Source organism: Dreissena polymorpha, chromosome 1 (assembly GCF_020536995.1).
Source record: "Dreissena polymorpha isolate Duluth1 chromosome 1, UMN_Dpol_1.0, whole genome shotgun sequence".
In the NCBI taxonomy this organism is placed as follows: Eukaryota; Metazoa; Mollusca; class Bivalvia; order Myida; family Dreissenidae; genus Dreissena; species Dreissena polymorpha.
In genome coordinates this window covers 186,328,600-186,389,547 of record NC_068355.1, presented here as the reverse complement: position 1 = coordinate 186,389,547, position 60,948 = coordinate 186,328,600, and the positions used below count along the sequence as shown (strand labels likewise).

Here is a 60,948-nt window from a genome sequence, read left to right as displayed (position 1 = left end):
ATATTAGAATAAGCATCAGTCATAATGTAAATATTCACCACGAATGATGTAATATTTACCTAAATACACTTCCATATATTCATGACAACATATAAACAAAACGTATCCCAGTAAACAGACGCTTTTATTGCATCTAGTATGCTATTTGGTCACAATACACCAAATAGTTTCCTTATATAATTCAATGTAAAAGCAACCACTTTAAGCCAAAATAAAGTCAACATTTTGCGCATACAGACCCCCATAACCTTACCCCCCATAACCTTACCTTTTCTGAAAGAGCATTCTTAGCTGAATTGAAATAAAGAATAAAAAAAGGTATGTCATGTACAAACCAAGAAAGAACTTACCACAAATCAAAATGGACTGTTTTCTCAGCCTTTTTTTATCCCCTACTCTCCAGAAAAGAGGTATCCGCCAAACCGTGTTGTTTCCCCTTGTAGTCTCGAATCTTAAACATGACATTGATTGATTAGTGCACACCAATGCCTTACCTAGTAAGAAGAAAAGTTATTATGCGAAAGAACACAGCAACACATGTTTAAACCATAACAGCATATCTTCCTTTGATGTACTTTTAATTTTATTGAGAGTACAGCCCTTCATGAAGAATTTATTTAGTGTATTGTAACCTGTTTTCAATAAAAGCGCCTGTTTCAATCGATTATTGTACATTCGGATACTTTTTCTCATTGTGTCACACCGGTCTTACTGACAATAACGTAGTGACGTCACCATTTATGTATAGAATGACTTTTTCTGGGTAACGGCTTTTATCGTTATAAAGGTTACAATATACTAAATCTTTTTGGAGTGCAATGCTATACTCTCTAAAAACATGAACATCATTAATTTGAAGACACGGTTCTCTGTAGGGTCACTTGCCATGACTTTATTTTAGTATATTTCTGTGTGCATGTGGCAGGGAAAACATTGTTGTTTACTAGAAATTCACTCTTTTATCTGAAGATTGGAGACTACATAAGACTTTGACAGATGGCGGGAAACCCTCATGAACTGGATAGAAGCCGGTAAATAGATGGCCGTAAAACAGTGACTTTTGATTCGTGGCGAGTTCTTTCTTACATGTCGCGTGACCTATCTTTTTTATTGCTTAAATCAATTCGGCTTGGAATGCTAATGCTCTTCGAGAAAAGGTATGGTTATGAGGGTCTCTATGCGCAAAAGTTTGACTTTATTTTTCGTTAAAGTTATTGCATTTACATTGAATTTGTGTAGGAAATCTTTTACTATATTATAAAACAACTGCATAGTGCACTACTTCTCAACTGTCCAATATTGAACAAATACAGACTTATTGGATCCAATACCGGAATATATTGGACGGTCACGTAGTACATATGAAGAATGCCCATTGGATGAATTTATTTGATATAGAATAATATTAAAATTATCAATTACTGGTACACAACATTTATTGTGATCATCTGACTTGCGATATTGGTGTTTCATGTGAGCAATATGCGCCAAGTGTCGCAGTCCGCACGGGCTAATCAGGGATGACACTTGTCACCTAGACTGGATTTTAGTTTAGAAGAGAATATCTTTAAACGATAATCCCATAAGAGCCGAGTCGCCCTTAAATAGCCTGTGCGGACTGCGCAGTCCTTAAACCCCGTTTTCCCAGAGCGCGGCTCAATTATGTACTTTGTCTTATAACGTCATCAATGCAAACTTTATTGCAATATAAAATTAAGATAATCTTGGTAATTCAGATGTTAAAACTTCAAAGGAATTAGTGGTGTCTTAATTGAGTTGAAGCTATTTTTATTTATTCTGCGCCCATATATATTCCGCAACTATAGTCTCCATTATCCTGTATATCCTCCTCCTCCTCCTCCTCCACCGAGTCCGACTCCTCCGACTCCGACTCCTCCTCCTCATCATCATCGCCAACATCATCATCATCATTATCATCATCATCATCATCATCATCATTATAATAAGCATCATTAGCATCATTAGCAATCGAGGCAGTATACCAGTAGTTGATGTAGCAGTAGTAATATATCTAAAGTGATTTTGCTCTAATTTATTTACTTGTGCATTTCAGGCAACAGAATCGTCCGAGCGGAAGAGGAACGCCAGCGTCCCTTTGACGTTACGTGTTTTCCACGAGTTTCCCACGTCGCCGCCGACTTTCCCATCGACAACTGCCCAAGCGAAGGAGAATGACGACAACGATAATTCGTTGATTTTGGTTATTGAAATTACCGTACCATGCGTTGTCGCTGTTGTCGTCTGCGTTTGTCTTATCGTGTTTCTCGTACGACATAGGTTAGCCAAAGCGGCGCAAACGAAGTACGCGATAAAAGAGGTCGAGAAATCTCGGTCGCTTCATCGACGATCCATCAGCTTGTTATCGTCAACGCCAATAAATCCGTACGATCTGGCGAGAGCTTACGCGAAGTTATCCATCGACGTAATCAGCGGAAAAACGGAGAAACCGCTAAACGACGACTATTCCAAGTTGCGTAATTCGTTGAACGACTACGCTGACGTCACCGATACTTTGACGCCGACGCCGAGTAGCTCAGGAATGGTTGCGTCGCAGATAATCTCGTCGGAAAACGGCGGCGACGTCATGGAATCCACGACCGCTTCGTTTGGTCAGCTTTATTCTGTGGTAGACAAACGAAAGCAGCGTAAGCGAATAATCGGAGCTACATGCGCTAACGCTGCTGACTTCGTTGACTCAACCACGGCCGGTGTCGTTGATTGTGACGTCACTAATGACGTCACTGGGTATGAAGATGTGGGCGTCGGACGTTACGTCGTGGATGGCGTCAACGCAGTCGTAGAGCGTGACGGCACTTGTAATGTCGTTACGGACGTCGAGAGTGGCGTCGCGGACGACTTCAATAATGACGTTGAGAGTGACGTCGACAATGAAGACGTCGCTGATGACGTCAACAATGACGATGCGATGTGTGAAGAACATAACGTTGGTCACGAAAGAATGGCGTGGCACGAAGATTGTAATTACAATCACGATTTCGGTGACGATTGCAATGACTTGTATTAAAAGCCAATTCGTATAAAATTATGTAAATAAAGTAGAACATTGAAGTTTGAAATAGTGAATCAATGTGTGTAAAAAATGTCTTAGCAAGTACTATATTTATAGTTTATTATTTGACATAGTTGAATTAAATAGATAGATACTTTGATGAGACATTTCCGTGTCGAATTATTATTTTATTTTATTATTATTATTATTATAATTATTATTATTATCATTATTTATAATAATAATAATAATAATAATAATAATAATAATAATAATAATAATATTATTATTATTATTATTATTATTATTATCAAATATTTTGATTATTATTATTGTTATTATTATTATTATCATCATTTTTATTACAACTGTTATTATTATTATTATTATTATTATTATTATTATTATTATTATTAATGCAACACACATCAAAGAAATCAAAAGTCAAACAATCGATTGGATTAATAAGAAAGTTTGCACTGTCTGAATTAAACTGTGAAAACATCGAGTCACGTCTATGATTTTCTCATAAATCTCTTGGTCCCCTAATATGCTTGAGAGTTCGGTGTTGAGAAAATAATTTGTTTTCCGAGATGCATACAAGTATTTTAACTAAAAAATTCTGACAACTATCAATATTTAACAAAGAATACCATTTCGACGCGATACAGTTACAGAACAGTTGATGCACTGATAAATACGTGATTATTTTACCATAGTAAAGCGATACTGAAACCAGCTGTTTCATTTATTTCATACGCAACTTTCCAGATTTTATGTTTTGCATTTTTGCCCATGCTGTAACAGATTTGGATTTCGTAATGGTGAGGTAAGATTGTTTCTGTTAACAATAATAAAAATTAAATAACTATGATGATGATGATGATGATGATGATGATGATGATGATGATGATGATGATGATGATGACGACGACGACGACGACGATGATGATGATGATGTTGATGCTGCTGCTGACGATGACGATGATGATGATGATGATGATGATGATGATGATGATGATGATGATGATGATGATGATGATGATGATGACGATGATGATTATTATTATGATGATGATGATGATTATGATAATGATGATAATGATGATAAAATAATAATAATAATTGAAATGTTAATAATAATTATTTTAAATAAATTATAATAATAATAATTATTATAATTATGTTTATTAGTAGTTAATTTCGACTATTTGGTTCGTATGTCACCTGCGCATGTTTAGTTTGAGGCAACTAATTATATGTACTGTCTGATACCATACAGCGAGTATAAATCTAACATACAAATCGCGCATTGGGAAAACGGGGCTTAATGCATATGCGTAAAATCGCGTCCAATATTGACCAGGTAGGACTTCACAGGCTAATCCAGAACGACACTTCATGCATTTACAGTATTTTTCTTGTAAAGGAAGTGTCTTGTAAGAGAAAATTCAGTTAAGACGGAATGTGTCGCCCCTGATTAGCATGTGCGGCTAACTTAACGCAATTGCATTTAACCCAGTTTTCACAGAGAGTGTAATATATTTACTGTCTGATAATATACTGTGTGTATATAGATCGTACACTATCTTTCCTGTTTGAGCTGGTTAACGCAATGGTCCTAGCACGAGTATATACGTATATAGTATTTTTTCTGTACATAGGTCTTTCTTATGTAAATTGACCTACTATGAGAACACGCCTGCATGTTTCAGCTCCGTAATTACGCCTATTCCGTTAGGCAGTCCTGTCATAGTATTTACATCGAAATGTCACGCATTAGTCACACAACTTTGATGCTGTCGCCATTTTGCACTTTTCAGAAAACAATGAAATATCGTAAAATCATTAGTATTCGTAAAGTATTAATTTTCGTTGGTTCCGAGGGTTGACCGATCATCCACGCATTTATTAAAAATAAATAGGAAATGAACGACGCGATTCCCTCATGTTTTTTTTTCTCCGAACAAACAGCACACATAACAAAAATAAACGATTTTACATGTCCATGAAAAATGCTAAATTTCACGCCTACCAATATAAACGAGTTTACAGTACACGTATAACATAAGTGTGGCGTAGTGCAACACAATATAATAATGGGACAAGTTTGTTCCAATTTCGGTGATCACTTAAAACTGACTTTTTAAGTTTTAGATTCCATTCAACCGGGCGTGTGTTTCAAATTTTCACGCTCTCTTTTGCTCAACAGGCGTTTGTTATCATACGAAAGGTGGACTTGCTCGGTATAATAGGACAATGTTCTACAATATGGACAAAATGTGATAGAATTACGATGGAAATACCAATTAAGATATGAATAGAATAAGTACGATATGTATGGCGTGATATTGAAATTTAACCTCGATGAAATACTTAAAGGCAGTCAAAATCATGGCTGTCGTGTATGTATTGCGATTTTTATAGTTGAAATTTGGATTTTAAAATCAATATATAGATACCTTTGGTCAATATTGAGAATTGAATGCTGTGGGCGGAATAAAAACAGTTCGGATTTATGCGATCGTAGGTACTTTTCTTAAAATATTAAGCGATTAATGAATTATAAATTAAATACATAAATAAAAAAACTATACGTTTATCTATTTGAAACAAACAATGAAGTAATGCATGAAAGTAATTAAAATAAAAAAAGATGCATTAATCTCCTGTCTGAAAAATTGAGCATGTATTTATTGTAAATTGACCTTTTCACGTTTTGGTAAATTGACAAACTAAAAAAAAATATGTATAAGATTTGCATTTTTTTGTTGTAGTCATAATATTTGCGAGGAAACAGTAATACTGACATTTACCGTGATCTGAAAAATCCTTTATATGCATCTCTTGACGATGAAAAAAAAACTGAAAATTATCAAGCGTTACAAATGCGAAACGATTGAATAATTTGGAGAGTTCTGTTGATATCGTTAGATATTGTGATATAACAAGGATTGCTTATACTAGTATGTAGTATTTACTACGTCAAAGACTATGTTAGGAAGGATGGCCGAGTGGTTAAAGCGCTAGACTTTTACACCAAGGGTCAATGGTTTGAGCCCAGTTGTGGGTTACCTTTGTTCTTTCTTTAATTTTATTCTTGTTTGTACTTAAGCTATTTATTAAGAAAAGCAGCATTTAATGACAACCATAAAATCATGCCACAATCTGTGAAAAGTTTCATTAAATGAATGAACAGCCATGTCAGATATTTTCATGCCGGCACTCAACAATGCAATAAAACTATTTACAATTAGACACATTCCACAAATTCTTAGAATGGTTTTATATGTTGCGGACAATATCAAACAACGTTCACCCTTTGAAGAAGGGCATATCTGCTATCTTAACGCATTTGATGATAAGACCCTCCGGCGCGAATGTCGGAACTACGAGTGCAATATGAAAAACAATAACGAATTAACAATAGAATGCATATAGCTTTGCCACAACTATGGATATATAGCAATAACAATTGTACTATAACTGCGACAGAGGTTAGTTTAATATCGTCGTAACATGATTTACGAAGGCGACATATGTCGACTGATTCTATATGACCCACATTTATTATATCACATGGGTCAGGCACGCCTCTTTGAAAATTAAAAATAATGTCAACATGTTTGAAATAGCAGCACGGTATATTAATAGCATATATTGTTAATTATTTAGTGTTATATTGCCAATGATAATATAATAAAACTAAATATTTTTGTAAACTAATTGTTTTCAAAGCGCAATGTCATGGACAATTTACTCTATTACTATATTTTGCTGTGTTCACTTAAATTGAATAAAATTATATTTATCCGCATTCTTCAAATACATTGTTGGAATACTACTATAAGCGTTCCTTATCTTTCAGACATCTACAATTTTCTCAAGATATAATGCAACGACATTCAAAAACACGAAATTAAAGACTACTTATTTGCGAGTAACTTCATTGTCTGAGGTTACAAACGTGTCAAAAGCAAGTAACTCCAAAGTGGAGAAAAGCACAAATGTTGAATGTTGAAGTACAAAGAGTGTCCTCTTTTACGACAGTAAAACGTTCAGTTATTAAGAGAAATGAATATAAAGGTTTCAAACTATTTTCCGGACCAAGTAAACCAAAACATAATGGATTGACTTTAGACGTTTTGCATTAATTGACGCCATTTAAAAATGGCGTCGATTTAGTAACGCAAGAGTCACGTGATCTGTTGCTGAACATAAAACTACACCCAAGTGTTCACAAAGTATTTTTTCCGGAAGTGACGAAAGATCCCCGAATAACCGACGAAGATTTACGGGGATTTCCGATTCACAGCCTGGCGGTTGCAGTCATTTGCGAGGCCATTTTAAAAGGAGAGGATCCGTACAAGTTTTACTGTATGATCGAAAAGAATAACTTGGAAAGTGTGCTGACTGAACTGTATACTAGCGTACATTGGAAGAAATTGGGTAAATATTGCTTTATGCCATTGGTAATTAACAAAGAAGTATCTGCATATAAATATAAGAAGTGACCAAGCACTTACAAATGACGTCATTCACACACCTTAGGCCGGATATCGTTGACCCTCAATTTCATTTTGAGTCTAAAGAAAAATTAAATTAAAAAGTAAAACATAACTATAATATTTAACTTTATTTTGCACTGATTTGATCATTGAATATTTATTAAGTTTTCTATATTATAGCTTGTGTAATTCGCAAAAAACACAGGAGAACGATAAACCGATTTAATTTTAATATACACAATAAATAGTTATGTGGTCGATTACCTTTCTATGTTCTGCTCCTGCCTCTGATTCACGCAGGGTAGTTATCGCTTACTGGCGCTAGATTGGTCATTGTGGGCGCGGGTACTACTTGCATGAAACCCGGGTACTCATAAGTATACTTACATATACACCGGGTACGGTAAATATACTCAATCGTACCCGGTCGATAATAGACTGTACCCGAGTTGTATTCCCGCCCGAAATCCGATGTCGTAAAACACGCTATCAATTATCTTAAACAAACTTCTCTTTTAAAAAAACTGCATCAACATGCTTTTTGAGTATGAGTTTCGGTTATAAAGAGGCCATTTAACAGAAAATTGACAACAATGTGAATATAATTAAGTACAACAAAATAGCCCTGAACGACCGATTTTGCGTTAATTTTCCGGGGAACCTTTTAGTATATTTACCGTACCCGCGGTTCATGTAAGTATACTTAAGAATACCCGGGGAACATGTAAGTAATGCCCGAGCCGACAATGACCAATCGAGCCTTACTGGCATCACTAAGTATTTTAGCATTGGAAAACCAGGTAATCGAGGAAAAGAGTGAGCTGAACGCCGTAATATTACTACTGTCGAAACCTCGAAAGTCCGACCGGACTTGTTATGTGTTGTTTTCTCCAGTGTTCTCCATGTACTGCGCTCTGTACCCGTCCGTAGTGAGAGACGCACGAACGAACATCAGTTTGCAAGACTTCATTGACGATGATGGGTAAGCTTGTTCTCTGTCTTTTTAAAGAATGTTTAATTATTTAAATTCGTTGGCAAGAAATTTCGTGGTTAAACAAACTACAACTTTTTAATGGACACGAAATTTCGTGGATTTCATATGTTGGAATAGCAAGAAATATGCCTCGAATGTTTGTCGTTTTGTCGACCATGTGGGAATTTATAAAAAAACGATGGACTACTTTCAGGCCGGAGTGGGCGGAGCGTATAATTGAGCGCATGACGGAGCCCTCTTGGACGATGGGATGGGTGCAGAAAATAGTCCGCGGTCATGTGACAGAGGAGGAATACAACATGGCGATGAACACACTGTTCGTCAAATTGCACATGTTGGACCCGCAGTCTGTCATTCCGACCTTTCATCTGCTGAATCACATCCGAGGTACGTGCTGGAAATAATTACGTATACACATATTTAGGTGTTGTCCTTATTTGCATATCTATATGTACATGTTGGCAACATATCTATAGAACATAGTTGTGTTAATAACATATCCACAGGTACGCTGTGGTGTTAATTATATATGAGCCGCGCTCTGCGAAAATGGGGATTATGCATGTGGGTCCCAGATTAGCCTGGGCAGTCCGCGCAGGCTAACCAGGGGAGAAACTTCCGTTAAAACTTGATTTTTGCTAAGAAGAGACTTTTGTAAAACAAAAAAATGTCATAAAAGCGGAAAGTGTCGTCCCTGATTAGCCTGTGCGGACTGCAAAGGCTAATTTGAGACGACACTTTACGCATATGCATTTAAGCCCTTTTTCACAGAGCACGGCCCATATCCATAGATACGTGTTGGCATAAATTATTTATCAACATGTAATCACATTCAAACATTGGTGCAAATAAAGTATAGAAAAAATAGACAGGTTTCCCGTTTGTTTGACGATTATAAATCATTTTCCGTATTCATTGGTTTGAACTATCGAAAAACTGTGTTTTCGCTTTTTCTACAACATTCTCCTTTTTGTATCGAGTTATTAATACTTTGTTTGATTGATGGCTTGTTACGTTGCATTTGGCCATAATTAGGTACATGTATATAATAAATATATTAGTATATGATTGTGACAGCGGGACTGTCGCACAACCAACTCATGAGACACAACCCACCGAAGCATGCAATAGCTAACCGATCAAATAGACTTAATTTAGTAATAAAAATTTCGCAAGGTGTATAAAGTGACTTAATAAAATAACGTATATTTTGTAAGCAAAGAGTTTGTGTCTTCATTTCAGCTCTCCCGGAATGCAACCTAGAGCTGGCCACCCGGGACTACCTCGGAGGCCCACTGGACGCTGCGGCACTCAGCGGCCGTAACAAAGAAGACCATGCCTAGCAACGGCGCCTCGCGCATGAGCCTCGACAAGATCGAAGTTTTTTACGGCATTGACGTCGAGGAGTTTATAATGACGGAAGCGCGTAAGGTCGGCGTATGGAACGGGCGACGTCCCGACAATAAAAGAACTAGTGACCGCCTGGATTGATGCAGCGTCATGTAATCTCGTGATCACATTTCGCGGTTTCCGGCTCTCGTCGAAAAAATGCGCTTGCATCCAGATGTCGCATCCGGAAAAAGCTCGCATACCCTATGGACTAAGCATCAATTGTTCGTCTGTGACAACGAAATGAACAAACGCATGCGTTAGTTGTGACGATGTTACAAATACGTTTCGTTGATTCGAATGTTCTATCTATTGACGTCGAGGTCTGGAGGAATTTATACAATTACACATGTGTTTAGATTTTATGGGAGAAAATAGCCAGTGTGCTTCCGTATTAAATGTAATATTGTTCATTCGACTTATGTTGTACCAAAATCATCATGTGTGTCTTCTGTGAATGTTTTAATTGTTAAGCGTAGATTTTTGGTGTGAACAAATGCGAATAATGCGGTATCGATGTATAAGTTATGCTATTCACACATTTTTGAATGTATGACAAGTATTGATAAAACAGTTCGTGTGTTATACGTAACGATTTAATATCATACATCAATGACAAGCGATATTTACAAGTGTTCGCTTCAACGCTTGTTAATTATGGTAGATCTAATAAGTCACAGGCTTATCAGGGACGACATGTTCCGCCCAAACTGGATTCTCGCTAAGAAGAGACTTTCTTTAAACGAAAAATACCATAACAGCGGAGACTGTCGCCCCTGATTTGCATTATAACATGCATTAAACCCAGTTTTCCCAAAACGCTGCTCTTATTATTCTTTTTATCGCATAATGTTCAAAGTTGTGCCTTTGTTATTATTATTAATGGTTGCTAAATATGTTAATATTTGAATATATAATTTAATATGTTGTATATGTAAATATATTTGTATATATGTAACATAAAATAACATGTAAATATGTTTGAATATGTTATATGTAATACAAAATGTTGTTGCGATGAATTCATATTTTATTTACGTTTAAAATAAAAATAACACAATCTAATATTTATATAAAATAAACAAAACTGAATTGGTACAAAAGCGTGTTCTTGTTTTTATTCCAAATCGCACGAAACAGCGTCTACGTTGCATGTTATGATCGCCTGAAGTCTATCTTTAGTTGTGTAAACTATTTCAAAATGTTCAAAGCTGCAGCCTAATGATGGATACTTATACATTTAATTAAAACCATCGATTTAGTCAAGACAACGTATAAGGGTATGCTGGATTCGCAATATTCGTGTGTGTTTATGTCTGTTTTACTTCCTGTCCTTGCCCATCCGTCTTCCTGTCTGTCTGTCTTGCCGTCTGTGTGTCCGTAGACAAACAATTTGCCGATTGCCGATTATAACTCCTACACTATTTAAGGTACACCAATAATACATGCATGCATTTTACCTTATATGAAAAAAATGCGCATGTGCAATTCTGCATCAGGCTTCGTTAAAACTTGTTCGAAAATTATGCCCCCTGCCCTTCGAACATTGAATTATTGTAACATGATTATTGTACCCTACTTGCTACATATCGTACGGACGGACGAACACAGACAGGAAGAAAAACATACGCGACTAATTTCCCTTGGTAAGCTGGTTTACCAGTTCTAACTGCACTGATGTCCTACTTGATTTGGAGGTATGGGAAGAATTTCCCGAGAACCAACCCCCGGGAGAAAGTTTCGTCCCTACTAAGACGGGTTAGCGCAGTTTGTAGAGTGCTTGGCACCAAATATGAGAGTCGCGAGTCGGTTCCGGTCTCAGGTCACATTACTATTGCGCGGGCTGTTTATTCAAACCTTTCTACGGCCATCCTCCCCATACCTCTCATTGAAATAAGGCAGCTATTAGTTTAAAACCATGTTTTTAGCTCGATCGCATAGAAAGTCTTAGGCTTATATGAAACGCTCTTGAGTCCGTTGCCTGGGCCTAGCCAGTACTTGCTGTCTATGGGTGAGAACTTAACAACGCTCAAACAGTGGGGGTCAAACCCGTGACCTCCCGATCGCTAGGCGGACACAATATCCTTTGCGACACAGCGATCTTTAAACGCCAAGGCCGTTGCTTCTGGCCAAAATATGTTCAGTTAGAACTGCTTAACCAACAAACCAAGGTAAGTGAGAGTTGGTAAAGTGAGCGCCTTGACGTGAATGCATATCGTGGAAAACAGAGAAATCAGTGAAAAATCTAACAACAAACAAACAAACAAAACTGTGACACGTTCGGTTTGATGAGCCGTGCTCTGTGAATACGGAGATCAATGCATGTGCGTAAAGTGTTGTCCCAGAACAACCTGTGCAGTCCGCATAGGCTAATCAGGGACGACATTTCGCTTTCATGATATTTTCGTTTCAAGAAAGTCTCTTATTAGCAAAAGTCAAAATTTTGCGGAAAGTGTCGTCAATGATAAGCCTATGCGAACAGCACAGGCTAATCTGGGACGGCACTTTACGCACATGCATTAAACCGCTTTTTCACGGAGCACAGTCCATATGTATGAGTGTATAAAGCATATTTAATTTAATTCAATTTTATTTTATTTCATTGATCACATAAGTAATTAAAATAGGTGAACACAATTTATGACTGTCTACGTATTTAAACCATCTGTTCACAGCATTGATGAATGGTTGTTTATGTTTAATGTTTACGATGATTTTAATGTCTGGTCGTGTCAATTATAAACATGCATTGATGCTACTTCTTTTGAATGGATCAGAGATTATCATAATAAGTTTAACCATTAATACACTTTCTATTGCAGTTATTGATTTTCACTTTGAGTGTAAGAAGGCTCCACATTGCTTGTATACAGCATCTATTTGAAAATGAATCAGGTTTTATTCTATGAAATATGAGCGATTTTTAAATGAAAGGTTTAAAGACGTGCGTCAAACGTAAACAAGGAGAAATTAACAAGTTTATGGATGATAGAGTGATGTGGGCTTTTCTTATTGATTGATTTTAATTAAATTCTAATATGATTAAAATGCACCGCTGTATAAGTTGTAATAATTTGAACGTTCAACATTAAATAACGTATTAGTAAACAGTTACGTTTTATTTCGCAAATACGCATCTACGTTTATTTTTTAAAATCATCTACGTCTAATGTTTTAAGTCATCGACGTCTAATGTTATAAACTGATTTTCTACATGCGTTGCAATATAGTAGAGAAGTAAACGAGCTTTATACCAAGAAAGATACAGGACTTTTAATTACATAACTTTTATCAATTAATAAACAACGTATCCATCAAATGGAATTATTTCACGAGCAAAGGAACATTCGATAGAGTAATAAGACTTTAAGGGAACAAATATTATAAGGGGGGAGGGACTTAAAGGATTTGTAAACAAGTTCAAAGAACCTAAACATGCAGGTTTTGGAAAGAAGAAGGTTTTTCGGTAGTGTTTTCATTCTGACGACAATTTTATGTGCATGTAATAAGTATAAATTGATAATGTGACGTCAAATTTCATCATTATCATCAACAACACCACCTTAATAATGACATTAATATAGTAACTGTATCGGTGCCACTTCCATCATCTTGACAAACACCGACGACATCATCAGCAAACAAATTTTCTTTTAGAACAACAACAACAGCAACAAAAAGAACTACTTTTGCATGAAATATCAAAAACAACTACTACTACTACTACTACTACTGCTTCTTTAATTAGGAATAGCTTGTATTCAATGTAAATTGTTTTTATTTGAATTTAAAAACAAATAACTGTGATGATGATGATGTTGATGATGATGATGATGATGATGATGATGATGATGATGATGATGATGATGATGATGATGATGATGATGATGATGATGATGATGATGATGATGATGATTATGATTATGATTATTATGATGATGGTCATCATCATTTTTACTTAAACGTCCATTAGTATTAATTTATGATATAAATTAAGTTGCTGTTGTTCCTGTAACTAAGTGACTACTTCTGTACTCCAACAACTATTGATACAACTTTTATTATTTGTTTATCAAAGCGCTGCGAGGTTTAAAAGCACTAAGTTTTCTCATTCACAGAAGGATGTGGCGACATCGGGACATATAACCCCGGAGCGCACATTGCCAATACCGGAACTGGTATCGGTAGGTCGTTTTAGACATATTTTCCTCCGTTTTATCGTTATTGTTATATATGCAAAGTGAACTCAATGTAATTGATAACATACACGTAAACGGTCATTGATGCCAAACACGTAAACGGTCATTGATGACAAACACGTAAACGGTTATTGATAACAAACACGTAAATTAACACATAATTTTTTATCTGAACTCTTTCCACTTTCGCCTTGCTGCGGAACGCTCAACAACTGGAAATTCTTTGTGACGTCAATTTGGGACGTCACGATGCATCTATGGCGGCCGACATCGACATCAAGTTACGAACTTATTGCGCAACAAACATTTACAGGTAACGGAGATCAGACAAACTTAACTTGATTTTATTTAACAAGTTCCACACAAAAGTACAAGCTAATTCTCGGAAGGTTATTAAAAAATCCGCATATCTTTACACTGAAATTAAAGAGGGAATAATGACATTCGGCGTTTCGATTATTTTGTTTTACTTTGATTTTTTTTCACAAATAGAACAAGTACACTGTTTTACACCTACGCCTAACAAATGTTCGTTATAAATTAAAACAATCAGTTGCCACAATTTTAGTCACCGATATTCTGATAACATAAACGGCACAGCAAAATATTGAACATCAGACATGTATATTGAGTGTTTGTCAGAAGAGAACGAAGAACGTTCACATGATTTTCTCAATAATTTTCCGGTCCTAATAATGTATTTAAAATGAAAAATTCTCAGCAATAACATAACAATAAATAAAGAACTTCCACATGATTTACTTAATAGTTTGTCGTTCTTTATTTTGTATTTTAAATGTACAAATTCGCTTATTTTCAGGCGCCGTCGGACTAAACACTCCTTTGTCGACGGGTACAGTAGAGGTTGAAATCGATGACGTCATAGGGTGGTATGTGTGACATCACTCCATGTTCATGGCCGTTTTTGATTTAAAATTGTTATATTTATATACGATATATAAAACAGTTCATATGTGTGTGAATAAATGAACACTATTTACTTCATACACTTCCGGTTCATAGAAAACATTGTATCCGATGGTCTGCCCTTCCGCGAATGTTAGTGCTGCTATCGAGGTAAAAAGTGAATAGTGTTACCAGTTGACTGTCTTTTGGCCCTATTCCACCACGAAAACAAGCCCAAGATTCGCTACGATTTATCACATTTATTGAATCGGGAAGACTCGTGACAGTCTACGATTCAGTTACGACACTGGTACGATTGAGTTACGACGAATCGTGGATTTCGGTTGAAGTCTTGCAAATAGGATCGCGACTTCACTACGATGTGTAAGAATCTTCTGCGACTGTACTACGAACGATGAAGATCGGTCACGACTAAGCTAGGACCTCACCGAACGCACCCATTAATTCGGCGCCAATATCTACTGATATAGATTCTAACACCGCACGCGACTTGTTTTCTATAGACATAGAAGGAAATCAAGTGTGGGTTATTCTGCAATTAATTGTGGGCGGAGCTTTATGTTTCGAAAATAGTTCCGAATAAATAAAGAAAACATTGCAGTAAAATACACGTGCTAAATCCCGCTATAAAAGAAATGCAATAAATGTAGCATGTATATAAATGTAATGAAACAACAAATTGTATATTTAGTGATAAGTGGCTTGACCACGCCTGCAAAGAATGTTTTTTTTAAGAAACGTAATTAAGAAAACATTTATAGCATGTCAGCTTTTCAAAAGAATTAATACACGTGTGTTCATTTAGTTTCTATTAGTGTTGTTCTCAATGAAAGTGATGTAATTTGCAAAATATTTATGAATGAAAACGACGTCATATGTTTGTACAATTCAATGACGTCACTAAATAGTAAATTTTGTACTAAGAGGGACAGGGTATTGGAAAATATACTTCACGTCCAAAAGCTTGAACCAAATCAATCCGAATCGTGTTAGAATATGAATAATATTTTTATATGATGGCTTGTTGTCGAAAAACCGACAGTAAGGAGTATAGATTCGTGTTATCAAAGCACTCGTGCTCCGCATTCGTGATTTAATTCCTACGCATCTATACTCCTTACTGTGGGTTATTCGACAAAAAACATGATAGAAAAATAATAATTCTTAATCATTCTTTACAAAATCGTAACTGTTTCGTAACTAAATCGCGAGAATCTTAGCGGGCTCGTAAATCACTCGGGGTGAACTCTTGAGAGTCTTGACAAAGTCGTAACTGATTCGTAGACAGATCACGTGATCACCGATTTCCCGATTGAGTCACGAATTACCTACGAATCTATCACGACGCCCAAGAACGCACTAGGACGCTGTTACGAGTCAACTGCGATTAAATTCTGTCTTGGTCAAATTTTAAACACGTTAAAAATCTGGCCACGATTTTTCCGGACCTCACGAGTTGAAGGAATAACTTACGATCGGCCCGCGACTAACTACAAATGAGTTAGGACCTTCGCCGATTGAGCTAAGAACGTCCCCGACCTCAAAATATTGGAAATCGGGACAAATCGTGGGGAATCGGGTCGAAGTGGAATTCCCCTATTTGTTATTGTTACGCAGTTACACATCCGGTGCAGAGCTCATTCCTCCCAGCGTCGCAGCGGGTTCGAGCACCCAGAACCAGGTGCTGGCGGCCCCGGTCGTTGGGACGGAAGTTCCCTGGGCGATGACGCCGGATACTGCCAATACCTACGCCGCCGGAGCGGTTGTGACTGCCCGTAAGTAGCGGTTGTCTATGTATATCGCCAGCGAATTCTCACATATTTACATCGTTTGAAAAAAGGGTACGTCTATCAACATTTGGTTTGGTCGTCGCTCACTTTGTCCTTTTTTTAAAGTTCTTTTGGCCATTGATGTGATTTTTGTGGTTGTTATGTTTGGTTTTATTGAGTGATTCATATGATTTGATGTGATTGACGTTATCGATATAATCAATACGATTGCTGCGAGTCTGAGTATGTCTTAAAGAAGAAAAAACATACAAAGAAGAAACCAATGAAACAAAAACAAAACCGAAAATAATTTGTATTATCAGTTAATAGTTATGTTATGAGCTCGCATTTATTTCATTATGCGTATTCAGATGAGGATCCAGTAATCGTGGACGATAGCGTCACAATCAGCGACACTAAGACGTCACAGCCGATATTCACCATTGACGTCACGGATGCGAACACAACCGATCTCGTGGCGGTTACTTCCGGTTTCAGCGTCATGAAGACTGCCGGAAGTTCCCTTTTCTCGGTGGTTAAGACTGCCACGGGATGTACGTCTTGAAACGATTATTTTCAGCAAGGAAATATATGATCAGGCTATGATAGATATGAGCCGGTCTTCGAATATTGTAAACTCATTATTATTCGTGGGACATGAATTTTCTTAATTCCGTGGGACATGAATTTTATTGATTTCGTGGGACATGACTTTTCTTGATTTCTTGGGGCGTGATTTTTCTTGATTTCTTGGGACATGAATTTTCTTGATATCGTTGGACATGAATTTTCTTGAGAACGTGGGACATGAATTTTCTTGATTTCAAGAGTTGACCGACAGTGTGTGTTTTTCTTTACCATTTTGGGAATGAGGCCGTGTCCCTTTGGATGGGGAAAATTTGCGTCATTTTGCCTAAATTGGGGAATCAGTGTTGTAATTGTTTTGCTAAAAGATGCTTCAAAATTGAGAACATAAATGATTTCAGTTTTAAATATACTAAGGTTGAGCTCAAATGGATGAGAAATGGACAAAATATTGAGATCAATTCTTTTTGCAAACCTTCTATTGGGAATTTTTAGCTCCTATTTCGAAAATTATATACCTTTTTCCATTGGGAATGGCTCCGATTACCAGACTTGATTTTGATTGAAAAAAAAACAACACAACAACAACAATGCATTATAATCCATAATTTTGCCAACCACTGATGAACTTTATATTATGGCATTCAAAAACTTGGCTGCTATCTCAAAGGACAAGAAAGAAAAGGTCAATATCACACGTTTGGGTCAAAATAATTCTTTGGGGGCATTTGTTACTTACAGTGACAGCACGTGAACATTACAATGACTTAACTTGTTCAACAGTATTTAACTTCTTCAGGCGTAGCAACTACTTTATGTACATAGTTGTATGCCGTTGTCCTCCAGTACTTAGTTTTCACAGTACATGTATAGGTACGGCTTTTCAAATAAATAAAAAAATCTAGACGACATTGTCTAGTGAAAAAACCCTGGTTATCTCCATACCTTATTCTTTAACAATATATATCAATTCAAATTTTCAGATGATATTCGCAGCGGCGCCTCCTTGAGTGCCGGAAGTTATCCACTGACTATCACTGCCACCGACCGCTGCGGCGACACCGCTACCGGAACAATAACAGTCACCGTTACGAATACAGTAAGTGTTACGTCATCAGTGACCCGTCAGAAATCGCGTGACGTCTCACACAACGTGACGTAAAGAACAGTGTGTCGTTAAAGAAAGCTGACGTCGAAACAAGTTGACTTGTGATTTAAGATTAATTTCAGTTATAATCCTGGTCGACGATAATAAGCTAGTCTTATGTGGGTATTTTGTCCAAGCTAATTTTGCTCTAAAAGTAGTGCTAAATTCGGTGCATGCCAGATCTATCAGAGTAAAACTTTGTGTGAGCTTACCTTATTTTTTCTTTTTATTTATTGGGGAATATCAGTGAACCATATATGAAATATTAATTCAATTATTGCTTAATATTATTAATGCTTTTTAATGGATAATGCATCGAAAAAATTCTCAGAGATTTAAATATGATAATCTACTGTTTTGATGAAAGTGAAAACTTTCGCTCATGTTCACTTTTTACTGTAAAATGACATCGTTTTTAGGTCATTACGTGATTATTTCAGAAAAATCCCTAGTCCCATTTAATTAAAAAATATGTTCATGAATGAGTGAATATATTTATTTTCTATGTCATTACTAGCGGATGTACAAAATTATTGTCTTGTTATTTAATTCTTTTTAACAGTTTATTAACATTTTAAGAGGTTTAAACTTAAGACCTTCGCGGGAATAATACATCCGTCATTTGATCGTAAAAGATAATGAAAGAATTCACTTATTGTCTCATTAATAGTTTTTTTCTGTTCGAAATAAGTAATAATATTGCATATTTTTCTCTATAAACTACAGGAAAACATATATCACATATTTTTGATTTAATTGAAAGCCATACATTCAAAATCTTATACAATTTGAAGATTTCATATTATAAGTACAAGTATACCTAATTATAGTATTTTGGCAAATGTGAACGATTATTTACTTAAACAACTTGACAATACTCATATAAATGTATTTATTTAATAAATTGCTCTTAAGATGTTTAAGTATCAGACATCTTCTACTTAGCATTTTGTTAGCGGTTTAAGAAGTCTATAAATAAAGTGATTCAAAAATTATATAAAACGTTTATCGTTTCTGGTTGAGTTTATGTAATGCAACTACTTAATGAGTGAATTTTTCTGAATTAATTGACCTCTACTCTCTAGGCCCCGGTGTTTGTTCCGGTTTCTCTTCTGACCGTTCACCCGACCCCGATCAGTGACGTCACGACAACGGCTAGGTCTCTCTATGCATTTGACGTCACGGACACGAACCCAATTACGTGCACAGTCGATAACACCAAGTTTGAAATCAAAACGGTTGGATCAGGTTCGTATTATTTACAAATCTAAGAAAAAACTTTAAAAAAGTACGCCCCGCCTGCACTGGAGTTTCGTTTCGGAAATGCCTATAAACGAAACTTTCCATTAAGGCTGAAAGTGTCGTCCCTAAAAAGCCTGTGCGGACTGCACAGGCTGCTATGTGATTTTTTTTAATGAACAAGAATTACGCTCTATTTTCTCTAAACGAGTCATCTGACCAACAATAAACAAACTCTTCGAATAGTTCATACTGAGACATATAGTGAGTTTTATTTTTATTTTCTTTAAACATTTAGGCTGACTATGTTTTCACTGTTTTCATTTTTTGAACTTATTTTTAAAAAATGTACTTTTGCACTTATTTGAATATGTTAAATGAATTATTTATATTTTCTTCATTTTTTTGTTAAATATGTGTTATTTCTTATTATATTTATATATAATTTTCATATAATTTTCGTTTTTATTACATTACTCTGATTTTTTTTATTCAATAAATTATATTTTTAGTTCTTGCAGTATTATTGTCAACTAGTTAAAGTTTGCAATTTGTTTTATCTGCAGCCTACGAACTTTGGCTGAAGGCGGGGTCAGCGAGTACGCTGAATCATGACGTCACCGCTGTAGAATCCATGACGATCACGTGCAGTGACCGGACGGACCAAATCACCAGCAGTTACAAGGTGGACATTCGGACGCGGTACGTGTACATTTAAGCGGCGCTCTGGGAAAACGGGGCTTAATGCAAGTGCGTACAGTGTCGTCTAAGATTAGCCTCTGCAGTCCGCTTGTACGGCATTTTACTTTTAAAGCCCCATTACTACTCAAAATCAACGAAAATATTGTACAATATTTCGTAAAATAAAGTTGAACAATTAAAAATCAGTGTTCCTAATGGCAATTGCCGAAATTTCAACGCCAGATGTGGTCTGGTAAAATAGATGTTTGTAGACACAAAATGCTCGTTTTTATTAATGTTTTGCATATTTAATTCCATTTTAGTTTCCCGCAACGATATGTATTCATACGACACATTAACACTAACATGGTACCATTTTAGTGTTCATTTTATTTGCGGGAAATTAAAATGGAATTAATTGTGTCACAAACATATAAAAACGAGCATTTTTTTATCTACAAAAATATATGTTATCATATGACATCTAGCGTTGAAATTGTGGCTATTGCTATAAGGAACACTGATTGCTTAGGTGTTAACTTTATTTTACGAAATACTTTATGAAATTGTCTTTGATTTTGAACGTTATAGAGGCTTAAAAGAAATTCTCTTTTTTATCAACAAATCCTGTTAAAGCGAAAAGTATCGTCCCTGATCAGCCTCTGCAGACAAGACAGATAAATCTGGGACGACACTTAACGCACATGCATTAAGCCCCGTTTTACCCCAGCGCGGCTCATCTTTTATCGAATTCACCGGTATTCTCTCCTACATGAGCACCGCAATCGGAAGACCGCATGGACGCAGTGTTTCGGAGTAGCTCGTTATGTCGGTCCGTTGATGTATCCGGAAAGCTGCGTCCTAAGCTATGGACGGTTGCATTAAGTCAAGGCAATGACAGATATATGAAGTATTTCAAACTGTGGATCGCCAAAGCGTTGCGGGCATCGGGGTGGGGTGGGGGGAGGCAGCGTGAGGATTGCAAGATACAGGCGACGTTCGATTCCAGGCATAGAAGTTGTGTATTTTAGTTCCCGTTGTGAAAAACCCAGCAGACTGAAGAAAAGCGTTTGTTTTTAGATAACATGGCCTGATATTTTTTGGACAACATTGAAAAAACATGTTCATATATTTGACGATTTTCCAAAGTTGTGTCGGTAATTCCCAAAATAAAAGAATAATCGATATAACTGAGCGAACACACTATGGACATAGATATATGCTTCTTAATCCGTTTTGTTATGGCTTAGACTTAGATATTATATATCTATATCATGGGATATATTTCACAAGTTTTGTATCTTTCTAAATCAAAACATGATTCTTAATAAATGGTATTTGCTTTACTTTCAAATTGAAATAAAAGTTTATGTTCTTTAAAGGTCCCCGTTCTAACCAATTTTGCCGGTACTTCCGGTCCGCTGGGAGACCTATCGCCAGTGGGAACTTCTGTTCACCAGTTCACCGTCACCGACCAGGATGACGCCATTTCCTGTTCCATCAACGCGCAGGAGAGCGCAAAGTTTGGCATCACTAAGTTGGATACCGCTACCGGAGCGCAACGTAGGTTTGGTGACGTCATTTCGTGAATGTGTAGACGTCGTTGCGTAAGTTTGTTGACGGTAATACGCACGTAGAGTGACGTAATTTAAATGATGATGATGATTATTGTGATAGTTTTGCAGTCATTTATATGATGATGATGATTGTAATAGTGGTGTTGTTGATGAAGAGTAGGAATATAATGATCAGGATACTGCTGCTGCTTATGATGATGATGTTATGGTGATGATGATGATGATGATGATGATGATGATGATGATGATGATTATGATGATGATGATGATGATGGTGGTGGTGGTGGTGGTGGTGATGATGATGATGATGATGATGATGATGATGATGATGATGATGATGATGATGATGATGATGATGATGATGATGATGATGATGATGATGATGATAATGATGATGATGATGGTGATGATGAGGAGACGGAGGAGGAATTTTCGTTAATGCGAGTGTTCAAAGATGGTTAAATGGTTTAAATATCGGTGACACCTTTGACTAAGCCATCATGGTAAGGTGCTTTTTTGACAGGGTTCGACGTCATGACGATTGCCACGCTTGATTACGACTCTGCTACGAGTTACACGATCACCGTCACGTGTACTGACGCTATCAACCCTGTGACGTCATCAAGGACCATCAACTTAGCCGATGACGTAAGCATAGTAAAAATCAATATCTTAAAACGATTTAAGTATTTGTTAAAACGTGTTTTTCGAATAAGTCAAAACGTTTATTGTTAGGCAAATACTGTTCGCTGAAGTCGAGGTGAACGATTAACGTATAAAACTATTGACAATACATATGTCTGCATTGGCGTAACTTTTCCCAATATACATTATAGCACTCATTCCGTTGGTTTTTTGGTTTTGGTATTCCATCGCTTGAAAAGTGGGAATATATTTCTTTGAACCTATACGTCGGTCGGTCGCAATCGTGATGCATCAATTATCTCCGTCAACCTTCGTAAGATAGATCTCAACAATCGTGATACATCGACTATTTCCGGAATTCTCCGTAAGATTGATTATGCAACAAATCGTCTCCTGAACCAGACTGTGTAGATCGGCATTTTCGTTTCCCTTCGTTATCAAGAGACCGTTTGACTTACGACCATCTGAATTGGTATGCTGGCTACTTGGAAAGAGCAGACGACGCCTTTTACTTTCTGGTCAAAAGGTCACATGTCAAAGTCATAGTGCTTGTAAGATGAAATTCGTAATAGCAGCAGAGCTAAAGAATGGTTTGATCTCGGATAATCTTAGTTCAAGGTCCCGGCACACGGGCAACATCTGTAACATGTAAACTCAGTTAATTTCTGCAAGATATATAGATAACGCTTCGACTAAAGATATCCCAAACAAGTGTGTTGGTTATTCTTAAAGAAAGGAAGTGGCCAAAAATGTTGAGGTTAATTAACTGGACAGGCGTGTTTTTTTACATACGATATGTCGTATATATTAGTTCGCTGTCAATATGGAGATGGGATACGCCTGTCGATTTGAACATGAAGAAATCAAAGATCACTAAGGCTTTTGATATTGAAAAACAAAATTTACATACTGATGCATTGGCTGTATGTCGGGGATATGAATATTTTTCGAACATCATTTTTCACTTGTATAGTAGTCTTCTGTGGTCGTTATGGCTTCAAGCAGGTAATCATGTTTCCAGATTTATGAAAAAACCTCATTTAATTTACACACTGCTTCAGAAACCCGTTTTCTCCGGACTTCCGGCTACGTTGTCGCCGGCACGTAACGATGGCTTTCAGACGGCGACGTTACTTTGCACGTTCAGCGTCACGGACGCCAACGACCAGAGTATTAGCACGTGCTTGATACAGGTTAGTAACTTCGGGCTGTTTCGGGAATTCCCGGTACTTCTTCGTCTTTTACCGTTTTGTTTAAAGTTTTAATATGACACCAATGACCAAAGTGTGATCATTTGCTAGATACAGGTAAGTAACTTCGGGCTGTTTCGGGAAATCCCGGTACTTCTCCGTCTATTTCCGTTTTGTTTAAAGTTTTATATGACGCTAACGACCAAAGTGTTATCTTTCGCTCGATATAGGATAGTAACTAGTAGAACTGATCAATAAAAAATCTACATTGTTGTTTCGGGAATTCCAGGTACTAATCTTCTATGCCCAATGGACCATGTTGTTTACAATTTTGTTTTAAGGCTTGTTTTGTTTTGTTCAAAGTTTTGTTTTGGAAATAGCCGTTACTTTTCCGTCTATTTTCGTTTTGTTTAACGTTTTGTTAAAATATTCAGTAATACCCGGTACTTCCAAACCTTTTCTGTTTTGTTAAAAGTTTGGACATCCCTGTCTTTCCATGTCCATAGCCGTTTGTTTAAATTTCAGTTACCCCGGGTAGCTGTTTTCGATACACACTTTACTTGTATTACAAACAGCTATTTCTATTTATACTTAACATATGTACTACCTGTGAAACAAAATAGAGGGATTAAACTCTTTTAAGTGTAAACAAGCGTTTGAAAAGCATAACACAAATAATAAACTTGTTAGTTTTCTAATATAATCGATTTTTTATCACCTCATGCTCGCAAAAATATAAACCAGTAATTCACGAGTGGCGCAGTCCTAAATGCAAATTACAATTGAGTGGCTCAGAAAACCGGGCTTAACTCATGTAAGTAAAGCGTGGTACTAGATTAGCGGATGCAGTTCGCACAGGCTTATCAGGTACGACACTTTGAACCGAGACCGTATTTTTGTTTAGAAGAGACTTCACTTAAACGAGCAAATTCCATAAAAAATGAAACTGTTGTTCGACCTGCACATGCAAATCTGGGACGACAATTTACGCAAATGCTTTACGTCTAGTTTTCCCATAACGAGTCTCAATTCATCTTATCACTCGTAAAATAAAATGGACTAATCAGGGACGACACTTTCCGCTGTTATAATATTTTTTCATTTAAAGAAAGTCTCTTCTAAGCAAAAGTCAAGTTTAGGCGGAAAGTGTCGTCCCTGTTTTGCCTGCGCGGACTGCACACAAATAACCTCTACTTATCCTGCAGGCGCCGATGGACAGCTTCTTCAACCTGGTTCCCGGCACGGCGCCGACATTTGCGATCTTGGGTCAAAGCCAGCGTGACGTTGTACGCAGCGTCATCACTCTCCTCGTAAACGTCCAGTGCGATGACGACAGATTGCCCGCGAATACCATTACCGAAACGTTCACTGTTCCCTTACTTGACGAGGTATTGTGAATAGTGTTAATTCGTCGGCAAGATATTTCGCAATCGAGATACATCGGCTTTCTCCGGGCTCCTCCGTAAGATAGGCAGATTTAAGCAATAAATCGTCTGCTGATCCAGAGTGGAAATTTCGTGTTTGTTTTTTACTACTTAATACTTACTTTCACAGTTGCTTCACTTGATAAGGTACTATAAAATCGTTATATTCGTAACAATGAAATTTCTTGGTTTAAAAAAATGAATTGCTCGTTGACATTTAAATTCGTTGATTTCTGATTTGGGATAAGAGAAACACAAAAATGCCTCGATCATTTTTCTATTTCTATTTGATTCGCGGATGATCAACGAAAATAACAACAAATGATCATACAGTATGTTACGCAAGATTATAATGCTCACACAAAATATAGCTTACCCACATCTGTGACTTCTTCTTGATATTGTGATATTTTCAAAATGTGTGATTTTTGATAGTTTTCATAGCATTAATTATTTTGAGCAAACAAAATGTTGCGCATTTAAATGTGTTATCACATTAAAAACAAACACGAATAAGCCTCTTGGAAAACGTCGCTTAATGCATGTTTGTTCCAGTTAAGCCTTTGCAGTCTGAACGGGATAATCAGGACGATCTTATCCACTTTAAAGGAATTTTTTGTTTACAGTGCGTCTCTTCTAAAATCCATTTAAGCCGGTAATTAATTAATGTCTTATGATATTTTAATATAGATTTTCTTCTTTCTTAAGATAAATGTATAGTAACAATTGTTGGTCGCGACTCGTTTTGTCAAATTGACTGCAAAAAATGGTAAAAAAAACAAATGGATGATGATGATGATGATGATGATGATGATGATGATGATGATGATGATGATGATAATGATAATGATAATGATAAAAATGATGATGATGATGATGATGATGATGATGTTGATGATGATGATGATGATGATGATGATGATGATGGTGATGATGATGATGATGATGATGATGATGATGATGATGATGATGATGATGATGATGATGATGATGATGATGATGATGATGATGATGATTATGATCATGAAGAGGATGATGATGATGATGATGATGATGATGATGATGATGATGATGATGATGATGATGATGATGATGATGATGATGATGATGATGATGACTATGATGATGATGATGAATGATGATGATGATAATGATGATCATGATGATGATGATAATAATGATAATAATAATTATTATATTAATAATAATAAATGAGTGTATTTACTATTCAGCCTCCGACATTCGTTTTGGGAATTCCCGGAACATCTCCGTCTATTTCCGACTCGACCGTCATGGCGACGTCACTTGGTGTATTCACCGTTACCGACCCCGACACGACGTGCAGTATTATGTCACCGGTGACGTCAGTGTATGAGATCACACCCTCGATGTCACCGGCAGATCCTCAAAAGCCGGGTATGTTTCTTCCAAATACAGCTTGGCATAATACAACTTGTCCGGGCGGAAGATGTATATTTCATAATGAATTTTATTATTATAATAACTACACAAATAATCCGTCTTTCCAGGTTTTCGAATCCAATGACCTTAATGAGCCCATTCTAACGCGTTTCCGCTGAAATCCACAGGCTTTTAAGAACAACAGCGTTGTGTCTACTCGCTGTATTAGTACTAGGCGTTTGTTCCACGTTTGCGATGATGGGCATTACAAACGCTATATTATTTTATTGATTTTGATAGATAATTATCCAAACACGAATATATATTTTAAAGATTGTTCCAACTCACAAGTGCTCTTTTGCTCGTGTGAGTAAAATGCATGCATTCTGTCGTTGAATCAATGATACATTTAAAAAAAAAAAAAAAAAAAAAATTAGTCCGCACAGGCTAATCAGGGACGACACTCTACGCACATGCATTAAAAACCCTTTTTAGGAATAGTTCTTATGATATTATACAATGACGTCACATTTTTTACTTCACGTCCGATTGATATGACGCTGATCAGGAACCAATCTGTTTTCTGATATTATAATTGTTGCAATAATTAAGTAGTGCATCCAAAAAAATCAATCGTAAAACGAGTTACATGTTCCTAGCTTAAAGATCTAGCATCTTATTATTTTTGTTTTCTAACCACAGGAATTTAAAGCTGGTTCGGTGGCTGTGCGACGTCATTGGGGAACTACGGACCCGGATACGACATGTTCTGTGACGTCACCTGTGACAACAGTCTATGAAATCAGAAAAATTGCGTCACCGACCGATCCCTAGAAACCGGGTAACAATTTAGTCAAAAATAAATGAACCGCGCTCTGTGAAAAAAGGGGTTAAATGCATGTGCGTAAAGTGTCATCCCATATTAGCCTGTGCAGGAACGACTCTTTTCGCGTTTATGATATTTTTCGTTTCAAGAAAGTCTCTTCTTGGCAAATTGTCCTGTTAAGGCGAAAAGTTTCGTCCCTGATGAGCCTGTACAGGACCGGGCAGGATGATCTGGGACGACACTCTACGCACATGCCTAAACCCCCATTTTCACAGAGTGCGGTTCATATAAACATTTGAACTGTTGCTGTAAGTATTTAACTTATTTTTATATGTAAGTATTTAACACGTCTTAGTAAACGTAACTCATACGAGCCTCGTTCTTGGAAAACGGGGCTTAATGCACGTACGTACAGAGTCGTCTCAGAATAGCCTGTGCAGTCCGCGTACGCTCATCAGAGACGAGATTTTCCGCTTTGAAATATTAATTGTGAGGGCTGAAATCTAGTTCCATTGTATTACAGAGTTCAAAGTGTGGATCAGAAACGCCGTTACCCAGGCGTCTATCGACTTCAATGACTAGGCTGTTCCGCTGCCGCTAACAAGCAAGTGCACAGACGGGAACCTTGTCAATGACATCACGGGGACGTTTAACGTCAACATCGTCGACTCGGTAAGTTGCGTTCACGTTTTTAACCCATCTATGCCTAGTGGACTCTCCCATCCTTCTAGATGGGATCAAGTTCTTTCCAAAATTAGGGATGTACAGTATATTTATAACTATAGTTAGAATATTTCTTACAGAAATTCATTTAAGCAAACAGCGCAGACCCTGATGAGACGCCGCATCATTCGACGTCTCATCTGGGTCTACGCTTTTTACCAAGGTCTTTTTACTAGACGCTAGACATACATGGGTTAAAGGATATGGAAATCCTAATGAATTGCTTGAGGAGCATTATACTGTTTGTATCAAAGACCTATAGATGTTATCTATAGGTCTTTGTTTGTATATTGTGTATGCTCTTTCAAAAACGACCAATCCTGATTTTTTAAAATACATTCTCAAGAACTGATGCAATTCATATAAACATTGACACTTCGTTTCGAGTGTTTGTCGCTTGAACCCAAAAACGCAAATTGCGCGTAGCTATGCCGGCAGCAACAACTTATTCCGAGTCTATAATGTTTGACATATATATTTGCTATCGAGAGAAACATTCATTTTTCGGCTTGAGCCGATGTTGTTGGCTTGAGGGTTTAACAACGTTTTGTTGAAAGATACGAGCCTATTTCTGAGAAGACCGGGTTTGATGCGTGGGACTTTTAAAGTGTCGTCCCATATTAGCCGGTGCAGACAGCACTGTTTTGGACGTGTGGTCTTCGATTATTGATAAAAAGTATTGACTTGACTTTGTTCTAGCTAGAAATTCAGTGAATATCCATGCCAAATGGTAACTAGTAACAGATAATCTTCGATAGTGATGACGTAATATCCTGTGTAATGATTTTATTATTTGACTTCAGCCACCGGCTTTCACTGCACTGCCTGCTACCGGATCTAACATTTTCGACGGTCTCAAACACGCCACCGAAACCCTTCACACATTCAGCGTCACCGATAGCGACGACACTGTTACGTGCTCTGCAAGAGCGCCGGAAAACGCCCTTTTTGAAGTGGTCGCCGGCGTGGCACCAAGTAATAAACTGGAAAAATCAATACCAATTTAATCCTCGTTCTGGGAAAACTGGGCTAAATGCATGTGCTTTAAAAGTCGCCCCTGAGCGGACCAAGGCTAAAAGGTGACGACACTTTTCACTTTTATATGTTGTTTTCCTTTTTATGAAGTCGATTCTACACGAAAATCCAGCTTAAGCGGAAATTGTCGTCCCTGATTAGCCTGTGTAGACTGCACATGATAATCTGGGACGACACTTTACGACCATACATTAAGTCTAGTTTTCACAGAAAAGACTCAATGGAGTCACGGATAAATGCGTTTTAAGGTCACATCAGTTTAAGTTTTATATGACCTCGTATATAATACTCATTTTAAATTGTCAGATAACGCGGAGACGTTATTTTCTACTGTATGCAATCACAGTTGTGCCTTTTATCATACCGTTATGGTGATATCAACGTTATACACGATGCAGGATCAACGGGGTTCACAGGGCTTTACACACGAGCGGGGCAGAATGTAAACACAACGTTAAGAACTTTATTTTGTAAATATCTTAAGTTGTTGAGATACATTTGCACAAATCTTTTGTCAACAAGTATAAGGCGTTGTCAGTCGCTGTAACACGTTGTCAATTAGTATAAGGCGTTGTCAGTAGCTATAACACGTTGTCAACCAGTATAAGGCGCTGTCAGTCGCTGTAACACGTTGTCAACCAGTATAAGGCGCTGTCAGTAGCTATAACACGTTGTCAACCAGTATAAGGCGCAGTCAGTCACTATAACACGTTGTCAACCAGTATAAGGCGATGTCAGTCGCTTTAACACGTTGTCAACCAGTATAAGGTGCTGTCAGTCGCTATAACACGTTGTCAACCAGTATAAGGCGCTGTTAGTCTTTATAACACGTTGTCAACCAGTATAAGGCGCTGTCAGTCGCTATAAAACGTTGTCAACCAGTATAAGGCTCTGTCAGTGGCTATAACACGTTGCTACCAGTATAAGGCGCTGTCAGTCGCTATAACACGTTGTCAACCAGTATAAGGCGCTGTCAGTCACTGTAGCACATTGTCAACCAGAATAAGGCGCTGTCAGTCTTTATAACACGTTGTCAACCAGTATAAGGCTTTGTCAGTCGCTATAACACGTTGTCAACCAGTATAAGGCGTTGTCAGTCGCTATAACACGTTGTCAACCAGTATAAGGCGCTGTCAGTCGCTGTAAAACTTTGTCAACCAGTATAAGGCGTTGTCAGTCGCTATAACACGTTGTCAACCAGTATAAGGCGCTGTCAGTCGCTATAACACGTTGTCAACCAGTATAAGGCGATGTCAGTCGCTATAACACGTTGTCAACCAGTATAAGGCGCTTTCAGTCTTTATAACACGTTGTCAACCAGTATAAGGCGCTGTCAGTCTTTATAACACGTTGTCAACCAGTATAAGGCGCTGTCAGTCGCTGTAACACGTTGTCAACCAGTATAAGGCGTTGTCAGTGGCTATAACACGTTGCTACCAGTATAAGGTGCTGTTAGTCGCTATAACACGTTGTCAACCAGTATAAGGCGCTGTCAGTCGCTGTAACACGTTGTCAACCTGTATAAGGCGTTGTCAGTCGCTGTAACACGTTGTCAACCAGTATAAGGCGTTGTCAGTCGCTATAACAGGTTGTCAACCAGTATAAGGCGCTGACAGTCTCTATAACACGTTGTCAACCAGTATAAGGCGCTGTCAGTCGCTATAACACGTTGCCAACCACTATAAGGTGCCGTTAGTCGCATTAACACGTTGTCAACCAATATAAGGTGCTGTCCGTCGCTATAACACGTTGTCAACCAGTATAAGGCGCTATCAGTTGCTATTACACGTTGTCAACCAGTATAAGGCGCTTTCAGTTGCTATTACACGTTGTCAACCAGTATACGGCGCTGTCAGTCGCTATAACACGTTTTCAACCAGTATAAGGCGCTGTCAGTCGCTATAACACGTTGTCAACAAGTATAAGGCGCTGTCAGTCTTTATAACACGTTGTCAATATAAAAATATTCAGCAATTAAGATGTTATCAATAAGGGCACATTGTGATCCAGCATACTGTACCAATAGAGGATGGAAAACAGCGGATGCTCGTTAAAGGGCAGGGCGGCCTTTGGAAAGGGCAGTGTGGCGCTAAATTGCTTTGAAAGGGGGCAGTGTGGCGCTACAAAAAATGGCATGGCGCCGCACCACGGTATAACGGCATGGATAAACACTGTACTGATGTCTGCTGCCAAGTGTCATGATTCATGGGCAGTCAGATGATTTGTTGAGATATTTAGAATTAATAACTTGCAATCTAAAAAAATAAACACAATAAACGTTGTCATGTAGTAGTGAATTCGGTTTTATTTAAAATATAAAAACAGTTATCTCCAAGTTTAAATTTGAATTTGTAGTTAAGTCAAATACATTTTCCTCCAAACCACGCGTTATTACTGGGGACCTTTGGATTGGAAAAAACAACGTTATTGCGTTTAAAACTGGGAAATTGATATTGTTTTTTTTGTGCATACAAATGCCTTAAAATGAAGAATAATTTTGTTTTCAAATATTGCATTTACTATGTTAAACTGTTATAGCTAAACTAGGAAAATAACTAAATGTTGCAATTTATTATAAAAAAAGATATAAATATTTGTTAATAATTTTTGTTTAAAACTTTAATTTGTAAATTTAGGTACTCATTTCAGAAAAATATAAACATTAAGGGTTAGAAATGATGCCGAATTTTGGCCTCAAATTTCACCAAAAAAAGACCATAGTGTAATTTCAGGAAATCCTCCAGTTAGGATAAGAAGTTTATCCCGGCTGATGTTGACACATATCTCTATGAGGTTGGGGGAAACATTGGTGAACGCTGCCTGCCCGACAACACGAACATGTCGGCTCTGTACAAGGTCAACCCCAACGCTGAGTGGGTCTTGAAACACAGACAACGCATGAAAGCCGATTACCCGCGTCTTAAAATCGTTCGACAGAGACTGAAATTTTGCTGGCAGAGAGAATGGGCAAAACCTCGTATTTAGCTGTTCTGACAAAAGCCCTCCATCCCATTTCTTTGTATAGTTTCCATTTAGAGCTTCAATAACTATTTTGAGCTCCCATTTCTATTTAGAGCTCACTTGTGTTTTTAGAGCCCTTATGTCTGTTTAGAGCTTCAATTTATATGTATTGCTCCCATTACTATTTAAAGCTTCTTTGTTATTGTATGTTTTCTGCAAAGTATTATACATGCATTATAATGACTGATGCTGGCCCTTTTTGACCCATATCCGACAGTGCTCATTTAATTTGCGTTAATCTTTCATCTTTACTTTATTTGTAGAAACCATACGATCATCCTACTGGTTCTACCCTGGGTTTTTTGTCTGAAAATATTAAAATTAATACACACATCAATGTATTAACATTACAGACACTCGCTCGTTGAATCAATATTGCCTTGAGCTAAGCGAAAAGACTTTTCAGACACAAAAGTGCGAACACACTTACACTATTATTTAAGGGCTAACTGTATCCGATAATTAAAACCAAAATCTTGATCCGCGAAACTAAATGACTGATTGACTGAGTCAGTGACTTTGTGATTGAGGGAGTGATTGAGTGAAAGAGTGAGTGTGTGAGTGACTGACTAAATGAGTGATTGATATGCATCTATTTAAAATGTATTCTTCACCATTAAGGCATAATAATGAACGTATCGAAACTACTTGAAATGCATCCCTGGGTTCTCCCTGTGCTTTGTGTTGGAAGCTTAAAGTGATATTATGGGCATCTAACAGTATGAAGGCGTCTATCGCAACCGTTGTGTTTATTTCTGGTGTTTTCACTTCATATACACTTATATTTGTTAATGCAGCATCAACATACTAAAAACAATATGCTGGAAAGAGCAAAATAATCCATTTGAATGTCAACCGTAATTTCGTTTTGACAACTGACGACAGAAATGATTCGATGAACAATGTGAGTCTTAATGTAGTTTTCATGCAGATTCGTTCATACGACACAAAGACACAATTTTGTTTTACGGATCGTTTCGGCTCAGAGGACTGGGTGAGTCATGTAAAATATAGAAAATAATACATATTTTTTTTATAAACAACTGGTAGCAAGATGAGTAGTAGATAATGGGTCAGTTACCACATTTTTACTAATTCGTTTGACCTGTTAATTCTTTTCAGCTCAATTCAACAGTGTAAAAATGCCCATACTATCACTTTAACAATTGTTTATATTCACATTGTCTTGTTTATCTATTCATCCATTCATTTTTTAACATGATCGTCCGTGTTAATGAGATAAATAACTCTCAAATCTTGAATGCAGCGATTAGATGTAATGAAATGTTTTATTTTCCGTAGTTCAAAATACAACAAATGCTTAAATATAATGGTTAGACTTAACCACCAATCAGTCAAACATCAATAATTCTTTAAGGGGTCCATATATCGGAAAAGTAGCACCGGAATCGGATTCAGGAAGACAAAATCACATAGATTGGACTATCTTATTGTTTTATTTCACTGGAATGTAAGGTGTACTGGGTTTTGCGCTTCTGTTAAAAGAGTGCTGCATTCTTATCGAAATGCACAATTTAAACTATATAATTCTTTAACGAGTCGAGATATCGAAAAATTAACACCGGATTCGGATTCAGCGACGAAAATTCATAGAGATTTCACTATCTTATTGTTTGATTTCGATGGAGCGAACGAGCTAGCGAGCGAGCGTATTTTATTTGTGCACGTAAATAGGACTTCATGAGAAAAGGGTGCTTAATGCAAAACATTTTTTGATTATAACTTTTGTATTTTTTATTTTTTTTTTCATTTTTTTTCAAACTTTTAAACAAAACTATAAACTGTTTATGTTTTATTAAAAACAAAAAAATAATTTTTTTTCATTATATGATACATATATATTTTTTTATTTATTTTTTAAAAATTGATAACTTTTGAACGGCTGTAGATATCTTAAAAATTCCAACGAACTCGTGATCAGCGTGGTCATAGGCATATATAATAAAACATCTGTTTATTTTATTTCAACTTTATTTTTTTTTAATGAATAAATTAGTTATTAATGTTTTAAATGTAACGGACATAACATTCCGCATCTAGCGCTTCAATATCATGTTCTTAATTCTATCCAACAGTTCTGCATTATGAAACAAACGTTTACAATATAGTTAAGAAACTAAATCACTCGCATCATGCCAACAACTGAGTCTGGGATTGAAGCCGGATCGCCTTGGTGAGAAGCGTGTATACCAACCACTGCGCTGAAAGGACATGCACACGTGTTTTCCCAGAGCGAGGCTCATTTTGTCTTTCAAATGAATTGTGCTGATGCAGTACTTACTGATAAGGATTTCTTGACAGCTGATATATAGATATAAACGAGGGTCGCATGATAGGAAACATGGCTTAATGCACACGCTAATCTGGGACGACGCTTTACGCACATTATGCGACTCATATCTAATGCAAGTGTTTCGAGTTTTGACTCGAAAAGCAAAATAGGTTTGCCGAATGGTTTCCATGGGTGAGTCTTGGCCCGATGTTCTACAACGCGGTCGCTAGTTTCGAATCTCTGACGACGACATTATCAGTGTGTTCTTTAAAGTGATATTGTGGGCATTTTTCACTGGTGAATGAGCTGAAAAGAATTAACTGGTCTATAACTACAAAAATAATCCGTTTTTCCAGGTTTTCGAATCCAATGACCTTAATGAGCCCATTCTAACGCGTTTCCGCAAAAATCCACGGACTTTCAACAACAACAGCGTTGTGTCTACTCGCTGTATTAGAACTAGGCGCTTGTCCCACGTTTGTGATGATAGGCGCATATTATTTTATTGATTTTGATAGATAATTATCCATAAACGATTAGATATTTTAAAGATTGTTCCAAATCACGAGTGCTCTTTTGCTCGTGTGAGTAAAATACATGCATTCTGTCGGTGAATCAATGATACATTTAAAAAAAGGCCTTTTGCCAAACTGTGAACAAGACCATATAAGATCACAAAATTATGGATAAATTATGAACAATCTTTATCAGAAACCCATATCAACTCTAAAGCAATCTTTGTTTTACATCAATTAATGTTTTATTATTCAAGAGTTCCAAGTGTGGATCAGTGCCGCCGTTACTCAAGCGTCTATAGACTTCAATGACCAGGCGGTTCCGTTGCGGTTGAAGATCACGTGTACGGACGGAAACACCGCCATCACGGGAACGTTCAGCGTCCACATTGTCGACGAGGTTTGTATTTTATCATTTGAGTCGCGTTCTCAGGCTTAATGCATGTGCATAAAGTGTCGTTCCAGATTACCCTGAGCAGTCCGCACAGGCTAATCTATGGCGCACCAAAGGGGTCGAAACTTTAACTTCTGCTTGAGCAGAAAAAAATGCTGCTCGAGCAGCATTTAAATGCTGCTCGAGCAGCATATTGCTGCTCGAGCAGCAATTTACTGGTCGAGCAGCATTTAAATGCTGCTCGAGCAGCAAAATTCCTGCTCGAGCAGCAATATGCTGCTCGAGCAGCATTTATTTTTAGAATAAGCCATTGAACCCGTCAGCCAATCAAATTTGAGCTTACAAACGGACGACATTAGCTATCTCTACGGAAACGAAATAGACCGGTGTAGCGTCAATATTGTCAGATCGTGAGATCTGACGATTTTCACAGTACCCCCGTGATATTGCTCCGATCAGTCGCCGTGAAAAATGTCAGATTGATGAAAAAAAAAATTAACGCATTGTTGTGTCAATTCAACTTAATTTTGCGTTTTAACATCTTGCAGTTATTTTCGGACATCTTTTTTTTTGGACGTTGAACCTAAACACATTGTTCACAACAAAGTTATCAAAACAGTAGTCCTAACACCATGCAAACATTTGAATTTTCAAACGATTTTCGTTTTAAATGTTATATATATCGATGATGTACATGCATAACGTTGTAAAGAAATATGGTAATGCCTAATTTACAGTCATGAGTGTTGCAGTTTTTTAATACAAAGTCAAAGATATAACATTGATTTAAGAAAATATTTTCAGATTATATATATATATATATATATATATATATATATATATATATATATATATATTATTTCAGCTTTAAAAAGTTAAAAACTGATTATGAACCAAATTCAGTTCCAGAAATGAATAATCCCAATCGGTGTTTTTATCATTATTTTAGCTAATTCACATGTACACTCAATTCAGGAAAACTATTGTATTATATTTCACACAATCATAGTTACCACTATCATCATTTATTTAATATGTCAATACGCTCGATTGGTAATTGTCGGTTCGGCTCGGGTAATGCTTTAAAGTAACCCGTGTACTCTTAAGTATACTTTAATGTACCCCGGGTACGCTAAATATACTTAAACGTACCGTTGGTCTGTCTGTCAGTGCAGTCACTCACAAACTTTTCAGTGCTTTATTTCAGAAACTCAATATAAGTTTTCAACATGAAACTTTATGGGTGTATAAATATAGCTGAGGAGAGGTGCCATGCACAAGAACCATAACCCGTCGCTTTCTGAAATAAGAGTTATTGCGCTTCGTTGTTTTTGTATGATGTAACTAGGGCTATATCTCAGATACTATAAAAGATTTTAACATGAACAGAACAGAATATTTTATTTTAGCTTAAGCATACAGCCCATCGCTATAAACATACATATGCAATAACAGCATGCGTGACAATTATATACAAAACATACATCCTTTTGAGGAAAGATCAATTAAAAAAAGTAATGACATACAACATGTTTTAGTGAGACTGTCACATGGATGGGGTTAATACAAAGTGATCATATAATGTTAACACGAAATTTAATAACTGTTACAAATATAACATTATTCTAAGCTTATTGTCTTTGTGGAAGATATATCAATTATACTACACATATAGCACATCTTCTCGTAACTTAAAGCATTTTAAACAAAAAATGGCAAGTTTTCTTAACACTATTTTGTTTGAACAATTAAGTTGTTCGATAAACTTGAACATACTAGGTTGTGATCTGTAATACTTTGGAATTAATGTCTTCCTAATATCGGCATAATAAGGACATTTAATAACATGAAACTTCATGGGTGTATAATTATCAATGCACGAGAACCATAACTGTACATGTATACTTTCTTACATAACGGTTATTGCCCTTTCTTGTTATTGTTATTTTATGATGTAACTTTTCAGGGCTATATCTCATTTATAGAACCATGCATAAGAACCACAACCCTTCACTTTCTTAAATAAGAGTTATTGCCCTTTGTTGTTTTTGTATGATGTAACTTTTCAGGGCCTTATCTCAGAAACTATAAATACAATATTTCAACATGAAATTTCATGGGTGTATAATTGTCAATGAGAATAAGTGCCGTGCACAAGAAACATAACCCTAGTACATATGTACACGTCTGATGTTACTTTACAGGACTATATCACAGATACTATACACGATTTAAAGATGAAATTTAATGGATGTTAAGATATCAATGAGGAGAGGTGTCATGCACAAAATCTATAACCCTACACTTTTTTAAATAAGAGTTATTGCCAATTGTTTTTTTATGTTGTTACTTTTAAATAAGTGAGATAAGGGTACAACCCTTCAAATAAACTTTTCTGTTAGTTCTGCACCCATCAATAATCAAAATTTATTTGGCGGGGGATATCAATTTAACGAATTTGCTTATTATTAGTCTAAACGTTGAAATAGACTTAATATTTTAAGTAGCAATGAGAATATAAGACACAACAGACTCATCAGTCATCAGTATAATGTTAGCATATCTTTAGTCGGTTACTGAACTAGGGCAAATAAAGTTAAAGTTTATCAGGTGGTCTAAAAGTTCTCACCGCCTAGCAGATAAGTCTACAAAGTATTTTAAAACCGGTTCATGAACATGAAGTGATAAGTCATTTACGCCATCGGGATTATTTATTTTAAGTCAATATGCTTTTGGAATCTTAAGGCACTCATTGAAAAATACACCACTACATAAATAAATATCTAGGTCAATTGTGATTATGTCAAGCAATGATTATCATATCAATTATTATCTCCAGAGTTATTCTTTTTTTCTTACACTTATCATAATCTAACCATCTGCATTATTTTTGCCAAACAGGTGTTTTTGCAATCTGAGCACCACAATCATCAATATTTTTGTGTGGATATAAAGATGTTATAAAAATGTAGGATTATAAAACCTTAAGTTGTATTGTGCTGTACTTGTTTAGGAGATGTGTAATACCAACTGGCTACTTCTGTTTTCAGAACTAAAAGGCACATAAGGATTTTATTAATATTTTGTTGAGTTCTCAGATTAATCGAGCCCAAAGCACTTCCTGCTACAAAAACATATTTTCGAGCAACAACACATATTGATAATATCCATTTTAATGCCGTGCAGGTCTTTACAGTGGAGTGATTGAGTCGCACAGATTTGTTTGTCACACTCCATGAATCAGAAGTCTGCGTCTCACGACTAGTCTCGATAAACTGAATCATGGGCCTGTCGCAACATTGTGGGATGCTTTTTCATGACCAAACATTTGGCAGTCTGGAAATAAAGTAAAAGTCATTCATACTTAACTTAAAAAACAACAACATTTGTTTGCAATAAGAAAAGCATATATTCACTAGATTAAGTGTTCACAAAAAATACTATTTCTGAAAATAAAATTGCAAGAACGATAGTTTGACAGTGAAAAGTATTCATGTTTTATGCATCATAAATATACAACCACATTAAGACACTGAAAAACAACTTTTCATACAAAATAATATAATGGAGCAAAGAGAATGCTTTTTTTCATTATATGACACATTAATAAATCAAAACATGAGTAATCTTCTTGTTTAACCTTTTTTCAGGGTTATTTGACAAAAGTGGGACTCTATAACACAGTTTGATCCTCAGGTTATGATATTACATATGAAATATCATGTCCTTTATAAACAAGGGCTGTTTGTAAAACATGCATGCCCCCCATATGTGCTCTCAGTTGTAGTGACAGCCATTTTGTAAATATGTTTTTTGTCACTGTGACCTTGACCTTTGACCTAGTGACCTGAAAATCAATAGGGGTCATCTGCGAGTCATGATCAATGTACCTATGAAGTTTCATGATCCTAGCCATAAGCTTTCTTGAGTTATCATCAGGAAACCATTTTACTATTTCGATCACTGTGACCTTGACCTTTGACCTAGTGACCTGAAAATCGATTGAGGTCATCTGCCAGTCATGATCAATGTACCTATCAAGTTTCATGATCGTACGACGTAGGCATAAGCGTTCTTGGGTGTTCATCCGGAAACCATTTTACTATTTCGGGTCACCGTGACCTTGACCTTTGATCTAGTGACCTCAAAATCAATAGGGGTCATCTGCGAGTCATGATCAATGTACCTATCAAGTTTCATGATCCTAGGCATAAGCGTTCTTGAGTTATCATCCGGAAACCATTTTACTATTTAGGGTCACCATGACCTTGACCTTTGACCTAGTGACCTAAAAATCAATAGGGGTTATCTGCTAGTCATGATCAATCTACCAATCAAGTTTCATGATTCTAAGCATAAGCATTCTTGAATTATCATCCGTACCATTTTACTATTTCGGCTCACCTTGACCTTTGACCTAGTGACCTGAAAATCAATAGAGGTCATCTGCTAGTCATGATCAATCTACCTAACAAGTTTCATGATCCTAGGCATAAGCGTTCTTGAGTTATCATCCAAAAACCATTTTACTATTTCGGGTCACCTTGACCTTTGACCTAGTGACCTCAAAATCAAAAGGGGTCATCTGCGAGTCATGATCAATGTACCTATGAAGTTTCATGATTCTAGGCCCAAGCGTTCTTGAGTTATCGTCTTACAACCACCTAGGGGACGGACCGACAGACCGACCGACATGAGCAAAGCAATATACCCCCTCTTCTTCGAAGGGGAGCATAAAAATTTGCGTACGAAACAAATTTGGGTACGAAAAAAATGGGTATGAAAAAAAAAATTGGGTACGAAAAAAAATTGGGAACGAAAAACATTTGGGTACAAACAAATTGGTGACAAAATAATACAATGGATGGTTAAGCAACTTAAAAATTTCAAAGGGCCATAACTCTCTAAATAAATCATCTAACCCGAACCCACTTATAACATGCGCATGTCCTAGAGGTAGTTAAGCTTCCCATAAAGCTTCATTGTATTCCAGTCAGTAGTTGGGGAGAAATAGCCCGGACAAGACTTGCACGACATAAATATGTACTGTTTATAGAAAATTTTAAAGGGCCATAACTCTGTGAAAATTCAACCGACCATACCAGCTGATAATATGCACATCTCCTGTTGGTAGTGAAGCTTCCCATGAAGTTTCATTGAATTCCCATAATAAGTTGCTGAGAAATAGCTCGGACAAGAATTGCACTATAAGTTCAATGGGAAATTTCAAAGGGCCATAACCCTGTGAAAAATCATCCGACGAGAACCGGCTGATAATATGCACATGTCCTCTTGGTAGTGAAGTTTCCCATAAATTTCATTGAATTCCGGTCATTGGTTGCTGAGAAATAGCCCGGACAAGAATTGCACTATATGTACAGTTAATGGAAAATTTCAAAGGGCCATACATTGTAACTCTGTGAAAAATCATCCGACCAGAACAGGCTGATAATATGCAAGTCTCCTCTTGGTAGTGTAAGTTTAATTGGAATCCAGTCATTAGTTGCTGAGAAATAGCCCTGACAAAAATTGTGCACGGACGGACAGACAAAGCGGCGACTATATGCTCCCCCCTTAAAAAATTTGAGGGGAGCATAATAAAGAAGTTGTGGAAATTTAAAGGTGGTACACAAACTTTAAAATAGATTTATCAATTACATGTATATGCTTATTTTTAGTGAAAAAAAGGCCATTATTGTTACAAAATGCTTGATACAGTTATCTGCTCTTGTTTATACATTGGGGTCATGTTAGTTAAGAAGCAAAATACATGTATGAAAGCAATATGTCAAGGGACAAAGAAAATATTTGAGGTGGTATGCAAACTTTAAGATAGATTTATCTATAATATGCATATTCTAAGTGAAAAAGGGCCTAATTCTGTTTAAATGCTTGATACAGTTGTCTGCTCTTGTTTATAGATTGGGGTTATGTTGGTAAAGAAGTATGCAATATATAAAAGCAATATGTCAATGGACATAGGAAATATATTTGAGGTGGTACGCAAACATTCCAATGCGTGCGCCGACGCCGGGGTGAGTAGGATAGCTCCACTATATATATTTCATATATAATAGTCGAGCTAAAAAGTAAATATACTATAAACAACAAGCTAACCTCAATCACAACTTTAATGCAATGCAGTAAAACAACTAGTGACCTGAAAATCAATAGGGGTCATCTGCGGTCACGATCAATGTACCTATGAAGTGTCATGATCCTAGGCAAAAGCGTTCTTGAGTTTTCATCCGAAAATCATTTTACTATTTCGGGTCACCATGACCTTGACCTTTGACCTTGTGACCTCAAAATCAATAGGGGTCATCTGCAAGTCATGATCAATCTACCTATGAAGTTTCATGATCCTAGGCGTATGCGTTCTTGAGTTATCATCCGGAAACCATTTTACTATTTAGGGTCAACATGACCTTGACCTTTGACCTAGTGACCTGAAAATCAATAGGGGTCATCTGCTAGTCATGATCAATCTACCCATGAAGTTTCATGATCCTAGGCGTATGCATTCCTGAGTTATCATCCGGAAACCATTTTACTATTTCGGGTCACCGTGACCTTGACCTAGTGACCTCAAAATCTATAGGGGTCATCTGCAAGTCATGATCAATCTACCCATGAAGTTTCATGATCCTAGGCGTATGCGTTCTTGAGTTATCATTCAAAAACCATTTTACTATTTCTGGTCACCGTGACCTTGACCTTTGACCTAGTGACCTCAAAATCAATAGGGGTCATCTGCGAGTCATGATCAATGTACCTATGAAGTTTCATGATCCTAGGCCCAAGCGTTCTTGAGTTATCGTCTGACAACCACCTGGTGGACGGACTGACCGACCGACAGACATGAGCAAAGCAATATACCCCCTCTTCTTCGAAGGGGGCATAATTAAAAGAAAATGCAAGGCTCTAAAAACCAATGCACCAACTGAAAGGTTCGATGATTATATTCTACATTCTCCCATTATTTTGTTGAATAAAATTTAATGCAGATCTTTACTAAGCAAACTAGAGCTTTGTCACAGACGTGACAAATACCCCCACGTGCCGCATTGACACAGACTATTTTGCATGCTGTCTTCACAAAACAAGAGAATCAAATTTATGGCGATTTTTAAGAATGATAATGCCATTATCATTTATTGACATTTTGACCTTTGAACTCTTGAATTATTTAGCATGACATGCAGTCCAACTTTATGGCAATTTTTTTACTTTTGAACTTCAAGTGTGACCTAGACCTTGGAGTTATCGACATAATTCTTTCGCATGACACATCGTCCAATGACTGTGAACAAATAAACTAGAAATGGCGCGGCAGAGGCCGACGTGTATCCCCACGCCGCATTTTGACTCAGGGGTGCCCCAGGGTTGGTAATCGGGCCATGCATAGTTGAGATTATCCGTATTGCCATAAGAGAGGTTCAGTATCAATTTGAAGACATTCGGTGTAGTCTCCGGTGCACTCAAAATGTGCAGCTCCATGAGATACATATGCATGCCAAATATCAAGTTGCTATCTTGAATATTGCAAAAGTTATGATGCAGGTTAAAGTTTTGGGACACACACACACACACATACAATGACAGACAGGCCAAAAACAATATACCCCCGATCTTTCGATCCGGGGGCATAAAAATGAGTAAAAATCTCTGACCCGGCCCCACCTCAACCCACATAACTTTTGACCCAGGGGTCAGATCAAAATTCCAAATACTAGTAGTGCAGGGTCGCACATATGCTCATAGCTACCATGTGTGTAAGTTTCAAGGTTCTAGTGCTTATAGTGTAGGAGGAGAAAGTGGCCAGGACGGACTGACAGACAGACGGACGGAAGACGGAGATAACCACAATATCCCCACTTTTTCTCCGAAAAGCGTGGTGATAATGAAGCCTAAATGAAAATTTTTCTAAAATTTTAGATGTTAAGTTATGGCAACAGTTTTGTTTGTATTGCATAGGGAAAGGGTTCATGTTTTATAAATGAGTAGGGCCGTTCTGTCAGATGTAATCACTTTTTCACAACAAAAGATGTTAACCAAATGTTTTGATTTTTTTTTTATAAATGTACATGTCTTTTGCACTTAATAAAATCTCATTAAAACATGTTATCGATATTTTATCAATAAACTTGATTTTCGGTAACTTCGAAGGGACTTCCTTCAAACTAAAAATACCATAAAAGCGGAAAGTCTCGTCCCTGATTAGCCTGTGCGGACTGCACAGGCTAATCTGGGACGACACTTTACGCACATGAATTAAGCCCAGTTTTCTCAGAACAAGACACATATAATTCACTGTTCTTTATTTAGACCTTGCTCTCTATATATTAAACATTATATTCTCTATATATTGGACCTTGTTCTTTATAAATTAGACCTTGTTCTTTTTATACTTTATACATTAAACACGATGTCCTCTTACTTGACCTTCCTCTGTAATACAATATATCCTCTATATATTTTGGTAATGTGTCATTAAATATGAATGAAATAATAATAAGTGCTGTACCGTTGTTTATCGAAGGTTTTAAATGGTTTTCAGTTTAGATGTGTAGGAATTGTACCACAAGGGTGACAGTCTGCGTGGTTTAATTATAAGTGTCTGAAAGACTTTGTCATCCATCATATTTGACATTTGACCATGTTCAACTTTTATTTTGGCTTTTTTTTTCAGTTGCTTTTGAATGCTTTATTAGATCGAAATTTAATCATTAATTCTGCTATAATGTAAGTTTGTTTTCACTTTCTGGAGGTTTATAAGAACATTCATTTTGTGTCCCAAGTGTACATGTACAACATTTAATAACCAACTTCAGGCTAACATTGAAGATTATTGGAGAAACATTTTGATTAAAATTGACATTAATTTGAGAAGAGGAAATGTATTTTTTTAATAATGTTATGGTATAGTAAAATATACTTCCCACACATTATCATTTATATGCTTATATTTTTCTTCTGAAGACAAAATATGGAGACATACCCATATAATAAAAGTAGTTCACCCCCAGAGTGAAGAAACCACCTTTTTCTCTTGGAGATTACACCCCTCTGTGTACTTCTTTCCAGAAAATTAGTGCCTTTGTTTATTTTTTAAAAGCTATCACCTGTCCATCAAACATGATAAAAAGTTCGTACACTTGGGACAATGCTATATTTGTCTTGCAAAAAAAGTTCACAAGGTTTTGGCATCAAATTTTCAGTACATCTAGTGATAAGCATTAATGGTTTGAAGAAAATGATGTAAAACCTTGAAAATTCTATCTTATGAAAAATTTAAAATAACTTTCTTGCAAAATGTAAACTTGGGACAGGGACAAATTCTGACCACATTTGGTATTCAGCTGTTCAAAATTTACATGAACAAATAATTGTATAAATACCTGTACAAATGTGTAGAAAAAACATGTGACAGGTTAAAAGGACACTTTTTGCCTATAAATATTGAAGCACTTGATGATGCCACCTCTTAATATACGTGAAGAGAGTTAAAAATTGTGGCACAAAATTGACAAGAACATCATTGCTTTGAACACTTGCTACAACAGATATCAACCTAAGTAAGAAGCATTGTTTTATTTTTCTTAAAGCATATGCATTTTTATATTCATTAAATGATGGCAATTCCAAATATTTCTGAAAAAATTATTGAAGTATAGAATTGAAAATTGCCTTTTACATAAAATGTCACGCAAAACCAGTACACTTGGGGCAATTTTAAGGATATTTTTCAATTTATTTTGTTAATGAAGCAATTTATTGAGAAGAATTTTCACATTTAAGTTAATCACATGGAAACACTTCTGTAAGATTGAAAAAGAACTCAAACATGCTTAATGGTAAGAAAATAAATGCATGTTTTATTTAGGCTTCATTATTTTTTAAATCACCCATAGGATATGATGCGGCATTTGTCTTTACGGAATATAAAAAAAATCAATCATTTTTATCCGGAAGTTGGCTCTGTAATAAATTTGCTATTCTGTGTATTCTTTTACCAAGCTTGATTCGGAATTTTTGAAAACGCGCCATGGTGATTTTCTTTCACCATTAAAAATAATAGTTCACGGATTCAAACCATAATTCCTGTATAAAGACTTTAAGTGAATTCTGAATATTGGGGTTAAAAATTATGCTATTAATAGAAGAAAAATACATTAAAATTTAAGAATTAATCTGTTCTTTGACATTCTATATGCTGATAACAGAAATATGCTATTATCAGGTATGCTAATAAGTGGAATCCAGAAATTATCCTTCAGTCTGACAGAATTTCGTAGCCTGTCAGACCAAACATCTGACAGATTATTTAACATTTTGCGGTGTCTGACTTGGCTTCTCACTTTTGAGTCCATGATTCTAAATGTTTTAGATTCAACACTAGTTTCCTCAACCTCACGACATCAGAGCTCCTGTGATGCAAATATACTTAAGTGGATTAAAGAGATATTTTTTTTCACTGCAAATTGCGTTTAGTTCCTCATTTCTAGTTAAAAACAAACCTGTTACCCTCCGATTGACTGTCAATTTAAACAGCAAACTCCAATACATATTCCTGTTTGTATTCTTGTATGAAAATGTCCACAACATATGGGCGTAGTTATATGGGAACTGAATATTCAAATACATGTAGGTTAAGAAGTACAGTAAACGACATGACAAAATGCTGTTAGGACATATCATCATCCTTAATTCTAAACCAGCTATACATGACATTATTCTTAAGAGGGGCATTTCAGAATAAAGATAAAAAGATACAAACGATTCGCAATGGAAAAATTATTTCCTGCAAATATTTTTTATCGAAATTATTTCCGTCAAGACATGTTGTACAATAGCATGCCATGGTTAAAATGAGTGTGTAATACAATGCCTAAACTCTTTTTGCAAAGTTTGGGAAGTCTGCTTTAGGGACATTTAAATGGAAGGACAGATGAAATGTAACTCATTATAGTGCCACCAATATAATTATTATGCATTTTTTTCGCAGTTCAGAGCTGAAAATAACATCCCAGAACTTAGTTATGCACTGCCAAGTTATTCAATAAATAGTAAATTGTAAACATTTCAATTATGAAAAATTAAACAACTTGTAATTCAGACACAACTCACATTTTACCTGTTGTTAGCTTTGAACAAGCTAATTGGCCTCGATGCAAAATAATTTACATTGAAATTGAGAAAAGTCCTCGAGAACTCAGTGCCCCTGATAATTATTTGGGAAATAGGGTTTTCAACCATTGATTTTGAAAATTAGGGTGATTCCATTCTTCATATAGAGTGAAATGAGTAATAAAAATGCATACCTTAAAATAATTGCTGATTTACTTCCGTTGACGCTGCACACTTGTATTGATTCAATATAACTGTAAACTATCATCATAAATTTTAATAAACTGACGTTTCGTAATATCTTTAATCCTTGAAACTGTCCATGATATAAACTTTAAAAAATGTCGACAATTTCTAACCAATGACATGCCTTTTTATACTTTTGACAGGTTTGTTAAGTCACAGATTTTCCATCATGTTTTTTGGATGTCAACTCAACTGCTGTACTGCACAATTTCTAACAAAATCGATAACACGAATGATTCGGCACTTATTGGCTCTTGCTTTCTTGATTCGAAAAAGTTTGCGATCGGCTGATAATTGGCGCAACAATCTCGGACGTCTTTCGACCTCTCTTAGCTATTTTTATTTCGCATCGTAATAGAAACTGAAAGTACAGACGCTTTACAAATACATGCACAATGAGCGACGAATTAGGTCAGATTGAAAACGCATAGCGTTTGAATAACTATGACCGTTTGCTGAGCTTGCTGAATGTAAGCGTCACCGCGTTAGGATTATAATTCCAAAGAGAAAATACCTAAAATGAGCAAAGCATTTTTAATCGTAGTTTTGTATCGTTAATTTTACGAATTTGCGTAAAAGTCAAATTGGTTGCGTTTTCAAAACTCATGATATTGTATTTCTTTGCATTTTTAAACATTTTAATAGGGTGAAAGACGCAGATACGCAGCTTATCTGGGGCACTGAGAACTGGTTAACAGACATGATATTTTGGATAATTGTAAAAGTTAGGACAGCAGATATACATGTATGGGGAGAACGAGAAACGTAAACAATGTTAACCACAAAGGCACAATCACAGGCAATCGGCACCTGTGTCGGAAGCAATTATTAAGAATCATTAAGAAAGTAAATCGATAGAAACAGAGAACCTACACGTGCGCACCCATTGAGCAATTCTCATCAGTCATCGTCGTGATTTTCGCAAAAGTTTTAACAGCCGTTAGACAATTATGATCGATTTTCTTATTAAGCGAATGGCAACAATTTTTTGATCGACTAGTTTGCAGCCAAAATATAAAGCACTTACCGCGTGTCAATGATAAACTTTAAACAGGTCGTCACATAAACTTGCAGAAGATGTGAAAAGGCACCATTATGGCGGCAGCCATTTTTTCCAAACAAACCAGTTTCGCACCAAATGGCAAATATAACAAGAGTTCTGATTGGCTAATGCCATAATCTAAAAATAAATGCTGGTCGAGCAGGATTTTTCTGCTCGAGCAGAAAAAATGCTGGTCGAGCAGTAAATTTGCTGCTCGAGCAGCATTTTGCTGGTCGAGCAGCATTTAAATGCTACTCGAGCAGCATTTTTTTCTGCTCGAGCAGAAGTTAAAGTTTCGACCCCTTTGGTATCCCATACTAATCAGGGACGACACTTTCCGCCTAAACTTGATTTACGGTAAGGAGGGACTTCCTTGAAACTAAAAATAACATAAAAGCGGAAATGGTCGTCCCTGATTAGCCTGTGCGGACTGCACAGGCTAATCTGGGACGACACTTTACGCACATGCATTATGCCAAGTTTTGTCAGAACAAGACTCATTTATCATCCGATGAAAATCGATGGTATAACAACGGAAAATCGATGGTATAACAACGAAAGTATGGACATGAGGTCTTTACTATCGCTATTTTTGGATCAAACACGGATTTTTCAAAAAATTGGAGAATCTTTTTTTTTTCAACTACGGAAGAACAAAATTGTCAAAAAATGCTCTATTTGATTATTTTTTATAGAAAAATGTAGGTAACAATAGGATAATTAGAGCCTTGCACTACCACGGTTCTTAGCCCCGAATGAATCTCTATCCAAAACTCACATTTATATTTATATAAGTCCGCGCTCTGAAAAAACGAGTCTTAATGCATCTGTGTAAATCGTCGTCCCATAATGATATTTGCCAGTGCAGTCTGCATATGCTACACAGGGACGACTCTTTCCGTTTTTTTGTGTGGATTTTTACGTTGAAAGGGAGTCTCTTCCTCGCGAAAATCTACATATTGCGAAAAAAGTCGACCCTGATAAGCCCTTGCGGACTGCACTTTAGGCACATTCATTAACAGGGTGCACAGTCAACGGGGTTTGCCGGGTTTTACACACGTTTTTTTTCTTGGCGATTTAAGCCGCCGGTGATACCAGCACTTCCGGCGAGCGGAACGGCTATCAACGACGGTCTACAGACGACCGCTGCAATTCTCCACACGTTCAGAGTGACAGACAGCGATGACGCCGTAACGTGCTTCGTGAGACCGCCTCAAAACGCCCGTTTCGAAGTGGTAGCCGCCACTAGCCCAGGTTGCCTTTCGTCGAATTTTTATGTTACAAAAGTGGCTAAACTGAAATTAATTTTATTTTATGTAAAACACATTTGAAATGAATTATAACTCAATACCGCATTGTCTCGTGTTACGAGTATAAGTTAATATCCCGTTTTTTGGAATAATTTTCTCGTTTTATCTAGATTGTATCCAATTTTCTTCAACTATTCATGAGCCTCGCTCTAGGAAAACGGGACTTAATGCATGTGCGTGAATTGTCTACCCTGATTAACCTGTGCAGTCCGCATAGGTTAATCAGCCACGACACTTTCCGCTTAAAATAAATGTTTGAAAAACACCATAAAAGCCCCTTTTTTTCAGAATGCGGGTCATGTTTCTGCACGTAAGTTTCTAAAGTATATCATGCCACGAGTTACTTTCTTCTCCCGCTAGAGCAAGAATCTCCTTTCCTCCAGTAGTCAGTAGACAAACAAAGTCCCATAGTTACTTATTTCGGCGAGTTATTTTTTAACCGACCGATGCCTTATTATTGTTTTCAGCGTTCAATATTCGCGTTAAAGCGGGGGCGACTTTATCGGCCGCCGATGGACCTCACGTCATAAACGTGGATTGTTCAGATAGCGTCAACACCGTCAATTCCACGTTCACACAGCCAGCCTGTATTAAGGCGGTAGGCAATTTTATGTTACCCCCCCCCCCCCGAAAACAAAGGGTTTATTTACAAGTGTACTGTTACCTATTTCACTTTGGCCGCCGACTTTTGTTATATCATGAATGAAGCGTTCTATCAAGCAATGATGTATTACGTTTATATTTACCACTGCATTGGTATTTCACTTTAGCCGCCGACTTTTGTCTCCGGCATGCCCGGAAGTTCCGCGAGCATCTCTGACGCCACTTTCACACAGACGTTGCTCGGGAAATTCAATACTGCCTTGCTATATGAGCTAGCTTTTATAACGACGCGGTACCGGGTTCGATCCCCGTCCACCATGGGGATCGAACCCGGGACCTCCCGGTTCCAAATCAGGCAGACACTCTACCGCGTCGCTATAAAAGCTAGCTCATAAAGCAAGGCAGTATAAGTTCTCCTTATACCGAACCCTGCTACTTTAAGAGGGTTATTTCGCTTTGTCATGTTATGGGGCAGCCTATAACTGCATTAATATTGAAGGCTTGATAAGTTATTTATAAATAGAGGCATTTTTGTAATAGAGCAGAGCTTTGATTCTGGCAATTCTTTCAAATTAAACATCGACATTCGTGACATTTCACAGATAACGTTTTATATAATATGTAATTGTTTCCTCACGAATATCCCAAGCTTGGTTAAATCGCGGCCGCAACTGAGTCTTTTCAAATTTCCTTGTAAACGGCCATCTAATCTGACAGTTTCTTCTTTTGCTATGTCTAACAATGCAGTATGACGTCATTAGTGTGTACAATATTACGTAATATATGTGTACAATATGACATCATGTATGTGTTCAGTATGAGTCATGTTAACGTCATATATGTGAATAGTGTGGATCAGCTTGACGTTATTTTTTTGGTACATTATGAGTCATGTCATATATGTGTATAGTATGACGTCATATATTTGTTTAACAGAGTTTGAAGTTTGGATCAAAAGCACCGTAACTCAAGCATCTATCGACTTCAACGACCAGACCGTTCCGTTGCCGTTAACGATAAAATGTACTGACGGATACGTCGCGAATGATATCACGGGAACGTTTAACGTCAATATTGTCGACGAGGTTTGTATGGAACTGTTTGAATCAGCAATTTTTTCATATGTTTATCTATTTATGCATACCTTTCAATACCAACTCTATAAAAATAACAACAACACTTTCATGGGCGCTACGTAATTTAACGTAAATGGATTTTAAACTAACATAACAGACGTGACGTGTCAAGGTCAAAGGTCAAGGACACAATTCATGTTTTTGAAAATATAATTAAGTTGGACCAATGTAGGTTTATAAAAGGAGCAATTTCGGAAACGTTTCGGAGCACAGTATGCATTAAGAAATTAAAAGTAAAAGGCACGAATTAATAGGTATGAAATTTCTGTTCAGATTTTTAATGTACTTCTTGACAGATTTTCGTATTAACGTAAAATATAATTAAATTGAATAAGTAACAAAACTATAAGATATGGGACTTTTTAAAAACATAAACACAAAGAAAAGATAAAATAAGATCGTGCCGTGAGGATCGAACATAAAGGAAAAACTGACTCTGTACTTCTGAACCACGAATGCTTTTGAAACTATTACGTAGTTTAAACCATATGTCGGTGACACATTGTTTTGCTTCGACTAACAGCGATTTAAACGCTTTGTAATTTTTGTACCAATAAACAAGCATATACGTTAACTATTTTAATCAAGTTGGTAGATATATCTTGCCTGTTTGAATATTATGAAAACTAACTTTTTGAATAAATGATTCTTTCATTTTTTTCATTTTTTATTTAAATCTTCATTTCGCCACTTTGAAAAAAATCATTAAATAAATCTATATTAACAATAACCATATTATCTTTCAAAATCATCAAAAAAAAGTCATGACTAGCAAGCAATCGTCATTTTGTCAGAAGATATATTTTAACGTAAAAAAAGGAATTTCACAAGGATGTCCACTTTCCCTTCTATAAATTATATGCATCGTTCTAGAAAACTGGGCTTGTGCGTGAAGTGTTCACCCAGATTAGACTATGCAGTTCGCACAGGCTAAAAAGGGACGCTACTTACTGCCTTAACATAATTCTCGTGAAGAATAGAATTAATGTTATCGTCTCTGATATGTCAGTGCGGACAGCACAGGCTAAAATGTGACGACAATTGACGCGGATGCTTTAAACCCTGTTTTCCCAGAGCAAGGCTCATATACGTATTGCCCATTTAAATTACAGTTAATTGTTTAACTACAGCCCCCAGTGATAACCTTACTACCCTCTACCGGAACTTCCATCAACGATGGTTTGCAGGCGGCCGCGGCGATCATCCATACGCTCAACGTCACCGACAGCGACGACGTTGTCACGTGCTCCACACGAGCGTCGGAATCCACCTTTTTTGAATTTGTAGCCACAACTAGCCCTGGTACATGGTTTCACAATTACCCCCACCTTTTAATCGCTTTTTATTAACAGTGTTAACTTATTCTAGTTTGTCGGCATTAAATTTCTTGTGTTATCAAAAACGACATGAAAATGAGCGAATTTTTAATTTCCAAACAAAAACATAAGTCGGACTGTGGAATCGTATATTCGAAACCAAGCCACGAAATCAACGATAATTCATGAGTTTCCTTGGCATGCGCGTTGTGTAAAAATGACGTCTCTATCAAAAAAGGTGGCAAAATACACAAGCGGTTTACGAAAAACAAGATTTTCGTTTTTTTTAGTAGCATAATAATTTTTGCCATTGCTCTTGATGATTCCAATCGGTTTAGAATATCGATACTTATTAAAGGTTTTGTTATAAAATCGGAATATGACCTTTAATACTGATTTTACAGTAATTGCTAATTAACAGAAACGTCGATCAGAGCCGCCGTTTTGTTTTCTATAGTTATTTGTCTAGTGATGTAAAGTTGCTTGGATTGCCTTGTCAGTATGCACTAATATGCTCTCTTTTCCTACTGAAATATAAGCCAAACGTTTTCAACACAGATTCAAACAGTTCGTTAAATTCGTGATAACTATATATGATGCGTATAATATTCACAAACAATGTCTGTAATGAAAATGAAATAAAACCACTTTTCTTTTCAGCGTTCAGTATCCGCGTGAAAGCAGGAGTGACGTTGGCTGCAGCTGTCAGTCCGTACGTCATGAACGTTGATTGCACAGATGCCGTAACCGCCGTCAGTTCAACGTTCACCCAGCCAGTCCTTGATAAGGTTCGTAATGCTGTTGTGGTATCGAAAACAAAATTGAGTATCCATTGATGTTTGTATAAAATTTAAGAGAATTACATAAGAATTACAAAACTGAAACATATTTGAAAATTGGTTAAACTTTAGTGAAGTTATGCCAATTTGAACATTAAAAAAAAAAAATTGTTTTTTTCTCCGCGAAATCTTCAAAAATACAATACAAATATCTTACATTGCTGAGCATGTTTTTCCAGCTGAAAATATGATAGTCCTTAAACATGTTATGACGATTTACAAGCATTTCATGCGCAACACTGTCAGGAGGGGAGCTATATTTTAAATTAACAGGACCTAGTTGTTCTCAGGCCTCAATAAAATGAAACTTTGATTTATGTTTAGCCACCATATACAGAGCAGGTAATCACGTGATAGTCAAGCTGACTACGAATATGCCAAGACAGTTATTTTTCGGCGTCTTATACCCTTTAAAGCCGGCCGAGTTGATGTTGGTATATATTGCCTATTTTTGTTATGTGTCGCAAAAAGTGATTATGTGTCAAAATGTGAATGTATTTATGTCAGATGTGCAAAAGATTTGGTCAAAATCGGTCAAGAAATGCCCAACATCAGTACAAAGATAGGGCTTTTCAATTTCTGTCCATGGACAGAAATGATCTATATTTAAACACGCGCGGGTCACATGTAAAACCACGTGATTCACTCGAGGCGTGGACTGGAGCATGAAAATAAACACACAGACTCGGAGCACAGGAGTTGGGCGCGTAGCCAAGTCACTTAAACACTATCAATATGTCAAAAAACAACATTTTTCATCATTTTGACAAAAACAAATCTGATAATATATATATACCTTCTTCAACACTTTTTTAAGCCATTAAGTGCCTAAATGGCGGTAGATTTTCGTAAAATATTCACATTTTGTTATGAAAGGTTGCCTAGTGACGAACAATGACCACAAACGGCTACTTGCCAAGATAAACTACAAGAAAACACTTCTAGAACTCGTAGAAATGATAGGCTGGCTCTCGTCTGACCGAATGTTCAGTGCCGATTGTATCAAGAGTAAAAGAATCGAAATACCCCAGCTACCGAACATAATCCGCATAATTACAATAAACAAATAAGACTTTATCAACTAACAACACAGACTTGTCTTTTGCCCACACCAACCACTAATATAATCGTTATGTTTTAATGTTTATTTCAATCGTGAACGATGATTCCGTCCTTCACCTTACACTATTTATCCAACTATTGGTTCCGCATCTCAGAGTAACCGAATATCTGAAACCGAGAATCGTATTCAACTTGAGCGTCTGATCGACATGGAGCTGGAATCGAAATTACCGATAAATAAAAACCCGATTTACCACGATTTCGCCGTAATAACGCAAACAAAAGGAAAAATCTGTGTTGTAAGTTAATAAACTAGTATTTGTTAATTGTACTAATGTGGATTATGTTTCATAGCTGTGATAGTTTGATTTTTGTACGTAGGTGATTTTCCTGTGTCAAAAGATACCTATCCTGTTTATAAATAATATATCATAGTTTTTTTTTTCAAAATGATTAAAAATCTTGTTTTATGACATATTGTTAGTTTTTAAGTGATTTGGCCACGCGCCCAGCATCTGTGATTTAGTAGCCGTTCTTTGTTTTGAAAAGCGCCGAAGTGGTAATCACGTGAAATTGGCGCTCACGTGACCCAAGGCGTGTATACGTCACAGGTTAATAATAGTCTTGAGGATTCCGTTAGGTACATGATTAAGTTTCGTATCTTCGATGCTTTTGGTATTTTTTAGCACAGTTTTTTCGAAAATCAGTATGGAAGAGTTAAGCTTTAGAATGTATCTTACGAATATTGATCAATTCTGGTCAGTTGAGAAAACCAAATTGTGAAAAATATCAACTCGGCCGGCTTTGAAACATTAATTATTTTTTAAATGACGCTCACTATTCAGCCATATCAGTAAAATGTTTTGCGTTTCATATTAAAATTCGCTTTATATCATGACTTTACTATCCGCCGATTTTCTTAGTGGAGCTGTAATTATGTCATCCCGCTAAGTTTTATGTTTGAGCCGAGATCTAGGAATGTGATTTAATGCATGTGCGTAAAGTTTCGACACATATAAGCCTTTGCCGCCCGCACATGCTAATCGGGCACTACATTTTCGCCCCAAACTTGAATTTTGCTCAGAAGAGACGGCATTTTTAAAGAAGATTACAATAAAGGCGGGAAGTGTCTTCCTTGATTAGCCTTGTACGACACTCTACGGACATGCGTTAAGTGGATTTTCCCAGAGCGTGATTCATGTGTTGCATTTAGGGTTTTATGCTTTCCAGTGGTTTATAGAGAAATATCAGTCAATTAAAAATGACAATGCACTGTTTCAAACAGTGAAAGTATCAGTGAAATGACGTTATTGTTTATATGTCGTGATGCTATTATTTTAGAGTAATTCTCCAGGTTAAATACCAAAAAAGTCATTTGTAAGCATAAAATAAAATTCAATTGCTTTGCTGGAAAATCGATTTAAATTCACTCGTGATCATAGATTTGTTTATGTGATCAAGCCTGAATTAAAATCCATATTCTACCAGATGCACCAAATATCCTCTATTTCTTTTATTCCGAGTAGCCGCCGACATTTGTATCTGGGATTCCTGGGAATTCCCCTGACGTCTCAGACGACAACGTGATTGCGACGTCACTGGGAAAGTTCACAACTACGGACCCTGATACCACGTGTTCTGTGACGTTACCTGTGACAACCGTTTATGAGATCAGAAAAGTGGCGTCACCGACCGATCCCCAGAAACCGGGTAACAATTTAGAAAAAAATAAATGGGCCGCGCTCTGTGAGAAAGGGGTTTAATGCATGTGCGAAAAGTGTCATCCCATATTCGCCTGTGCAGTATGTATCAGGAACGACACATCGCTTTTATGATATTTTTCGTTTAAAAAAAGTCTCTTCTTAGCAAAAATATCAGTTTAGGAGGAAAGTGTTTGCCGGATTAGCCTATGCAGACTGCACAGGCTTATCTGGGAAGAAACTTTGCGCACATTAAACCCCATTTTCACAGAGCGGTTCGCTTAATGTTTTTTTAAGGGAGGCGCCGTAACAAACATACCACATAAGTACACATACCACATAAGTAAACATAACACATATGTAAACATAAAGCATAAGTTAACATAACACATAACTAAACATAACACATAAGTAAACATGACACATAGGTAAACATAGCACATACGAGCTTCGTTCTTGGAAAACGGGGCTTAATGCATCCGCGTAAAAGGTCGTCTCAGATAAGCCTGTTCATTCCGCGTACGCTCAGACGACATTTTCCGTTTTGAAATATTATTTCGTGAAGGCTGAAATCTAGAACCATAGTTTTACAGAGTTTGAAGTGTGGATCAGTAACGCCGTTACCCAGGCGTCTATCGACTTCAATGACCCGCCTGTTTCCCTTACGTTAACAATCAAGTGCACTGACAGGAACGTTCTTAATGACATCACGGGGACGTTTAACGTCAACATTGTCGACTCAGTAAGTTGCGTTCACGTTATAATAGGGTATGGGAATCCTGATGAATTGCTTGGAAAGCACTAAACTATTTGTATAAATTTAAAAACTCTTTGAAAAACGACCAGCCCTGATGGTTTAAAATGCACTTTCAAAAACTGCTGTACATCGTTATATATGTTTATTTAAACAGTGACACTTCGACTCGATCGGAATCCACCTTTTTTGAATTTGTAGCCACAACTAGCCCTGGTACATGGTTTCACAATTACCCCCACCTTTTAATCGCTTTTTATTAACAGTGTTAACTTATTCTAGTTTGTCGGCATTAAATTTCTTGTGTTATCAAAAACGACATGAAAATGAGCGAATTTTTAATTTCCAAACAAAAACATAAGTCGGACTGTGGAATCGTATATTCGAAACCAAGCCACGAAATCAACGATAATTCATGAGTTTCCTTGGCATGCGCGTTGTGTAAAAATGACGTCTCTATCAAAAAAGGTGGCAAAATACACAAGCGGTTTACGAAAAACAAGATTTTCGTTTTTTTTAGTAGCATAATAATTTTTGCCATTGCTCTTGATGATTCCAATCGGTTTAGAATATCGATACTTATTAAAGGTTTTGTTATAAAATCGGAATATGACCTTTAATACTGATTTTACAGTAATTGCTAATTAACAGAAACGTCGATCAGAGCCGCCGTTTTGTTTTCTATAGTTATTTGTCTAGTGATGTAAAGTTGCTTGGATTGCCTTGTCAGTATGCACTAATATGCTCTCTTTTCCTACTGAAATATAAGCCAAACGTTTTCAACACAGATTCAAACAGTTCGTTAAATTCGTGATAACTATATATGATGCGTATAATATTCACAAACAATGTCTGTAATGAAAATGAAATAAAACCACTTTTCTTTTCAGCGTTCAGTATCCGCGTGAAAGCAGGAGTGACGTTGGCTGCAGCTGTCAGTCCGTACGTCATGAACGTTGATTGCACAGATGCCGTAACCGCCGTCAGTTCAACGTTCACCCAGCCAGTCCTTGATAAGGTTCGTAATGCTGTTGTGGTATCGAAAACAAAATTGAGTATCCATTGATGTTTGTATAAAATTTAAGAGAATTACATAAGAATTACAAAACTGAAACATATTTGAAAATTGGTTAAACTTTAGTGAAGTTATGCCAATTTGAACATTAAAAAAAAAAAATTGTTTTTTTCTCCGCGAAATCTTCAAAAATACAATACAAATATCTTACATTGCTGAGCATGTTTTTCCAGCTGAAAATATGATAGTCCTTAAACATGTTATGACGATTTACAAGCATTTCATGCGCAACACTGTCAGGAGGGGAGCTATATTTTAAATTAACAGGACCTAGTTGTTCTCAGGCCTCAATAAAATGAAACTTTGATTTATGTTTAGCCACCATATACAGAGCAGGTAATCACGTGATAGTCAAGCTGACTACGAATATGCCAAGACAGTTATTTTTCGGCGTCTTATACCCTTTAAAGCCGGCCGAGTTGATGTTGGTATATATTGCCTATTTTTGTTATGTGTCGCAAAAAGTGATTATGTGTCAAAATGTGAATGTATTTATGTCAGATGTGCAAAAGATTTGGTCAAAATCGGTCAAGAAATGCCCAACATCAGTACAAAGATAGGGCTTTTCAATTTCTGTCCATGGACAGAAATGATCTATATTTAAACACGCGCGGGTCACATGTAAAACCACGTGATTCACTCGAGGCGTGGACTGGAGCATGAAAATAAACACACAGACTCGGAGCACAGGAGTTGGGCGCGTAGCCAAGTCACTTAAACACTATCAATATGTCAAAAAACAACATTTTTCATCATTTTGACAAAAACAAATCTGATAATATATATATACCTTCTTCAACACTTTTTTAAGCCATTAAGTGCCTAAATGGCGGTAGATTTTCGTAAAATATTCACATTTTGTTATGAAAGGTTGCCTAGTGACGAACAATGACCACAAACGGCTACTTGCCAAGATAAACTACAAGAAAACACTTCTAGAACTCGTAGAAATGATAGGCTGGCTCTCGTCTGACCGAATGTTCAGTGCCGATTGTATCAAGAGTAAAAGAATCGAAATACCCCAGCTACCGAACATAATCCGCATAATTACAATAAACAAATAAGACTTTATCAACTAACAACACAGACTTGTCTTTTGCCCACACCAACCACTAATATAATCGTTATGTTTTAATGTTTATTTCAATCGTGAACGATGATTCCGTCCTTCACCTTACACTATTTATCCAACTATTGGTTCCGCATCTCAGAGTAACCGAATATCTGAAACCGAGAATCGTATTCAACTTGAGCGTCTGATCGACATGGAGCTGGAATCGAAATTACCGATAAATAAAAACCCGATTTACCACGATTTCGCCGTAATAACGCAAACAAAAGGAAAAATCTGTGTTGTAAGTTAATAAACTAGTATTTGTTAATTGTACTAATGTGGATTATGTTTCATAGCTGTGATAGTTTGATTTTTGTACGTAGGTGATTTTCCTGTGTCAAAAGATACCTATCCTGTTTATAAATAATATATCATAGTTTTTTTTTTTCAAAATGATTAAAAATCTTGTTTTATGACATATTGTTAGTTTTTAAGTGATTTGGCCACGCGCCCAGCATCTGTGATTTAGTAGCCGTTCTTTGTTTTGAAAAGCGCCGAAGTGGTAATCACGTGAAATTGGCGCTCACGTGACCCAAGGCGTGTATACGTCACAGGTTAATAATAGTCTTGAGGATTCCGTTAGGTACATGATTAAGTTTCGTATCTTCGATGCTTTTGGTATTTTTTAGCACAGTTTTTTTCGAAAATCAGTATGGAAGAGTTAAGCTTTAGAATGTATCTTACGAATATTGATCAATTCTGGTCAGTTGAGAAAACCAAATTGTGAAAAATATCAACTCGGCCGGCTTTGAAACATTAATTATTTTTTAAATGACGCTCACTATTCAGCCATATCAGTAAAATGTTTTGCGTTTCATATTAAAATTCGCTTTATATCATGACTTTACTATCCGCCGATTTTCTTAGTGGAGCTGTAATTATGTCATCCCGCTAAGTTTTATGTTTGAGCCGAGATCTAGGAATGTGATTTAATGCATGTGCGTAAAGTTTCGACACATATAAGCCTTTGCCGCCCGCACATGCTAATCGGGCACTACATTTTCGCCCCAAACTTGAATTTTGCTCAGAAGAGACGGCATTTTTAAAGAAGATTACAATAAAGGCGGGAAGTGTCTTCCTTGATTAGCCTTGTACGACACTCTACGGACATGCGTTAAGTGGATTTTCCCAGAGCGTGATTCATGTGTTGCATTTAGGGTTTTATGCTTTCCAGTGGTTTATAGAGAAATATCAGTCAATTAAAAATGACAATGCACTGTTTCAAACAGTGAAAGTATCAGTGAAATGACGTTATTGTTTATATGTCGTGATGCTATTATTTTAGAGTAATTCTCCAGGTTAAATACCAAAAAAGTCATTTGTAAGCATAAAATAAAATTCAATTGCTTTGCTGGAAAATCGATTTAAATTCACTCGTGATCATAGATTTGTTTATGTGATCAAGCCTGAATTAAAATCCATATTCTACCAGATGCACCAAATATCCTCTATTTCTTTTATTCCGAGTAGCCGCCGACATTTGTATCTGGGATTCCTGGGAATTCCCCTGACGTCTCAGACGACAACGTGATTGCGACGTCACTGGGAAAGTTCACAACTACGGACCCTGATACCACGTGTTCTGTGACGTTACCTGTGACAACCGTTTATGAGATCAGAAAAGTGGCGTCACCGACCGATCCCCAGAAACCGGGTAACAATTTAGAAAAAAATAAATGGGCCGCGCTCTGTGAGAAAGGGGTTTAATGCATGTGCGAAAAGTGTCATCCCATATTCGCCTGTGCAGTATGTATCAGGAACGACACATCGCTTTTATGATATTTTTCGTTTAAAAAAAGTCTCTTCTTAGCAAAAATATCAGTTTAGGAGGAAAGTGTTTGCCGGATTAGCCTATGCAGACTGCACAGGCTTATCTGGGAAGAAACTTTGCGCACATTAAACCCCATTTTCACAGAGCGGTTCGCTTAATGTTTTTTTAAGGGAGGCGCCGTAACAAACATACCACATAAGTAAACATACCACATAAGTACACATACCACATAAGTAAACATAACACATATGTAAACATAAAGCATAAGTTAACATAACACATAACTAAACATAACACATAAGTAAACATGACACATAGGTAAACATAGCACATACGA

General features: G+C 36.7%; 2 protein-coding genes, 1 long non-coding RNA gene and 1 pseudogene across 3 annotated transcripts in view; all 4 read left to right on the top strand.

Moving 5' to 3' along the window:
• The first annotated feature begins 2,560 nt into the window (after nucleotides 1–2,560).
• On the top strand, nucleotides 2,561–10,805 carry LOC127865061 (uncharacterized; annotated as a pseudogene).
• Nucleotides 10,806–14,378: 3,573 nt separating this feature from the next.
• Nucleotides 14,379–25,278, top strand: LOC127865049 (mucin-5AC-like). The gene is made up of 10 exons (XM_052404937.1): nucleotides 14,379–14,434; nucleotides 16,666–16,823; nucleotides 17,189–17,371; nucleotides 18,386–18,501; nucleotides 19,635–19,797; nucleotides 20,355–20,473; nucleotides 21,852–22,032; nucleotides 22,570–22,694; nucleotides 23,753–23,884; nucleotides 25,087–25,278. Exons 1-10 carry the CDS (start codon nucleotides 14,379–14,381, stop codon nucleotides 25,276–25,278), a joined length of 1,425 nt encoding a protein of 474 aa, XP_052260897.1.
• A 2,173-nt stretch (nucleotides 25,279–27,451) lies between these two features.
• LOC127864269 (uncharacterized) lies at nucleotides 27,452–29,397 on the top strand. Its single transcript, XR_008041663.1, has 3 exons — nucleotides 27,452–27,547; nucleotides 28,056–28,204; nucleotides 29,059–29,397. It is a non-coding gene; the product is annotated as an uncharacterized LOC127864269 (long non-coding RNA).
• A 22,881-nt stretch (nucleotides 29,398–52,278) lies between these two features.
• LOC127865040 (uncharacterized) overlaps nucleotides 52,279–60,948 on the top strand; it is a 14,622-nt gene continuing 5,952 nt past the window's right edge. The window contains exons 1-3 of the mRNA XM_052404926.1: nucleotides 52,279–52,282; nucleotides 52,957–53,084; nucleotides 55,724–55,907. Coding sequence (XP_052260886.1) covers nucleotides 53,016–53,084; nucleotides 55,724–55,907 — 253 coding nt within the window. The 5' untranslated portion in view covers nucleotides 52,279–52,282; nucleotides 52,957–53,015. The remainder of the gene's footprint in view (nucleotides 52,283–52,956; nucleotides 53,085–55,723; nucleotides 55,908–60,948) is intronic.

Bases quoted from the DNA above. Each gene is read 5' to 3' on its own strand.
- LOC127865049 (XM_052404937.1), top strand. From the start codon at position 14,379: ATGGCGGCCGACATCGACATCAAGTTACGAACTTATTGCGCAACAAAC. The intron at 14,435-16,665 runs GTAACGGAGATC...ATTGTTACGCAG, and splicing joins TGCGCAACAAACATTTACAG to TTACACATCCGGTGCAGAGC. The intron at 22,695-23,752 runs GTAAGCATAGTA...ACACTGCTTCAG, and splicing joins CCATCAACTTAGCCGATGAC to AAACCCGTTTTCTCCGGACT.